Raw genomic sequence first — 72089 nt, 5'->3', positions numbered from 1 at the left:
AATCTATCTTTGATGAGGCCGAGGATGAGGTAGCGAGTTTTGGGATACATATGATGCGAAAGGAGATGCCATGGGTGATATGACAAAGACATCCGGAGTTTTATGATGATATTCGGGATAAGCAGGCTTTGGATCCTAAGATAGTGGAGTGGAGAGCTGGAGTAGAGAAAGGGACAGTGTCCCGATTTTCTATTCATAACGACGGTAGTTTGAGGTTTGATGGTAGGTGGTGTGTTCCTAATGACGAGGAGTTGAAAAAGACAAACATGACGGAGGCGCATTGCACACCGTATTCAGTTCATCCAGGTGGAGACAAGCTATACAAGGATTTGAAGAAAACGTTTTGGTGGCCTGGGATGAAGAAAGAGACAGCTGAGTTTGTGTCCCGTTGTTTGACATGCCGAGAGTTAAAGGTGAACAAAATGACGACCACAAGGTAAGATTCAGTCTTTAGAGGTACCCGAGTGGAAGTGGGAATCCATTTCCATGGATTTCATTGTGGGTTTGCCAAAGAGTCAACAAGGTAACAACATGATTTGGGTGATAGTGGATCGTCTGACCAAGTCAGCTCACTTTGTTCCAATGAAAGATACATGGACTAAGGCACAATTGGCTATGGCCTATCGAAAGACCGTGCTTAAGTTACATGGAGTCCCTAATGACATAGTGTCCGACGAGATGCGAGGTTTATATCGAGGTTTTAGAAGGAGTTGCAGAATCGTTGGGAACAACTTTGAAGATGAGTACAAAGATTTCATCCTGCGACAGACAGACGGGCGGATCGAGAGAACAATCAAGACTCTTGAGGATATGTTGCGAGCTTGTGTGATGGATTTTGGTGGTAGCCGGGAGCGAGAGGTTGGACTTGATAGAATTTTCTTACAATAACGATTATCACACCAAGATAGGTATGACACCGTTTGAGGCTTTGTATGGGAGGAGATGTAGGAGTCCAATCTGTTGGGACGATAGTCTTTGGCAAAGGGTTTTAGGACCAGAGATGGTGCATGAGATGGTGGAACAGATTAAGATGATCAGGGAACGGATGAGAGCAGCCCATGATCGACAAAAGAGTTATGCAGATCTACATCGCCGGGACATAGAGTTTCAAGTTGGGGACAAGGTTCTTTTGAAAGTGTCTCCTATGCGTAGGGTTATGAGATTTGGGAAGAAAGGCAAGCTAAGTCAGAAGTTTATAGGGCCTTATGAGATCTTAGAGCGAGTTGGGGAAGTTGCTTATCGTCTGGCTTTACCAGCTGCGTTAGAGAGAGTGCATAATGTGTTTCATGTATCGCAGCTGCGGAAGTATGTGAGTGACTCGTCACATGTGTTGGAGGCAGAGAGCTTAGAGCTAGATGAGTCCTTATCATATCTGGAGGTGCCTAAGCAAATTCTAGACCGAAAGGTTAGAAAGACTAGGAGTGGTGAGACAGTTTTGCTTAAGATCCTGTGGTCTAACCACGAGACCGAGGAAGCTACATGGGAGCCAGAGGAAGCTATGAAAGAGCGTTACCCTTTCCTTTTTGATCAGGTATGTATGGTTACGGGGACGTAACCTTGTTTCTTTTAGGGGGGTAGGAGATGATCGCGAGCAGTTTTTAAGAGTTTTATACCCCTTTTATATTTTGTGTCGGGATGTTTGTCGGGATGAGTTGGGGTTAGTATCATGTTTTATGTTGAATTTTGTTTGGCTTTTGAGTCGGGAATGTTGTGGGAGTACCTTTGGTTAGTAGTGGTTTGAACTTCGGGGACGAAGTTCCTTTTAAGGAGGGAAGACTGTAATACTCCGTATTTATAAGTCTTGGGGTACTCTATCGAGTAGCCCTTACTCTGTCGAGTAAGGGCAAGTTGCGAAATAAAATAGTTTCTGACCTGTTGGGTACTCGATCGAGTAGCTGGGACACTCGATCGAGTAAGGGGGTACTCGATCGAGTGCCTTGGGTACTCGATCGAGTGTCCGGTTTTACGGGGAGTTTTCTCGGGTTTTGTTAATTATGCGATTAAGGTATTTAAGTACCGTCGTCATTGTTTTAAATCACTTTTACAAAACCTAAAACCCTGTTTAAGAGAGAAAGCAACAAGTTCATCTTCCTAATCGCATTCTTAGCAATTCCGGAGTTCGACGGCCGGTCGTTCTTGTCGTTATTCGTATCGTTGAGTTCCTTGCGTCGAGGGTAAGATCTACGTACCCTTTTTATTGTTTTTCCCTTGATTTGGTTAAACCCTAATTTAGAGATTGGGGGTTTTATGTGTAGTATGTGATGTGTAGCCTCTATGTGTTATATGATAGGAGGAGGGTTCATAGAAGAGGCTTTTGACTCAAATAGTGACCGTCGATTGTGTGCATACCAGGTAGGATTTCCTACTCAGCATTAGTCCCATAATGGGATATTGGTTGATGTGTTGTATTTGGTTGTTTGATATAATAATTGTCTTGTGCTTGTGGTTGTGATTGTCTTGTTGATGGTTCGCGAGGCGTGGCCTCGGGCCGAGTGGGGTCACTTGCGGGTGTGACTTCACGCCCTAGTTTCGCCCTTCGTGGAACCCGCCACGAAAGGGGATGTGCACATTAATGGACAGGGTTATCGCTCACTATGTGAGCGGGGATTTGGTGGGTACGGTTGCGGTCCCCCATCGGGCGGTGGTCCAATGGACAACGAGATTGAGATGATGGGAATTGGTTGGTTGTGTGTGTGTGTGACAGTTAAAGCTGTCTGTGTATCTTATTGTTGTTATACATATTGATTGTGTGATTAGTACTGACCCCTGTGTTGTTTTGTAAACCTGCGGTGATCCATTCGGGGATGGTGAGCAGATATTGAGCAGGTAATGAGATGAGTACTGGGATAGCTGGGATGCCACGACATGATGATAGGAGTCTTCCGCTGTAGCCTTTAGTTTATTTACATTTCAGTTAGAACAGTCATTTTGAGATAATGTATCGTACTTTTGGTTTGGTTTTGAGGATTGTAACTATTCGCTAAATTATTTATAATAAACGTTGTTTCTTTATTGTTGTTTGATTATCATTGCCTCGGGTAACCGAGATGGTAATGTCTTCATACTTGAGTGGTCCTGGTAAGGCACTTGGAGTATGGGGGTGTTACAAATATAGACATATTCTAATACTTACTACTAATAATATAGGAGAATTTTATTACACTTCCATAGTTAGACCTGAAAAACGGGTCGACCAGGTTGGCTTCGGGTCGGGTCAGTTCGGATCTGTTATATTATAGGGTTAATTCAGATCGGGTCAAGTCACTCAGGTTTTGGGTTTGTTTCGATATCGGGTTAACGACTTTTGATACCATAAATTATTGTGGAAATTTGAAAAATAGTCTGGGATTGAATTTCACTTTTGGTGAGACTAAGGCTTAATTGCTACATATGAAATTTATGAAGTTTAATTTCACAAGGGGTTTAATTACCATTTTCTCGTTAAATCGAGTTAGTCTTATCTAAAAATAAGTCTTACACGACAATTTGCTTACTTGTTAATAATTTGAAGGTCCTCAAGTGAAGGAAACTGGATAGTGGCAAAGACTAGCGAACCTTTGGATGATGAATCGGCATGGAACTGCACATTGTTCAAGATGGACTTAATTAGCGATGACAACAAAGCCACATTTTATCATGTGCAGTCCGAAACCGTCTTACGCATACCGAACAACAACTCCGATCGTAAAATGTTTTTGTGTATCGATCTGTCTACTACCACTGAAGCCATCTCCACTACAGTCAATTTGGATATATACAACTTCTTCCCAAGTATATAGCACTTCAGGCCGACAATGGCAAATTCTTTGATTACTCCACTATGAGTTTCACATCCGATGACTACGGTAAAGATATTGTCGCAAACGAGATCTCGACAACTAGAGATGGATACATTCGAATCCGTAGAAAAGGGCTCCCTGAGGGTTATGGTTGGACATGTCAACTTGGGTTTTCTGACTCTATTATTATGCTTCTTATTGCGGAGGATATACCGATGACGCTTTTTGAGGTGGTTAGGGTGAAAGATGGGGTGGTAGCCCTTCGTAACGTGGAAACTGGCAAGTTTTGCAGAAGAGGTTGGCTCGACGACCCAGACCATTTGAGTGCGTCAACAACAAGCATAATAAACGAGGCCCAGTTCCAAGTGGTCGAAACTGTGTTTTCCCGGTCTGTCCAGGTCCTCGACTTTGATCTCGACAATTCCAGGATCTACAACCTAACGCCCATCAGTTCGAACACCCACACATACCAAAACCCAACCGAGGAGGTGCAAGAGGCGTCCATGGACCTCATAATTTCAACCACAAAAACCTCTACTTGGAACAACAACGTTTCTGTAAAAGTTGGTGTAGAAACCAGCTTCACAACAGGGATTCCATTAATTGCTGAAGGCAAAATTACGGGTATCAGCCGAGGCTTCTTATTCGCATGAATTTGGAGGGACTATAGCGGAAACACAACAAGTTGGAGATACATACACGGTTAAGGTACCGCCTTTCACGAGGGTCATAGGAAGAGGCATGGCTACTAAGGGAACCTGTGATGTTCCGTTTACTTATACTCAGGTTGATCATCTTACTGATGGGAGTACCATTAGAACAACCATATCCGATGGCGTCTTCACTGGTGTTAACGCCTACAACTTCTATCATGATGTGCACTATGAAGATATACCTAAGGAGGTCTTGCTTGAGCTTTCACAACTTACCACCTCCACCGACTAAAATGGGAGAATCATATCATATCATTTGTTGTGTGTGGAATTGTGAAATAAATAATTAAAACGACCACGAGTTGTTCTATATAATTCCAGAAAAGACGATTATTTCCCTTTGTTTGCTAAGTACGAGTCCTAATAAATAAATGTAATGATTTATTTCTATTAAGAAATATTTCTAAGGTTGTATTAAGTTATTTATCTTTGATCTTGCTCTATGTATTTTATTTGATTTACTCTTTTTATCTTTTCCATGAAAAGTACGGGGTATCTTGTCTTTGTGGCTTAGTGGTTTCGGCTGGCACCATTCTTGTAGGGCCAACGATAACGGCGACGATGAAGCTGAGAAATGTGAAGGATCAACCTATCGAACAATGGACAACCGGCCAGTAAAGCGACTCAATCTGATCCATTTTCCAATGGTTAATCAAGTGTACGCAATCAATTATAGTCGAATTAGCAATGACCAAACACTATTCTAGCAGCTAACCGTTGTAGACACGTTTAAGTATGAAGTCATCACTGTTGTTTGTACTATGTGCAGCTTAATTATATTGCACCTTCGTGCATGGCTTCATTGCAGTAGCCACCTAATAGAAATAATTATAATAATTGGACCTTAACCATCGCCTTAAAAGGGTGTTTGGTTCACGCGTGAGTATGGGTTTGGAATCGGGAATCATACTTGGGTGGTATCGGGTATTCGGGTTGGAATTTGATACCTCATACCTTGTGTTTGGTTCAATTTTAGGGGTATGAGGTTATAAATCAATCAAAGCTAAAAACTCTCCAAAATAAAATTTTTTAATAATAATTTTTATACTATTAAATCATGTAGAGAAAATTTAATCAAATAAATATATAAAATGTTTTTTTTACAATTGTTTTTATCACTTTTTAATATTTGTAATTTGATACCCCTACCTGGGCATGAGAAACTCATATCTCATGGGTTTGAGGTATGAGTATGAAACCTTCTATTTTGTCAAACAAACACATGGTATGAGTTTGGTTCATTCCAAACTCATATCTCATACCTATATTGGGTGAACCAAACACCCCCTAAGATTTTAGTTGAGAATTTGAGATTGTTCATCTATCATTGTTCATCTATCATGGTATCAGAGATTGTGGACTAACCACTCGAGGCTGTACACTAACTACTCTTCAAGCCCAATGGACATTTGAGTGAGGGAACGTAATATGAATAATTATCTCTAATATACACATTTACAAGCTGATAAGAAATACAGCAGAAGAGGGAAGAGAAAGGGAGAGAGAAAACATTTTGGCTTGGAAGAGGGGAATGAAAGGATCCGTTATCTCTCCCCTTCAAATCTCTTCACCCCTATTTTGTTATCCAAACAATGAAAAATTATTCCTTTCAAATCCCTACCCTCCCTTTCCTCCAAGTTAAAGTGTATAATACATGGTTTTGAGATTTTATGATCCCGAAATAATAATGTCCATAAATCCTACAGACGCCGTCTCAAGTCAGATAAATCATCATAGGAGGTTTGAGGGTGCTTGAATGCGACAAATCAGTCTCAGGGGAAAATCGGATAGTCGTGATTGTTTCAACTTTTAAGCATGTTATTAAGACCTTGTTTGGATACCAAAATTGAATGGAAACGAAAGAAAGGGGGAAAGAGAGAAAGGAAAGGGAGGAAAGAAAAAGGAAGGTGAATGGTAGGTAAGAGTTTTTCCTCTAAATTCCTTCACCCTCATTTTGTTATCCAAATAATGGAAATTCGATCCTTAAAATCTCTAACCTCCATCTCTTTCCAAAATTCTTCTTCTAAGTAAACGAGACCCAAATTAGGTTATTGATTTATGGTAGATCTGATAAATGAGTCATTCAATTCGAGAATGGGTCATATAACTGTGATTATTGGGCCAATGACAATAATAATGCAACAAAAAGGTTTCCATTGACTTGGATAGTTGGATTATTATGTAAGTGTGAATGGATGACACCAGCCATTCTTATAGGGTCGGGTCAGGGAGAACGACGACTACATATCCGAGAACAGATATACCGCCGAGTAATAAGAACCTCAGCAATTGTTGTTTTTTCTTCCTAGATCAAGACTCTTGAGTCCTGAAGACATAAAATTGTTGTTCGTTTCATTTATTATGGACTCAATTTTAATATAATTGTTGTTCGTTTCATTATTATGAAGTCCTGAAGACATAAAATTTTCATATCAAGGTTTTGATGATAAAAAATGTCAATTGTCAGAAAGTTGTGGGGTCTGAAATCCCCCACTATTCCACTAACTTATACACTCTTTTAACAGTCTGTCTCATTATAGACGGACATTATTCGTCTATAGTTATAGACGGATAATGTTTCTCTCACAAATGAAAGTGGGTAGTGCAAGTGAGTGAGAGACGGATACCCCCACTTGCACTACCCACTTTCATTTGTGAGAGGGACACTATCCGTCTATGGCTATAGACGGATAATGTCCGTCTATAATGAGAATTTGTGCTCTTTTAATTAGTCTTTATAATCTCCTTTATTTATGGGTGACACAAGATTTAAGGGTTTGATTTAAATAAGCATAAAGTATTGTTGTGCGGTGATGTAATTGAGGATAAAGAAAGTATTGTGAGGTATTGTTGTGGTATGAGGTGATTAAAATAAGTATAAAGTCTTGAGGAGCTATACTGTTGTAAACACGGTTAAGACTTAAAGACTTTTAAGTATGAACTCAAGAGTGTGAAAATTGAAAGTTATTGGATGGAGACCTTAAATGAGATCGCTGTGCTTTGTACTATCTGCAGCTTATTACACCTTCATGCATGGCTTCATTGCAGCAGCCATCAAGTTGCAACTGCTACGTATTTACTATGGCCAATGAGGATGCTATAAGATAGATAATAGATCATTCTAGAGATTACAAGGCGATAAGGAATACGGTATATGTGAATTTACAGTTGAAAATCAAATATAGATATTGTAAGAGTAATATTTATGATACTTACCAATAATAGGTGACGATAGATATTAGATTAGGGTTACGAGGATGAGTGGATGAGAAAAAGGATTACGCATCCGAGGTAGTACCTCAGACCTTGTAGTTTTTGAGCTTATACACATTTTTTCTGAGCATATTACCATTTATAAATATAGTTTTTGAGCAATATTATATTTTTTTAGTATAATGTTTTAGTAAATGTGCTCAAAAACTTTATATTAAAGCAAAACTCAAAAACTTTAAAATAAAACTCAGAAAATAAACAATAAGAGGTACTACCTCAGATGTATAGTCTATGAACTGATGAGTGGATGGACGGTAAAGAAATAGCTCACCCTTGATAAATCAAACCGCACCCATTTTCAATTTGTTTTTGGATGAAAACTTCTTGGACTTGTAGAGCTGCGATTTTTTTTATTTTTTTTTATTTTTTTACTCTCTCCGTCCAGGTCAACAATTATTATTTTTCATATTTAGCTTCATTAGTCAATAATAGGAACTCATACAACTATTGTTAAAGTAAACTAAGCTGAATAAACAAAAACGACCTAAACTGAACCCACACACATAACCCGAATTGAATTAAATTAAACTTAGTTCAATTAACTAAAATCAAATTATTCGACTTGAAACTAGGAATGAATGCATGATTAGATGAAGTTGATGAACCGGTAAGCAAACAAAATTACTCGGCTTGAAAGTGAACAAATATATCATAATCCAAACACGTTTTATGTCGAACACTTGAACTAGAAAGTAGAAATTGAACAATTGGTTATTTATAGTTGGGTGGGGCTAGCAGCAGCGGTCGCCCCCTGGCGGATGAAATTTTCAAAGTATTGGTTGAACTTTTCGAAAAAATTTCGAGTGTACCTTATGAAATTAGTCGTTTGCCCCTCTTAAATTTTTTCGTCCCCTAAGTTCAAATCCTGACTCCACCACTATTAATTATAGTATGTGAATCAAGCTTAGCTTAACATCTTTCCACGTAACTTACTATGTGAACAATAGACTGTCAAAATTGAAAGTTGGATGGAGACCTTAATGAGATCGGTCACTGTGCTTTGTACTTATGTGGAGCTTATCGAACCTTCGTGCATGGCTTCATTGCAGCAAGCCACCAAGTTGCAATTGCTACGTATTTATTATGGCAATAGGTCTTCCTTAAGAGAATAAAACCCGCTTTATGGTTAAGACACATAGATGAGATAATCCTTTTGTTAATATTAATGCATTGTGTTTATGTCTTTAAGTGTAAAATTTGACCCGTTTTAACTTTTAAGGTTAAGATAGATATGCCCATATTAAATGAGGATTTGTGTTACTATGGCCAATTAGGTTGTTGATGGACAGATTATAGATTTATAGATTATTCGAAAGATTACACATTTATAGGGTGATAACTGATAAGGAATACGATATATGTAAATATATAGTAGATAATTAAATATAAATATTATAAGAATATTATCTGTGTCTATGATAGTTCTAATATTAGGTTATGGCAGTGGCCGGTAGGTATAAGATTAGGGTTTCTCACCCGAACTAAAGACACATGTGAGTGTCCAACACATTAAAATTGGGATTTGGGATGGAGTCTTTGAACTTATAAACCAGCTTATATCTCATGTGTATGCGTATGTACAGCCTAGACCCGATAACGAAAGTTAACACAAGGCTATCTTTTTGTTGGAATTAAAATATTTGAGCTGAACTTAATTTACAAGACCATTGTTGAAATGAACTAAAATAAAATGAACTCATAGAACCTTAATCGAATTGAATTAAACTCAGCTGAATTTAATTAAAATCCAAATAAACAATATCTTATTGGCTAAGAAATAGGAAGGATTAGACGAAGCTCATGAACCCTAAAGCAAACAAAATTATTCCACTTGAAAATGAACAAATATATCATTATCCAAACACGTTTATGTAGGAACACTTGAATTAGAAGATAGAAATTGAGCAATTAGTTGCTTGTACTATATGTGGAACTTTATCTCTACTACATTGACGAACAAGTCAACGGAAATAATTAAGTCTCCCTTTAATTAAGACAAAAACATTATCCATAATAAGCTTAAAACGTGTCAAATATATATCACTTGTGTATATAAAATTGCACAGAAAAAAGCAATAAATTTATCCGCAATAGTTATCAATATTAGGCTATGGCAACTGGTAGGTATAAGATTAGGGTTAGGCTCTGTTTGGCAAAGCAACCTGAAAAGGTAGCTGAAATCTGAAAAGGTAGCTGGAAACTGAAAAGCTAACAGAAATCTGATAAGGCAGCTGAAAATTAGGAACTGATAAAGTAACTGATTGTATAAAAATGTGTTTGGCAAACTAGCTGAAAAGGTAACTGGTTTTGGTAAAATGACGTAAAAGGATATGAAAATAATTTAATATTATAGAATAAAAGGGTACAAAATGGAAAATAAGTCATTTCAGGTACCCGATTTCTCAAATGCTACCTGAGGTAGCATTTCATTTCAGGTACCTTATTTGACCAAATAAGCTACTTGCCAAACACTTGCAAAAAAATCAGATAGCTGGAAATTTGGTCAAATAACCTACTTTATTTGGTCAAATAAGCTACCTGAAGTGTCGTGCCAAACGAAGCCTTAGGGGAGTGAAAAAATAGCTCTTGCGTATTTAAAGCGCATACACATGAGTGTCCAACAGACCAATATTGGTTTTGGGATGAAATATCCTAAAACTTATAAAAATTGGACCCCAGATAGAGATTTTGGGAACTTATGAACCGGCTTATCTCCCCAACGAATTCTGATAACGAACTTTAACGCAAGACTATTCTTTTTATTGGAATTAAAACTACTTTTAAATCCGTGCAATATTTACATGGATTTTTTTTTAAATAAAGACCAAGTAAAAATATAACAAAATTCACTCGAACTTTTATATAATAAAACGTCGTATGAGAAAATCTTATATGGAAATTTTTTTTACAAAAGTTTATGTATTGAATTATCAAATTGAAGTTTAATTTGTAAATTTTTTGTTTTACAAACTAATTTAATTTATGTACTCGTAGTTTATGTACTATTATATGTACAAAAACAAAATGAGACTTTTTCTAATCCACGTGCGATATTGGATCAGAAAGATAAGGCCAACATCGACATGGAAGATCTATAATGCCGAGACAAGTTAGATTTGTGTGATTGGGGCTAGAAAGAGGACGTATAAGCCGCGATTACATAGACGCTTCGAGACAAAGGCTAAGGATAAGATAATTGTCCTAAACATTTTAGGAGAAGATGCGTTACTTGGTGATCAAGGTAGCGGGAATATGAATCCTAATTTATTTAGCAATATTAAAAATTTCTCAATTTTAGTAGTAATAGGACTATATCCTAGTCGTAGTAGAATATTTATTTCCTAGTTTAATTAGGACTCTAGTTTATTTTCTAAATTCTAGTCAGATTAAAATAAGGCAATTAAGCCATCTAGTAGTCGGTTAAGGAGATGTTTCCTTATTCCGAATAGAAGTTAAATCAGGTAGCTATAAATAGGTCATAAGACTCAATTGTATTTGTTTTAGAGAATGAGTTATTGAATTAAAACAACAAGTTTTTCGTTTACAGTTGTAAACACGGTCCGACGAGTTTGTTCCAAAATCGTTATTGTTTGACGCGTTTTCAAGCACTAACACGAGTAACAATCACTAGGTCTTGGTTGTTCTCACCATTGTTCGATCTATAGGTCTAGATCGCGCAAATATCCCATTGTTTCGATTTCTAGACAGATTTCGAAGCAAATATTCCTTATTTTATTATTGTTCGTTTTCAGTTAAACCTCTTCTGCGCAGTTTTCGTATCACTACTCCTCCTATTACCAATTGGTTTTATGATGTAACCGCCCTTGAGTTGTTTAGTGGTACATCTCTCCTCCGTTCGGATAAGGCCCATGCTCATTTGTTCTAACATGGTATCAGAGTTCAAGGTTTCATCCTGAGTTTTGCGAAAGAAATTGAAGAAATTGAAAATTCCTAATTTTTAGGGTTTTGTATTTTGTGAAATCGAAAACGAACGCCTAAAGAAGAAGATTAGGACACGAGCAACACTAAACTCAGCTATTTTCTATTTAAACCCAACAATTATCCAGGAAAGAAAGACAATCATTAATATAACATATCCATCCAATAGAGACGAGGTGTCCAACTTCATATTAACAAAATAAAATCAGAACAACAATCTTACGCACGCACGATTGAAAAAAAAAGGTACAAATTAGGTATAAATCGAGGCATAAAATACTCATTTTACACAAAATAGACAGTAATATTGCAAGAAAATTGAAAGTGAAATGAAATAAATGAGATAAAATTGATATTAACTTGGATTTTGGCACACTTAAGTTAGGACGATCGGTGGGGGTGCGTTAGGGCGAAGATGAAGGAGAACGTGGTGGTGGTAGTTTACGAGGCGCGCTGGTGATAACGTCTGATGGTGGTAATGAGAGGCGGTGATGGTGGTAATGAGATGCGGTGATGCTAGGGTATGACGATCTAGTGTATGTGTTGATTGAATAAGAGGGGAACTGGCTGCTATTAAAAAATAAGAAGACAGTTCTAGTAAATAACCGCCTTGTTTATTAATAAGAGGACGGTTTTATTGACCAACTGTCCTTGTTACTTTTACTAAGAGGACGGGTGTCTCCATTAATCGTCCTATTTATGTGATCACTAATGGCGCCAAATTTTTTGTCCGATATATGACGGGCCCATCCCCAACCGTCTTCTAAAAGGCGTCCTCTTAGCCTAAAACTATAGTAGTGAATGTTGCTGGTGAATCATCTTCTTGTGCAATTGTTGGTACGTGTATAAGCTACACCGTACTCCGGCAAAATCGACAACCATGGCGAAATTACTTCTGCTATGTACGAATTAAGATCCATAATTGATGAACTATTAATGAATTGATTTAGTTTTGAGAGGGAAAGAAGGGGAAGATTGGAATAATAGAGGCAAAGTGTTCGGGATTTAGCAAGTACGTAAACCATTTAAGTGCCAAATCGACATTGACTTCTAGCAAGGCATATCGAGCACCTAGACTCAAGCGAGATAATTCGTGTAGGACCGCATAACTCCTTCCAATTTGTCCTCCATGTATATATAAATATGGTAGAATGAGACACTTTAGTATTATCATCACAAATTCTTAGTTAAGACGGGTATATCCTTCTTATGCCCGTCCTAAGCTGAAAATTTATTAAGTAAAACGGTGTTTGGTAAACGGCATATTGGCCAATTTTTAGCATATTTAAGGGTTTTAGCATGTTTGACCAGTCAATATGCTAATTTTAGTGTTTCGTAAACAATATATTGAAACAACATATTTGGGGTCAATATGCTATTTTACAATATGCTGCTTACCCCAGCATATTGGTTAATCAATATATATACTTAAAAGAGGAACTTTTGAAGCGATTTTATTGGTTATTATTTTTGTTGAATTTTCATTGGCTATTGTTTTTGTTAAATAAATAAAATTTTTAAAAAATAGAGGCCTTCTACGGATAAAAAAAATAGACTTTAACTATGAACAAACTTTTAGTTGATAGACCCATTTGACTTAGAGTTTTACTTTTCATAGACATCATGTAAAATTAGATTAAATAAAAAGATAGACTTATAAACTTCTATCTATTATGGAGTATTACTACAACAATAATACTACGGATAGAATTTTGTAAGAATTGGATATATATAAATTGAATAATGAATTAGCCCACAAAGGCCACAATAGTTATAATTAACAAATTTTATGTAAAATTATACTCCCTCCTATTCTGAATAACTGTCCCATTTGCCATTTCCGTCTATTCACATAACTGTCCCATTTGCCATATTTGGACATGTTTTTTTACTTTCCTACCCTTGGCTCTTTTCTTTATTTACCACATCAACCACCCTTAAACCATCATATTCAATACTTTTCATTATTTAACTCCTATATTCTTACCCCTATACAATATTTTTCATTATTTTAACTCCATTCCTTAATTTTTGTGCTATTGTCCAAATGGGACAGTTATTCGGAATAGGAGGGAGTAGTCTAAAATGTGTATAAGCAAGTCTCCTACATGGAGTTATAATCATCCATCATATATTTTCTCATGTTCTGCAAAAATATTTCTGATTCTACGTCTACCCTCTATAATGAGTCCTCTACTTCAAAGTATTATGATTGTTGAATGCGTAAACATCTAATGTGTAAGAATTGGATATATATAAATTGAATAATGAATTAGCCCACAAAGGCCACAATAGTTATAATTAACAAATTTTATGTAAAATTATAGTCTAAAATGTGTATAAGCAAGTCTCCTACATGGAGTTATAATCATCCATCATATATTTTCTCATGTTCTGCAAAAATATTTCTGATTCTACGTCTACCCTCTATAATGAGTCCTCTACTTCAAAGTATTATGATTGTTGAATGCGTAAACATCTAATGTGTTTTGTAAATACACATTATCTCGCGTTTAATGTTTAAGTAAATGAACTCGAAAACTTTATAATAATACTCAATTTTTTTAAATTAAAACTCAAATTTTTTATCTTAATGCTCAAAAACTATATCACTATATCAGATGTATAATCCACTTACTGATGCACCCGGTGACACCCAATTTCAGTGCCACCCGTGATCACCCCATCGCGTTATTATTCATGCACATATATCAAATTTAAGTAGTCAAACATGTAAGAAAGTTAAGTTTTCATCTTCATGTTGTGTTTATGCTAATCCAATCACGTGCGCTAAGCTACGCCAAGTTAAAACTTTTTATGTTATTTGAGTGTGAATTACTTGAGTGATATCGTATAGATCATATCATTGTGCGACCAAACATTAATTATAATGAAACTGATAGACAAGTAGTAACTAAAATTCTCTCTTGCTAAATATGATAAGAAAAGAATATATATCAATTATCAAATTAAGTTATTATCTTTGTCTATTTGTTAAATACGTAATTATCTTATGTTTTCATGATGCTTAAATTTACCTTTTGTTGTCATTTATATACGGATTACTTCCTAAAATTATTACTCTACCCCTTTAATTAAAAAAATATGGACAATATAATTTTGATAGGGTGAATGATGGTTAAAAATTTAAGTATATTGGTGATAATCTACTAATTTATCATACAAAATTAAGAAAGAGGTCAATCAAAATAAGTGTCCAAACGAATATTTTAGTTTCTTATATTAGTTAAAACATTTGCTAGAACTCATTGAAAACCCTAATTATCGTTCTCAAAATTTAGATCTAAAAAGTATTAACCAGTCGCGATCCTTGGTAAAAAGAAAAATATAGACAATTTAAGATAAGTGGTGTAGTGATCCTTACAGATGGCACAATTAATTATACAAAAATGACCAGGAAAAAGAAGAGAATAAAATTGAATAGAGGGAGTAAAAACTTTATAAACATGGCAAAATATACAAGAGTAATACGTGTAGATTGGTCAAAGGCTTACAATGTAGAATCGGTACAAAACTTAATACTCGATGATAATCGTACTAGACTAATTCGATCTTTGTGGACGCTCATTACACTTATTTTTAATATAATTAAGCGGGTCATTTTCTTTTCAACTCAAGTTTATTAGGTCGCGTTAACATGTTCATACTAAGTGGTTTTGCTTTAAATGAACAATCAAACAACCGTTGTCTTTAATATTTATATAAAGTGATCAAAACAATGGTAAACAGTCAGTCTAAAAAGCAACAAACTCATGATAAATATTCAGAAACCACTGATAGGATATGACCCCGGGCAACGCCCGGGCTTGAACACTAGTATATTCTAAACTAAGAAATTTTACTACTCCCTCCGTCTTGGTCAATTGTTGTCTTTTGATTTTGGCACAAAGACCAAGGAAAGAGGAAGGTCCATATTACTAAATGACAAGTGGAACAAATTGAGTGTGAATGATCAAATTGTTCATCAAGTTCGTTCTTAAAATAGAAAGGATAACAACTCACTTAGACACCCCAATATGAAAAAGGACGACAAATGACCGGGACAGACGGAGTACATTTTACAAAGAAACTAACAATCTACTAATCGTAATCTGTCAGTTACCAAACACTTAAATTAATTCTGCTAATTATAATATGCTAGTTAAACCTTCAGTTAAAATCTGTCATTTATAATCTGCTGTTGCAATTTGTTTATGTTGAAAATAATCCGGTATTTACAAACAGGGCCCAAGATAGAAGCATAATACATAGGAAAAAAATAACGGATTTTTTTTATATCCACAAATGAGATGATACTTGACCCGTTTTAATATTAAAACGGAAACATCCGTCTCAAGGGTCATGATTATTGGCTATAAATAGGAGACAGGAATGTTAAGGTTTTTAACACCGAAACACACAAAGAAAGAAAGAAAGTAGTCGTAAAAATGGCATTTTTCTCATCAATGGCACTGAAAGCAACCCAAGGTGAGACGCCATATAAATACTTGAGTGTCATAATCAATGATATTGAAACACAGGGTTATTTGGAATACTCTGCTGACGAAGTTGTTAGTCCAAATGCAAAGTTTGCTGTCGAGTATGCTCACGACGGCCTTGTTCACATTCGTTCCTGCCGTACCAACAAATACTGGGTCAGGTTTGTGAGCGAGTTTTCTTACTCCTTGAGCTAACTTTTATCGATAATATTTCTTAACATGTATAGTATATATTGCCCTTTTAAAAGTCTAATATTAATCCGCTATGTAAGTTATCGTGTTACATTGGAGCCTAGCCCCTCTTTTGTACCAAAAAAAAAAAAGTTATCTTGTTACATGATACTTGGTATAATTTTTGAGATACAAAAATGGGGGAAAATAGGATTGCGCATCTGATATATTTGCTCATACCCTTTTAGTTACCGACTATATATGCATTTTCTCCGAGCATAGTTGAATTTGTATGTATATTTTTTTACCAATATTATATTTTACCCTTTTAGTTATTGAGTATACATACATTTTTTCTGAGCATACTTGAATTTATATGTATAGTTTTTGAGTAATATTATATATTTTTTTAGTGTAATGTTTAAGTGAACGTACTCAAAAACTTTATACTAAAACTCATATTCCCTCCTATTTCAAATAACTATCCCTCTTTTCTTATTCATCTATTCACAATACTATCTCCTTTCCTTATTTAGTAAAGTTTTATACTTATTTTAATCAACTCACCCCACAACAATACCCCACAATGCCCATACTTTATCTTATTTTAATCACCTCACCCTACAACTAGGAGTGTTAACGAGCCGAGCAAAGTTCGTGGTTGGCCTTGCTCGGCTTGTGCTCATAAAGTAAAACTCGAGCTCAAGCCGATCTCGAGCTTACCCGAACTTGAAAAAATTGTGCTCGTTATCAAGCTTGCGAGTTTTAACGCGAGTTCGAGCCAAACTCGAGCTCAACTTGAGTTTGTATATAATTGTTGAATTTTCGTTTTTTTCTCTCGATATTTTCAATAACAACACACGAAAAGTTTTATATACAAATATTGGAAAATCAATGGGACATTTTTTATTTGTGTAATACAAACATATAATCATGACAAAATATTTTAATAAAATACACCGTATGAGTAATATCTTATCGAATTACACAAGTTCGAGTCGCTCACGAGCTTTGCGAGTCGAGCCCACGTTAGCTCTGCTTGACTCATTAAGCTCTCGAGCCGAGTCCGATCCCCAACCGTGCTTGCACGAGCCGAGCTTTGATCGAGTCGAGCTCGAGTTGCTCACGAACTGTCTCGTTTCATTAACAACCCTACCTACAACAGTACTTATTTTAATCACCTTACCAGCTACCCCCACAATAATACCCTACAATACCTTCTCTCTCTCCAATCTCCTCACCCCTCCACAATACTTTACCTTATTTAATCCCAAACCTTAATTTTTGTGCCATCTCTCAATAGTGACACTTATTTAGAATAGGAGGGAGTAATATTTTAAACAAAACTCAAAATTTTTATTATAAACTCAGAAAGTACAGACTGTATATTTAGTGTCATGTATTAAATACACTGTTGTCGACGGCGGACACCCCGGTTTACACCAAAAAAAAAGTGTCATGTATTAAATAATATTTCCACTAATTTGAACAATTTACGAAATATTTTAAATAATATTTTGACTAATTTTAACGATGTACGGTATTTTCTTGACTTCTCATTCTTGTTATCACGTGATTATATAAATAAAATGCCGCTCATAAATTAAAATGTGAATTTATGGTAAGACAGAAATTGCTTTGGTTACAATGCACATTCTATTCTCAAATACTATCACTAATTCATCTTCGGCTTGGATATGCTCCCCTCGGTTCTTTTTTAATGAGAATTTTTAGTTTACATACATATTTGTTTATTACTAAATTAAATTATTTAAAAAGAGAAATGTAAAAAGAATATATATTTGATCGATTTTGATTCGAATTTCAAAATTCTAGAGTAGATTTTAATTAGTTTCGACCTGAGCGTGAGCTCGAGTTTAAATCTAGCCATTGTTAATTACGTCCAATCAATTAGCAACTAATTTTATTAACACGGTAATTTTGCTACACCTAAAACAAATTTCTGGGTCCGCCCCTGAGTACAGTAACTTATACGAGTATAAGATTATGGTTTTATTTAAACACCGTTTATTTCGTTGTTCGAAAAATTGGATTCCTAACATGATAATATGATATCATACAATATATCTTATCCTTTAATACCATTCGCTTTTTCAATGCTCTTCATTAGTGAAGAGAATGCCAAATTTGGTTGTATTATATAAGAGAAAACATTGGGGCCGAGTAGGTTCTTGTGAGTTCTCAGAATATGGGCTTATAAGATTAGGGAAATGATATTTAAGGAAATAAATTCTTAATACATGTAATAGTATAGATCCCGTGCATGCATGCGCGGTACTTCTAGATCCTTTAGTTTATAATATATTATTTATAGATTTAAAATTGACACATTTTAAATTTTTCATATTTTAATAAGGATAAAAAATTAAAATGTAAAACTAATTGAAAGAATTGAGTAAAGTCATAAAATGTGTGTTTTAATGAAATTTTTATCACAAAATTAATGATTTCAATTTATAAATTTTCTCAAATTGTTTTAAAGAATTTTTTTGTCACGAAACTAATAATATCAGTTCATAATTATTTTATGCGAATTAAGTACGTGGTAAGTTTTTTTTTTTTTTAATATGAAACTAATATATCAACTTATAGGTTTTTCATATACGAATTTTTTGATTTATACCAGTTTCATATTATTTTTAATTAAAAGATTATAATTTAGTTTAAAAAAGATTATAATGATTAAAAGATAATATCTTAATTAAAAGATTAATAATTTAATAAGCCGATAGTGCTTTTTGAGGTGGTTAGGGTGAAAGATGACGTAGTAGCCCTTCGTAACTTGCAAAAGAGGCTGGCTCGTCGACCTAGATCGATTGAGTGCGTCAGCAACAAGCATAATAAAGGAGGCCCAGTTCCAAGTGGTCGAAACTGTGTTTTCTCGGTCTGTCCAGGTCCTCGACTTTGATCTCGACAATTCCAGGATCTACAACCTATCGCCCATCAGTTCGGATACCCACACATATGACAACCCAACAAACGAGGAGCAAGAGGCGTCGATGAACCTCACAATTTCAACCACAAAAACCTCTACTTGGAACAACAGCGTTTCTGTAAAAGTTGGTGTAGAAACCAGCTTCACAACAGGGGTTCCATTCATTGCTGAAGGCAAAATCACGGTATCAGTCGAGGCATCTTATTCGCATGAATTTGGAGGGAGTATAGCGGAAACACAACTAGTTGGAGATACATACACGGTTAAGGTACCGCCTTTCAAAAGGGTCACAGGAAGGGGCATGGCTACTAAGGGAACCTGTGATGTTCCTTTTACTTATACTCAGGTTGATCATCTTACTGATGGGAGTACCATTAGAACAACCTTAGCCGATGGCGTCTTCACTGGTGTCAATGCCTACAACTTCTATCATGATGTGCACTATGAAGATGTACCCGAGGAGCTCAAGCTTAAGTTTTCACAACTTACCACCTCCACCGACTAAAATCGGAGAATCATATCATATCAAATCATATGTTGTGTGTGGAATTGTGAAATAAATAATCGAAACGACCACGTATTGTTCTATGTAACGTAATTCCAGAAAAGACGATTATTTCCCTTTGTTTGCTAATTATAGTACGTGTCCTAATAAATAAATGTAATGGTTTATTTCTATTAAGAAATATTTCTACTAAGAAATGCTAGTGTATTATCAAGCTAAGGTTGTATTAAGTTATTTATCTTTGATCTTGCTCTATGTATTTTATTTGCTTTACTCTTTATATCTTTTCCATGAAAACTACAGGGTATCTTGTCTTTGTGGGTTAGTGGTTTCGGCTGGCCATGTCTTGTGAGGTCTAGTTGTAGCGCAATGCTTTTAGTGCGGTGAATTTTTGTTTTTTTTTGTAGGCGGCCTTATCCGCTCCTCTGCCTTTCGCATGGGTTCATCAAGCATAACCTACGAGTCTACCACTCTCTACTTCTCTTTCATATATGGTAGACTTAGCTACCAGTGGTTGCTATCGACTCCATCTGCATATTCTTCTTGCTCGGTTGCTCACAGGCAATGTTGTCAGGATCGGGATTTTACTTTGGTTCGACGGGGAAGGTAGGATCGAATCGGGAGAATAGGATCGTATAATCGTAAGATTCTACAAATTAAACTCACCAATTATAGTTATTTTTTGGTAAAAACATATCATTGAAGATTAAAATACTTATTTATTAATATTTATCCATAAAATATTGATAATTATTGATTTTGATATTATTATATGAACATGTTTCTACAACTTACCCGAAATTTGAGTTTACGATGTCATTATATAAAAATATATATTGATTTTTTTTATTATGAAATCGGATCGTAGGATCGTATTATGATTCTACCTCTAGAAATTTCCAGATGATTAGGATCGTAAGATTCTACAACCATAATAGAATCGTAAGATCCAGGATCGGTCAAACATTTTTAGATCGTAAAATCGTAGAATCGTAGCATCGAATCGGGATTCTGACAACAATGCTCACAGGTGTTGTTAGTTGTTACCGTTAATTTTGGATGCATAACTTTGTTGTGCACGAATAATGTGCAGATCACTGAATATCGACCTCATCATAAGGATCACCTGGGAATAGAATTGACAAAACTGCCACGATTCATACCTGATTCGATTAACTCGTTTGTCATGTCGACATTAAATATTCAGTCTACGTTGAAGGGTAGTTGCGAAATTGGGCAGCACAATAGTACACTAGTGCATGTTGAATTATTTTTGCAAAATTATTGTAGCACGCTCCCCATTTTACTTGTTTCGCCTCCCTACATTTATTTCACACCTATTTTGCCCTTGTCCATCAAAAATAAGTTAGATATATAGGGGTAATATTGAATAATTAAAATTACGATGATTATAGGGCCAATGACAATAACAATGACACAATAAGCTTTCTATTGGTTTGGATAGTTTGATTATTGGGTAAGTGTGAATGGATGACCAAACACTATTCTAGCAGCTAACCGTTGTAGACACGTTTAAGTATGAAGTCATCACTGTTGTTTGTACTATGTGCAGCTTAATTGCATCTTCGTGCATGGCTTCATTGCAGTGGCCACCTAATATAAATAATTATAATAATTGGACCTTAATCATGGCCTTAAGATTTTAGTTGAATTGTTCAACTATCATGGTATTAGAGTCAGCGTGATCACAAGTCACGGGTTCGAATCCTGACAACCACAATAACTCCTCAATAACTCACGAAATGAAATTTCAGCACAAGGTACGGGGGAGTCTGTGCACTAACCACTCGAGCCTGTACACTAACTATTCTTCAAGCCCAATGGACATTTGAGTGAGGGAGCGTAATATGAATAATTATCTCTAATATATCTCTAATATACACATTTACAAGTTGATAAGAAATACGGTAGAGGGAAGGGAAAGGGAGAGAGAAAACATTTTGGCTTGGAAGAGGGGAATGGAAGGATCCGTTATCTCTCCCCTCCAAATCTCTTCACCCTTATTTTATTATCCAAACAATGAAAAATTGTTCCTTTCAAATCCCTACTCTCCCTTTCCTCCAAGTTAAAGTGTACAATACACGGTTTCGAGATTTCATGATCCCGAAATAATAATGTCTGTAAATCCTACCGACGGCGTCTCAAGTCAGATAAATCAGCATAGGAGGTTTGAGGGTGCTTGAATGCGACAAATCAGTCTCAAGGGAAAATCGGATAGTCGTGATTGTTTCAACTTTTAAGGATGTTATTAAGACCTTGTTTGGATACCAAAAATGAATGGAAACGAAAGAAAGGGGGAAAGAGGGAAAGGAAAGGGATGAAAGAAAAGGGGAGAACGACGACTACATATCCAAAAAATATGAAGTTATATTACGGCCGAGTAATAAGAACCTCACCAATTGTTGTTTTCCTTCCTAGATCAAGACTCTTGAGTCCTGAAGACATAAAATTATTGTTCATTTCATTTATTATGGCTCAATTTTAATGTAATTATTGTTCGTTTCATTATTAAGAAGTCCTGAAGACATAAAATCTACATATTATAAAAGATGGGTTTTTTCTTGCCTTCCTATTGGTTCCTCATTTTGAGGAAAAAAAAAATTAATTATTCAAAGCTAGTTAGAACGTGGGATTGAGGACTTGAGGTGATTTAATTTAATTGCTTTCCATTTCATATTTTAGATTAGATTACATAAACTTCATATAAATCCATATATTCATATGTTAAAAAAGCTTATGATAAAAAAAAAATTAATTACACTTAATCTTATAGTAAGAATAAAATATAAAAAAATAGAAATTTGCACAAAAAATCCTATATTAAACGACGACAAATTAATAATAATAAATTACAATTCCAAAAAAATCGACCTCTTGAATACCTGACAGGTAAAATTAAAATGTGCACAAGCAAATTCATATCGATTATCGGCATACATCCTTTATACATAAAATTAACATAGGCCCGGATTTAATATATATCTTGATGGAAAAAAACTCAAAAATTCAATTTTTTTACTCCAAATAAATGTGATATAACAAATGTGATCAACTATGATTTGATGATGAAATAATTTTATGTTAATAATCACATCATATAATAACAATTTGATACTTGATATAACATATAAGTGGTTAAATCAATTTTTACAACCAAAATAATAATAAACCGATTAATCTCTTAAATTAATAGGATAAAGTTTCTATTTTACAAAATCAAATCATCACATTTATAATACATGAAAAAATAAGATTGAAAAAAAAGGATTCAAATACTTGAATGAATAATTTTAATAAAATGCATGTGACAAATCCAAATATTAAAAGCTACAGAAATGGGAAACGTAAATAATTTATTATTAATATTTTAACAATGATTTATCAATTGCAAATACAATTGCTCTAAAATGGAGTACAAACTCTGATGAGCATATGCTACAAAAAAAATAAAAATCGAAAAAGATAGAGGATAATTTTATCAAACATGCTAAAATGGATGAAATTCTTAAATTTTATCACATCATATAATATGTCGATGTTGTTCCCGTAAGGATGAATTAATATTTTCTGTAAAGTAATTGAGAATGGGGAGAGTAAATATATAAGGTAGTAAGCAAGAAAGTTGCGCATATGAGAAGTTGAAAGACGAGCGAATGTGAATGAATGAGCAGAACACTATGGAGTATGGACACACGAGGGTTTGTAGCTCATTAACTTGGACGGGTCATCCACACTAAATTGTTGGGCTGATGAACCAAATTTAGTATTGGGCAAATCAAGATTTTAATACCCAGATTTTTTTTATATGTCGGCTTTTTTACTTCCGAGTCACCCATTTCTATATATGTCCAACAGTTCTTGATATATATGAGTAAATATTATGAAAATGTATAATCGTGTAAAAGCTCTTTATTTCTATAAAGATTAGTAAGAGTAGTTTTACAATTTTTGGATGAATATATTTTTGTATAAATTAAAGTTACACGCTCACTCCATAAAACGAATACATATTTAATCCCGTGCAATTATTGCACGGACTTAAAACTAGTTTTCATATCAAGGTTCTGATGATAAAAAATGTCAATTGTCAAAAAGTTGTGGGGTCTCAAGTCCCCACTATTCCACTAACTTATACTCCCTTTTAATTAGTCTTTATAACCTCCCTTATTTATGGGTGACACAAGATTTAAGGGTTTGATTTAAATAAGCATAAAGTATTGTTGTGCGGTGAGGTAATTGAGGATAAAGAAGGTATTGTGAGGTATTGTTGTGATATGAGGTGATTAAAATAAGTACAAAGTCTCGACTAGCTATACTGTTGTAGACACTGTTAAGACTTAAGACTTTAAGTATGAACTCAAGAGTGTGAAAATTGAAAGTTAGATGAAGACCTTAAGGGTGTGTTTGGATAACAAAAGTGGAGAGAAAAGGAGGGGAGGGAGAAGGAGGGAAGAGAAAGGGATGGAAGGGAAGGGGAGGGAGAATGGAGGAGGTCATTTTCCCTCCAAATCTTGCCTTTGTTAGAGAGGAAATAATTTGGCTTGGAGGGAGGAATTGGAGGGATTCATTTTCCCTCCCCTCAAAGGATTCATTTTCCCTCCCCTCAAAATCCCTCCACCTCCATTTTGCTAACCAAATAAAGGATTTATCATCCCTTCCTTTCCCTCCCCTCTCTTTCCCTCCAAATCCTCCTATCCAAACAGACCCTAAATGAGATCACCGTGCTTTGTACCATCTGCAGACTTATTACACCTTCATGCATGGCTTCATTGCACCAGCCATCAAGTTGCAACTGCTACGTATTTACTATGGCCAATGAGTAAGCTATAAGATAGATAATAGATCATTCTAGAGATTACGAGGCGATAAGGAATACGGTATATGTGAATATACGGTTGAAAATCAAATATAGATATTGTAAGAGTAATATTTATGATACTTACCAATAATAGGTGACGATAGATATAAAATTAGGGTTACGAGGATGAGTGGATGGACGGTAAACCAAGTATCTACCGCACCCATTTTCAATTTGTTTTTTTTGTCAATAGTTATCATTTTTCACTTTTAGTTTCATCTCACAATAATAGGAACTGATTATAATTCATACAACTATTGTTAAAGTAAACTAAGTGAATAAACAAAAACGAGCTAAATCGAACCCACACACATAACCCGAATTGAATTGAATTGAAATAAAAGGAGTTCAATTAACTGAAATCAAATTATTCGACTTGAAAATAGGAATGATTAAACGAAGTTGATGAACCGGTAAGCAAACAAAATTATTCGGCTTGAAAGTGAACAAATTTTTTATCCAAACACGTTTTATGTAGAACACTTGAACTAGAAATTAGAAATTGAACAATTTGTTATTTGTACTATGTGAATCAAGCTTAACTTAAACATCTTTCCACGTAACTTAATATGTGAACACAATAGACTGTCAAAGTTGAAAGTTGGATGGAGACCTTATCGAACCTTCATGCATGGCTTAACCCGCTTAAGATATTAAAACGGGTGTGAATGTGTGATACTTAACCCACTTTATGGTTAAGACACATAGATGAAACAATTCTTTTGTTAATATCAATCCATTGTGTTTCTGTCTTAAGTGTGATATTTGACCCGTTTTAAGGTTAAGACAGATATGCCCGTTTTAAATGAGGATTTGTGTTAATTACTATGGCCAAATAGGTAGCTGATGGACAGATTATAGATTTATAGATCATTCGAAAGATTACACATTTACAATAACTGATAAGGAATACGATATACTCCCTCCTATTCTCTATTTTCTTCCCTATTTCCTAAAACGGATTATTCAGGTTTTCTTCCCCTTTCCTTTTTTGGAAACTTTTAATCTTATTTTATTCATTCCTCTCTCCTATCACCAAACCCCACCCAACTCACAATTCTTTATTTAATTCCTAATTATTCATTTCTCTCTCCTATCACCAAACCCCACCCAACTCACAATTCCTTATTTTATTCATTCTTCTCTCCTATCATCAAACCCCACCCAACTCACAATTCATATTTTATTCTCCTCCTTAATTTTTGTGCCCCATCCAAAGGGGAAGAAAAAGAAGAATAGGAGGGAGTATGTAAATATACTGTAGATAATTAAATTTAAATATTATAAGAATATTATCTATGTCTATGATAGTTCTAATATTAGGTTATGGCGGGGCCTAGGTAGGTATAAGATTAGGGTTTCTCACCCGAACTAAAGACACATGTGAGTGTCCAACACATCAAAATTGGTTTTGGGATGAAATATCCCTAAAACCTATAAAAATTGGGATTTGGGATGGAGTTTTTGAACTTATAATCCGGCTTATATCTCATGTGTATGCGTACGTACGGCCTAGACCCGATAAAAAAAGTTAACACAAGCCTATCTTTTTGTTGGAATTAAAATATTTGAGCTGAACTTAATTTACAAGACCATTGTTGAAATGAACTAAACTAAAATGAACTCATAAAACCTTAATCGAATTGAATTAAACTAAGCTGAATTTAATTGAAATACAAATAAACAATGTCTTATTGGCTAAGAAATAGGAAGGATTAGACGAAGCTCATGAACCCTAAAGCAAACAAAATTATTCGAATTGAAAATGAACAAACATATCATTATCCAAACACGCTTTATGTAGGAACACTTGAATTAGAAGATAGAAATTGAGCAATTAGTTGCTTGTACTATATGTGGAACTTTATCTCTACAACATTGACGAACAAGTCAACGGAAATAATTAAGTCTCCCTTTAAGACAAAAACAGTTCGCGTCGTCAACGGAAATAATTAAGTTTCCCTTTAAGACAAAAACATTATTCATGTATCATAAACTTAAAACGTGCCAAATATATATCACTTGTGTATATAAAATTGTATAGAAAAAAGCAATAAATTTATCCACAGTAGTTATCAATATTAGGTTATGGCAACTGGTAGGTATAAGATTAGGGTTAGGGGAGTGAAAAAATAGCTCTTGCGCATACATGTGAGTGTCCAACAGACCAATATTGGTTTTGGGATGAAATATCCTAAAATTTGTAAAAATTGGACTCCTAGATAGAAATTCTGGGAACTTATGAACCGGCTTATCTCTCCAACGAATGCGTGCAGCCTAATTCTGATAACGAACTTTAACGCAAGACTATTCTTTTTATTGGAATTAAAACTGCTTTTAAACCCGTACAATATTTGCATGGATTTTTTTTAAAATAAATACAAAGTAAAAGTATAACAAAATTCATCTCGAACTTTTATACTACGTATAATAAAACGTCATATGGGAAAATCTTATATGGAAACTTTTTTTCAAAAGTTTATGTATTGAATTATCAATCAAATTGAAGTTTAATTTTTAAATTTTTTGTTTTACAAACTAATTTAATTATGTACTCGTAGTTTATGTACTATTATATGTACAAAAACAAAATCAGACTTTTTCTAATCCACATGCGATATTGGATCAGAAAGATAAGGCAAACATCGACATGGAAGATCTAAATGCTGAGACAAGTCAGATTTGTGTGATTGGGGCTAGAAAGAGGACGTATAAGCCGCCATTACATAGACGCTTAGAGACAAAGGCTAAGGATAAGATAATTGTCCTAAACACTTTAGGAGAAGAGGCGTTACTTGGTGACCAAGGCAGCGGGAATATGAATCCTAATTTATTAAGCAATATTAAAAGTTTCCTAATTTTAGTAGTAATAGGTTTACTATATCCTAGTCGTAGTAGAATATTTATTTCCTAGTTTAATTAGAACTCTAGTTTATTTTCTAAATTCTAGCCGCTTTAAAATAAGGCAATTAAGCCATCTAGTAGTCGGTTAAGGAGATGTTCCCTTATTCCGAATAGGAGTTAAATTAGTTAACTATAAATAGGACTCGATTGTATTTGTTTTAGAGAATGAGTTATTGAATAAAAACAACAATTTTTTCGTTTACAGTTGTAAACTCGGTCCGACGAGTTCGTTCCAAAATCGTTATTGTTTGACGCGTTTATTGTTTGACGCGTTTTCAAGTACTAACATGAGTAACAATCAATGGGTCTTGGTATTTCTCACCAGTGTTCAATCTATAGGCCTAGATCGCGCAAATATCCCATTGTTTCAATTTCTAGATAGATTTCGAAGCAAATATCCCTTATTTTGTTATTGTTCGTTTTCAGTTAAGCCGCTTTCGCGCAGTTTTTGTATCACTACTCCTTCTATTTTTAACAATTGGTTTTATGATGTAACCGCCCTTGAGTTGTTTATGGTACATCTCTCCTCCGTCCGGATAAGACCCAGGCTCATTTGTTCTGATGACATGGTATCAGAGTTCAAGGTTTCGTCCTGAGTTTTGCGAAAGAAATTGAAAATTCTTAATTTTTAGGGTTTTGTATTTTGCGAAATCGAAAACGAACGCCTAAAGAAGAAGATTAGGACACGAGCAACACTACTAGGTATAAATTGAGGCATAAAATACTCATTTTACACAAAATAGGCGAAGAATATTGCAAGAAAATTGAAAGTGAAATGAAATAAATGAGATAAAATTGATATTACCTTGGATTTTGGCACACTTAAGTTAGGACGATCAGTGGTAGTATGTTAGGGCGACGATGAAGGAGAACGTGGTGGTGGTAGTTTACGAGGCGCGTTGGTGATAGCGTCTGATGGTGGTAAAGAGAGGAGGTGATGGTGGTAACGAGATGCGGTGATGCTAGGGTATGACGATCTAGTGTATGTGTTGATTGAATAAGAGGGGAATTGGGGAAGGTAATAACAATCGAAGGGAATTTAATCATCACTGCTATTAAAAAATAAGAAGACAGTTCTAGTAAATAACCGCCTAGTTTATTAATAAGAGGACGTTTTTATTGACCAACCGTCCTTGTTACTTTTACTAGGAGGACGGGTGTCTCCATTAATCGTCCTATTGATGTGATCACTAATGGTGCCAAATTTGTTGTCCGATATATGACGGTCCCATCCCCAACCGTCTTCTAAGGGGCGTCCTCTTAGCCTAAAATTGTAGTAGTGAATGTTGCTGGTGAATCATCTTCTTGTGCAATTGTTGGTACGTGTATAAGCTACACCGTACTCCGATAAAATCGACAACCATGGCAAAATTACTTCTGCTATGTACGAATTAAGATCCATAACTGATGAACTATTAATGAATTTATTTAGTTTTGAGAGGGAAAGAAGGGGAAGATTGGAATAATAGAGGCAAAGTGTTCGGGATTTAGCAAGTACGTAAACCATTTAAGTGCCAAATCACATTGACTTCTAGCAAGCTAAGGCATATCGAGCAGCTATACTCAAGCGAGATAATTCGTGTGGGACTGCATAACTCCTTCCAATTTGTCCTCCATGTATATATAAATATGGTAGAATGAGACACTTTAGTATTATCATCACAAATTCGTAGTTAAGACGTGTACATCCTTCTTATACCCGTCCTAAGCTGAAAACTTATTAAGTAAAACGTTGTTTGGAAATGGCATATTGGCCAATTTTTAGCATATTTAAGCGTTTTACCATGTTTGACCAGTCAATATCTAATTTTAGTGTTTGGTAAATAACATATAGAAACAATATATTTGGGGTCAATATGTTGCTTACCCCAGCACATTGGTTAACATATTCTAAACTAGAAAATTTTACTACTCCCTCTGTCCCGGTCAATTGTTGTCCTTTGATTTTGGCACAAAGACCAAGGGAAGAGGAATGAGCAAATTACTAAATGACAAGTGGGACAAATTGACTGTGAATGATCAAATTGTTCATCAAGTTCGTTCTTAAAATAGAAAGGATAACAACTCACTGTGAAACCCCAATATGAAAAGGGACCACAAATGATCGGGACAGACGGAATACATTTTATAAAGAAAACTAACAATCTACTAATTGTAATCTGTCAGTTACCAAACACTTTATTAAAACCCAACCTCAGTGATTATGATTGATCAATTGTGTGATTAAGATTGATGTAAGAATTGTAGAAGAAGATAGAAAGAATAGAAACTAAGAATTATATTATTCAAAGATACATCAGAAAAGCATGATGTTCTTATATTTATACAAAGAGATCACCGACCTTCTCTTAACCAACTAACTCTAACTAACTATGGTTAGTTCTAACAGAATTAGTTAGCTAGGTTCTAGGTTAGTTACAAAGCAGTTAGTTAAAGCCTTAACTAACTTATATCTATAATATTCCCCCCTTAAGCTGGACTGGTTTGAAAGATCAGTCCAAGCTTATGAGAGAGATAAGAATGTTGATCTGCCCCTAGGGGTTTTGTCATTATATCAGCTAGTTGATTGCCAGTCCTGATATGCTTAGTAATTAGAAATCCTTCTAGTTGTTTGTCCCTGACAAAGTGGCAGTCGATGTTCAAATGTTTGGTTCTCTCATGGAAAACTGGATTTTCTGTGATATGGATTGCTGCGTTGTTATCACAGTATAAAGATATTGGATGAGTGATAGGAATATGTAGATCTTTAAGTACTGCTGCCAACCAGATCAATTCAGATGTTGCATAAGATAAACTGCGATATTCTGACTCTACAGTGCTTTTGCTGACAGTTACTTGTTTCTTGGTCTTCCAAGAGATCAAGGACTGTCCTAACATGATGCAATAGCCACTAAGAGATCTGCAAGAGTAGGCACATTGGCCCCAATCTGCGTCACTGAAGGCAGTTAACTGAAGATCATTGTTAGACTTGTAGAATAGGCCTGCATTAATGCTGCTCTTCAAATATTTGACAACATGTAATGCAGCCTGCATATGGGGTACCCTTGGTTGAGAGACAAATTGACTCAAATGCTGAACACTGTAGGAAATATCTGGCCGTGACATATTAAGATATAGCAATCTCCCTACCAGGCGCCTGTACTGCTCAGGATTGTCCATTAATTCACCCTGTTTAGTTGAAAGCTTAAGACCCTTTTGCATAGGAAATTTAACTGTACTGCAATTTTCCATCTGCAAATCAGCTAAAATATCCATGATATACTTCCTTTGGTTTATCATCATCCCCTCACTGTTCCTGGAGATCTCTAGACCAAGAAAGTACCTTAGTTTTCCTAAATCTTTAATGGAGAATGCTTTATCTAGCTGTTGCTTGACTGCATCAATTTCAGCAGTTGATGTACCAGTTAATAGCATGTCATCAACATAAACTAACAGAACTGTAAAATCCTTAGTCTTTGAGTCCTCTTTTGTGAATAGAGAATAGTCTTGTCTAGATTGTATATAACCCAAACCTTTCAGAAAAAGAGTAAGCTCCTTATTCCATTGTCTACTTGCTTGTTTCAACCCATACAATGATCTCTTAAGCTTACAGACTTTGCCAAGTTCTATCTCATAACCCTCAGGTGGTTTCATATATACATCTTCATCAATAAAGCCATGTAAGAAGGCATTATTGATATCTAACTGGAATAATGGCCAATCTCTTGCTTTGCTTTACACTGCTAGTAAAGTTCTAACAGTTGTGAATTTAGCAACTGGAGAGAATGTGTGTTTATAATCCTTATCTTTAACTTGGTTGAACCCCTTGGCTACCAACCTAGCTTTAAACCTCTCAACTGTACCATTAGGTTGATACTTAATCTTATACACCCATTTAGATCCAATGGGTTTGTGACCTGGTGGCAATGAAACAACCTCCCAAGTGTGATTATCTTCTAAAGCCTGAACTTCCTTTTGCATAGCTTGGACCCATCTTTCATCAGTCTTTGCTTGACAGTAAGAATAAGGCTCATGCTCTTGCATAACATTAGCAAGAGATCCAACATACTCAGGATCATAACCCTCCAAAGCAGGTAAAACAGTTGCCTGGAATGCTGCAGCAAGTGATGTACTTGCTGAAGACAGTCCTTTGCCAGGTAACTGGTAGTGATAATCTTATAAAGAAGAGGTAACTTGTCTGGATCTTGATGATCTTCTGACAGGTTCAACAACCTGCCCCTCTGCTGCAGCTTCAACTGAAGCAGGGATACTTGTACTGGTTGGTATCCCAGTATCCTGACTTTGTGTATTGTTGACTGGCTCTTGAGAATTAATAATAATTGAAGAAGTAGCAGGATTCACTAACTCATTGGTTGTGATATCCAAGTTATCATAGCTTTTATCTTTCTTAAAAGGAAAAACATTCTCTTGAAACCTGACATCTCTGCTGACAAAAACCTTATGTAACACCAAATCATATAATCTATAACCTTTTTGCCTATGTGGATACCCAATAAAAATACAATGCCTTGCCCTTGAACCAAACTTATCACTAAAAGTAGGTGGCATTGTAGCAAAACAACTACAACCAAACACTCTCAAAGTATCATAAGATGGTTTCTCCCCAAAAAGCAATTCATAAGGTATCTTGTTTTGAATAGCAGAAGATGGCATTAAGTTAATTAGATGGGTAGCTGTAAGAAGGCAGTCTCCCCAAAATTTAATGGGCAAATTAGCATGTAATCTAAGAGCCCTAGCAGTCTCCAACAAGTGTCTATGTTTACGTTCAACTCTCCCATTCTGTTGGGGAGTGCCTACTATACTGGTTTGATGCAAAATTCCTCTAGATTTAAATAAAGAATCACAATGTTGCTGCAAAAATTCAGTACCATTGTCTGATCTAACTATCTTTATCTTGCTGTCAAACTGATTTTCAACATATAAAATGTAATCTTTTATCAAATTTGCAACTTGATCTTTGTTTTGAAAAAGTATTGTCCATGTATTACGAGAGTAATCATCTAAAATAGTCAGAAAAGACTTAGCCCCTGTCATAGAAGGTGTCCTGTATGGACCCCATACATCCAAATGAATCAACTCAAAGCATCTAGTAGCCCTACTTGAACTAGCAGGAAAAGGCAATCTGTGATGTTTAGCATAGATACAAGTATTGCAAGTAAAATCTCTTTATATTATATTCTGAAAGTCAGGTACATACTTCAATTTCTCAACAGACATGTGCCCTAACCTTACATGAAACAAATCTAAAACTTTTGAAGATGCATAAGAAGCATAATTCTGAAGAGTAAAATGGCTTAACAAGCTATCTGTATTCGAATTCTGAAATTTTTTATGAACTAATGCTTTAACTAAACCAGCAGATTGACTAACACCCACAGGCTGCAATGTCCTATTAAATCTGTATAAATCTCCCATCCTGGTTCCCCTTGCAATAACTAGCTTATTTGAAAGGGCCTGAAATTCACAACCAGAGGCAGTAAAAACAACAGTTAAACGATTATGGTCAAGCAATTTTCCAACTGACAAAAGATTTTGCTTGAAATCAGGGATAAAGAAGACATTCAACAGCTTCAGATTATCAGTCAATGCAACAGAACCTACTTTGTGTACTAGTTTAACACTACCACCAGGCAAACCTACCCTTACTGGTTTCTTAAAGACTTTAACATCACTTAAAATATCAAGATCATGGGTCATATGATCTGATGCACCAGTATCCACAATCCAATCATGCATATAACCAGATTTATTAGCGGTGAATGCATAAGATAGTGGATAAAACTTACCTGCAAAATTAGCAGATGAAACATGAGGTTGTTGATCAGAAATTCTTTTCAGAACCTGATCTACAACAGAAGTAACCAGACCATCTAGCATATCAGCAGTTAATAAAGAACTGGAATTAGCACTGCAACCTGTACGATCCACCTCAGAAATAGGATCTTCATCCAAGGGAGAATCAAGTAAAAGATCAGCAGCATGAGCTCCTCTTTTTGGATAACCAGAACCACCTTTAGCCTTGCCTTTCCCCTTGTCTCCAGGAAAACCCTTAATTACAAAGCAGTTCACTGGATTATGACCCGTCTTCTGACAATGGGGACACTTGACCAAGCCAAAACAAGTTTCCCTGGTATGACCATCTCTGTTGCAATTATCACAGTGTTTAATAGCAACTTCTGAAGAATTCTTGACACCCTGATAACCCCCTTTCTTATGATCAGTATTCTTGTAACTTGCATATGCATTAGCTTCAGTTAAAGAACCCATAGCTCTGATACCATATTAAAACCCAACCTCAGTGATTATGATTGATCAATTGTGTGATTAAGATTGATGTAAGAATTGTAGAAGAAGATAGAAAGAATAGAAACTAAGAATTATATTATTCAAAGATACATCAGAAAAGCATGATGTTCTTATATTTATACAAAGAGATCACCGACCTTCTCTTAACCAACTAACTCTAACTAACTATGGTTAGTTCTAACAGAATTAGTTAGCTAGGTTCTAGGTTAGTTACAAAGCAGTTAGTTAAAGCCTTAACTAACTTATATCTATAATACACTTAAATTAATTATGCTAATTATAATATGCTAGTCAAACCTTTTGTTAAAATCTGTCATTTATAATCTGCTCTTGCAATCTGTTTATGTTGAAAATAATCCGGTGTTTACCAAACAGGGCCCATGACAAAAGCAGAATACAACGGAAAAAATAACGAATTTTTTTTATATGCACAAATGAGATGATATTTGACCCGATTTAATATTAAAACGGAAACATCCATCTCAAGAGTCATGATTATTGGCTATAAATAGGAGACAGGAATGTTAAGGTTTTTAACACCGAAACACACAAACAAAGAAAGAAAGTAGTCGTAAAAATGGCATATTTTTCATCAATGGCATTAAAAGCAACCCAAGGTGAGACGCCATACAAATACTTGAGTGTCATAATCAATGATATTGAAACACAGGGTTATTTGGAATACTCTGCTGACGAAGTTTTTAGTCCAAATGCAAAGTTTGCTGTCGAGTATGCCCACGACGGCCTTGTTCACATTCGTTCTTGCCGTACCAACAAATACTGGGTCAGGTTTGTGAGCGAGTTTTCTTACTGCTTGAGCTAACTTTTATCGATAATATTTCTTAACATGTATAGTATATATTGCCCTTTTAAAAGTCTAATATTAATCCGCTATGTAAGTTATCGTGTTACATTGGAGCCTAGCCCCTCTTTTGTACCAAAAAAAAAAAGTTATCTTGTTACATGATACTTGGTATAACTTTTGAGATACAAAAATGGGGGAAAATAGGATTGCGCATCTGATATATTTGCTCATACCCTTTTAGTTACCGACTATATATGCATTTTCTCCGAGCATAGTTGAATTTGTATGTATATTTTTTTACCAATATTATATTTTACCCTTTTAGTTATTGAGTATACATACATTTTTTCTGAGCATACTTGAATTTATATGTATAGTTTTTGAGTAATATTATATATTTTTTTAGTGTAATGTTTAAGTGAACGTACTCAAAAACATTATACTAAAACTCATATTCCCTCCTATTTCAAATAACTATCCCTCTTTTCTTATTCATCTATTCACAATACTATCTCCTTTCCTTATTTAGTAAAGTTTTATACTTATTTTAATCAACTCACCCCACAACAATACCCCACAATACCCATACTTTATCTTATTTTAATCACCTCACCCTACAACTAGGAGTGTTAACGAGCCGAGCAAAGTTCGTGGTTGGCCTTGCTCGGCTTGTGCTCATAAAGTAAAACTCGAGCTCAAGCCGATCTCGAGCTTACCCGAACTTGAAAAAATTGTGCTCGTTATCAAGCTTGCGAGTTTTAACGCGAGTTCGAGCCAAACTCGAGCTCAACTCGAGTTTGTATATAATTGTTGAATTTTCGTTTTTTTCTCTCGATATTTTCAATAACAACACACGAAAAGTTTTATATACAAATATTGGAAAATCAATGGGACATTTTTTATTTGTGTAATACAAACATATAATCATGACAAAATATTTTAATAAAATACTCCGTATGAGTAATATCTTATCGAATTACACAAGTTCGAGTCGCTCACGAGCTTTGCGAGTCGAGCCCACGTTAGCTCTGCTTGACTCATTAAGCTCTCGAGCCGAGTCCGATCCCCAACCGAGCTTGCACGAGCCGAGCTTTGACCGAGTCGAGCTCGAGTTGCTCACGAACTGTCTCGTTTCATTAACAATCCTACCTACAACAGTACTTATTTTAATCACCTTACCAGCTACCCCCACAATAATACCCTACAATACCTTCTCTCTCTCCAATCTCCTCACCCCTCCACAATACTTTACCTTATTTAATCCCAAACCTTAATTTTTGTGCCATCTCTCAATAGTGACACTTATTTAGAATAAGAGGGAGTAATATTTTAAACAAAACTCAAAATTTTTATTATAAACTCAGAAAGTACAGACTGTATATTTAGTGTCATGTATTAAATACACTGTTGTCGACGGCGGACACCCCGGTTTACACCAAAAAAAAAAGTGTCATGTATTAAATAATATTTCCACTAATTTGAACAATTTACGAAATATTTTAAATAATATTTTGACTAATTTTAACGATGTACGGTATTTTCTTGACTTCTCATTCTTGTTATCACGTGATTATATAAATAAAATGCCGCTCATAAATTAAAATGTGAATTTATGGTAAGACAGAAATTGCTTTGGTTACAATGCACATTCTATTTTTAAATACTATCACTAATTCATCTTCGGCTTGGATATGCTCCCCTCGGTTCTTTTTTAATGAGAATTTTTAGTTTACATACATATTTGTTTATTACTAAATTAAATTATTTAAAAAGAGAAATGTAAAAAGAATATATATTTGATCGATTTTGATTCGAATTTCAAAATTCTAGAGTAGATTTTAATTAGTTTCGACCTGAGCGTGAGCTCGAGTTTAAATCTAGCCATTGTTAATTACGTCCAATCAATTAGCAACTAATTTTATTAACACGGTAATCTTGCTACACCAAAAACAAATTTCTGGGTCCGCCCCTGAGTACAGTAACTTATACGAGTATAAGATTATGGTTTTATTTAAACACCGTTTATTTCGTTGTTCGAAAAATTGGATTCCTAACATGATAATATGATATCATACAATATATCTTATCCTTTAATACCATTTGCTTTTTCAATGCTCTTCATTAGTGAAGAGAATGCCAAATTTGGTTGTACTATACTCCGTATAAGAGAAAACATTGGGGCCGAGTAGGTTCTTGTGAGTTCTCAGAATATGGGCTTATAAGATTAGGGAAATGATATTTAAGGAAATAAATTCTTAATACATGTAATAGTATAGATCCCGTGCATGCATGCGCGGTACTTCTAGATCCTTTAGTTTATAATATATTATTTATAGATTTAAAATTGACACATTTTAAATTTTTCATATTTTAATAAGGATAAAAAATTAAAATGTAAAACTAATTGAAAGAATTGAGTAAAGTCATAAAATGTGTGTTTTAATGAAATTTTTACCACAAAATTAATGATTTCAATTTATAAATTTTCTCAAATTGTTTTAAAGAATTTTTTTGTCACGAAACTAATAATATCAGTTCATAATTATTTTATGCGAATTAAGTACGTGGTAAGTTTTTTTTTTTTAGTATGAAACTAATATATCAACTTATAGGTTTTTCATATACGAATTTTTTGATTTATACCAGTTTCATATTATTTTTAATTAAAAGATTATAATTTAGTTTAAAAAAGATTATAATGATTAAAAGATAATATCTTAATTAAAAGATTAATAATTTAATAAAAATAAGGTCTTGTTTCCTTATTTAACCAGATTCTTTTTGCAGGGAAAACTATTGAGAATTTTTATTCTCTTAGTACTAGGGGGACTATGGGGGATTTATTGCATTGTTTTCTGTGTAATGTAGTCATTAATTTCTATGTTACTACTAAATTAAGAAGGTATTAAATGATTTAATATACCTCTAAGTTCTGTATTTATCGTTACACATAAGATTATAGGGCCTCAAATTACTTGTTTTCATTATTTTTATTTATTTTAAAAGAAAAAATAGACTCAAGGTTTATGTTATACTTTCCAAAAAGTTATTCTAAAACCTAATTTTCATTTATTTTATGAAATTGAGCTGAATTGAACTGAACTGAAATGAACAGAATCGAATTGAAATTTGTCAATATGAATAGAACTGAAATAATCTGAGTTGTTAATAATTTGAAGGTCCTCAAGTGAGGGATACTGGATAGTGGCCAAGGCTAGTGAACCTTTGGATGATCCATCAGCATGGAACTGCACTTTGTTCAAGATAGACTTAATTAGCGATGACAACAAAGCTACATTTTATCATGTCCAGTCTGAAACCGTAATACGCATACGAAACGACGACTCTGATCGCAAGATGTTCTTGTGTATCGATCCGTCTACTACGACTGAAGCCATCTCCACTGCGGTCGATTTGGATACCATGCCACTTCTTCCCAAGTATATAGCACTTAAGGCCGACAATGGCAAATTCTTTGATTATGACACACTGAGTTTCACATCCGATGACTACGGTAAAGAAAGTGTGGCAAACGAGATCTCAATAAATAAAGATGGATACATTCGAATCCGTAAAAAAGGGTCCCCTGAGGGTTATGGTTGGACCTATTTCCCTGGGATGGTCGGAATTAGTAGTACTCACACAATTAGAATGGAACTTATTCCGGAGGATAAGCCGATAGTGCTTTTTGAGGTGGTTAGGGTGAAAGATGACGTAGTAGCCCTTGGTAACTTGCAAAGTGGCACGTTTTGCAAAAGAGGCTGGCTCGTCGACCAAGATCGATTGAGTGCGTCAGCAACAAGCATAATAAAGGAGGCCCAGTTCCAAGTGGTCGAAACTGTGTTTTCTCGGTCTGTCCAGGTCCTCGACTTTGATCTCGACAATTCCAGGATCTACAACCTATCGCCCATCAGTTCGGATACCCACACATATGACAATCCAACAAACGAGGAGCAAGAGGCGTCGATGAACCTCACAATTTCAACCACAAAAACCTCTACTTGGAACAACAGCGTTTCTGTAAAAGTTGGTGTAGAAACCAGCTTCACAACAGGGGTTCCATTCATTGCTGAAGGCATCTTATTCGCATGAATTTGGAGGGAGTATAGCGGAAACACAACAAGTTGGAGATACATACACGGTTAAGGTACCGCCTTTCAAGAGGGTCACAGGAAGGGGTATGGCTACTAAGGGAACCTGTGATGTTCCGTTTAGTTATACTCAGGTTGATCATCTCACTGATGGGAGTACCATTAGAAGAACCTTAGCCGATGGCGTCTTCACTGGTGTCAACGCCTACAACTTCTATCATGATGTTCATTATGAAGATATACCTGAGGAGCTCAAGCTTAAGTTTTCACAACTTACCACCTCCGCCGACTAAAATCGGAGAATCATATCATATCATATCATATCATATCATATGTTGTGTGTGGAATTGTGAAATAAATAATCGAAACGACCACGTATTGTTCTATGTAACGTAATTCCAGAAAAGACGATTATTTCCCTTTGTTTGCTAAGTACGTGTCCTAATAAATAACTGTAATGGTTTATTTCTATTAAGACATATTTCTATTAAGAAATGCTAAGGTTGTATTAAGTTATTTATCTTTGATCTTGCTCTATGTATTTTATTTGATTTACTCTTTATATCTTTTCCATGAAAACTACAGGGTATCTTGTCTTTGTGGGTTAGTGGTTTCGGCTGGCCATATTCGCTCCTCTCTGCCTTTCGCATGGGTTCATCAAGCATAACCTACCAGTCTACCGCCCTCTACTTCTCTTTAATGGTAGACTTAGCTACCAGTGGTCGCTATCGATTCCATCTGCATAATTCTTCTTGCTCGGTTTCTCACAAGTGTTGTTAGTTGTTACCGTCAATTTTGGAGGCCTAACTTTGTTGTGCACGAATAATGTGCAGATCACTGAATATCGCCTTCATCATAAGGATCACCTGGGAATAGAATTGACAAAACTGCCTTGATTCATACCTGATTCGATTAACTCGTTTGTCATGTCGACATTAAAGATTCAGTCTACGTTGAAGGGTAGTTGCGAAATTGGGCAGCACAGTAGTACAATAGTGCATGTTGAATTTTTTTTGCAAAATTGTTGTCGCACGCTCCCCATTTTACTTGTTTCGCCTCCCTACATTTATTTCACACCTATTTTGCCCTTGTCCATCAAAAAAAAGTTAGATATATAGGGGTAATATTGAATAATTAAAGTTACGATGATTATAGGGCCAATGACAATAACAATGACACAATAAGCTTTCTATTGGTTTGGATAGTTTGATTATTGGGTAAGTGTGAATGGATAACCAAACACTATTTTAGCAGCTAACCGTTGTAGACACGTTTAAGTATGAAGTCATCACTGTTGTTTGTACTATGTGCAGCTTAATTATATTGCACCTTCGTGCATGGGCTTCATTGCAGTAGCCACCTAATAGAAATAATTATAATAATTGGACCTTAACCATAGCCTTAAGATTTTAGTTGAATTGTTCATCTATCATGGTATTAGAGTCAGCGTGATCATAGGTCACGGGTTCGAATCCTGACAACCACAATAACTCCTCAATAACTCACGAAATGAAATTTCAGCACAAGGTACGGGGGAGTCTGTGCACTAACCACTCGAGCCTGTACACTAACTACTTTTCAAGGCCAATGGACATTTGAGTGAGGGAGCGTAATATGAATAATTATCTCTAATATATCTCTAATATACACATTTACAAGCTGATAAGAAATACGGTAGAAGAGGGAAGGGAAAGGGAGAGAGAAAACATTTTGGCTTGGAAGAGGGGAATGGAAGGATCCGTTATCTCTCCCCTCCAAATCTCTTCACCCTTATTTTATTATCCAAACAATGAAAAATTGTTCCTTTCAAATCCCTACTCTCCCTTTCCTCCAAGTTAAAGTGTACAATACACGGTTTCGAGATTTCATGATCCCGAAATAATAATGTCTGTAAATCCTACCGACGGCGTCTCAAGTCAGATAAATCAGCATAGGAGGTTTGAGGGTGCTTGAATGCGACAAATCAGTCTCAAGGGAAAATCGGATAGTCGTGATTGTTTCAACTTTTAAGGATGTTATTAAGACCTTGTTTGGATACCAAAAATGAATGGAAACGAAAGAAAGGGGGAAAGAGGGAAAGGAAAGGGATGAAAGAAAAGGGGAGAACGACGACTACATATCCAAAAAATATGAAGTTATATTACGGCCGAGTAATAAGAACCTCACCAATTGTTGTTTTCCTTCCTAGATCAAGACTCTTGAGTCCTGAAGACATAAAATTATTGTTCATTTCATTTATTATGGCTCAATTTTAATGTAATTATTGTTCGTTTCATTATTAAGAAGTCCTGAAGACATAAAATCTACATATTATAAAAGATGGGTTTTTTCTTGCCTTCCTATTGGTTCCTCATTTTGAGGAAAAAAAAAATTAATTATTCAAAGCTAGTTAGAACGTGGGATTGAGGACTTGAGGTGATTTAATTTAATTGCTTTCCATTTCATATTTTAGATTAGATTACATAAACTTCATATAAATCCATATATTCATATGTTAAAAAAGCTTATGATAAAAAAAAAATTAATTACACTTAATCTTATAGTAAGAATAAAATATAAAAAAATAGAAATTTGCACAAAAAATCCTATATTAAACGACGACAAATTAATAATAATAAATTACAATTCCAAAAAATCGACCTCTTGAATACCCGATGTAAAATTAAAATGTGCACAAGCAAATTCATATCGATTATCGGCATACATCCTTTATACATAAAATTAACATAGGCCCGGATTTAATATATATCTTGATGGAAAAAAACTCAAAAATTCAATTTTTTTACTCCAAATAAATGTGATATAACAAATGTGATCAACTATGATTTGATGATGAAATAATTTTATGTTAATAATCACATCATATAATAACAATTTGATACTTGATATAACATATAAGTGGTTAAATCAATTTTTACAACCAAAATAATAATAAACCGATTAATCTCTTAAATTAATAGGATAAAGTTTCTATTTTACAAAATCAAATCATCACATTTATAATACATGAAAAAATAAGATTGAAAAAAAAGGATTCAAATACTTGAATGAATAATTTTAATAAAATGCATGTGACAAATCCAAATATTAAAAGCTACAGAAATGGGAAACGTAAATAATTTATTATTAATATTTTAACAATGATTTATCAATTGCAAATACAATTGCTCTAAAATGGAGTACAAACTCTGATGAGCATATGCTACAAAAAAAATAAAAATCGAAAAAGATAGAGGATAATTTTATCAAACATGCTAAAATGGATGAAATTCTTAAATTTTATCACATCATATAATATGTCGATGTTGTTCCCGTAAGGATGAATTAATATTTTCTGTAAAGTAATTGAGAATGGGGAGAGTAAATATATAAGGTAGTAAGCAAGAAAGTTGCGCATATGAGAAGTTGAAAGACGAGCGAATGTGAATGAATGAGCAGAACACTATGGAGTATGGACACACGAGGGTTTGTAGCTCATTAACTTGGACGGGTCATCCACACTAAATTGTTGGGCTGATGAACCAAATTTAGTATTGGCAAATCAAGATTTTAATACCCAGATTTTTTTATATGTCGGCTTTTTTACTTCCGAGTCACCCATTTCTATATATGTCCAACATTCTTCTTGATATATATGAGTAAAATATTAGAAAATGTATAATCGTGTAAAAGCTCTTTATTTCTATAAAGATTAGTAAGAGTAGTTTTACAATTTTTGGATGAATATATTTTTGTATAAATTAAAGTTACACGCTCACTCCATAAAACGAATACATATTTAATCCCGTGCAATTATTGCACGGACTTAAAACTAGTTTTCATATCAAGGTTCTGATGATAAAAAATGTCAATTGTCAAAAAGTTGTGGGGTCTCAAGTCCCCACTATTCCACTAACTTATACTCCCTTTTAATTAGTCTTTATAACCTCCCTTATTTATGGGTGACACAAGATTTAAGGGTTTGATTTAAATAAGCATAAAGTATTGTTGTGCGGTGAGGTAATTGAGGATAAAGAAGGTATTGTGAGGTATTGTTGTGATATGAGGTGATTAAAATAAGTACAAAGTCTCGACTAGCTATACTGTTGTAGACACTGTTAAGACTTAAGACTTTAAGTATGAACTCAAGAGTGTGAAAATTGAAAGTTAGATGAAGACCTTAAGGGTGTGTTTGGATAACAAAAGTGGAGAGAAAAGGAGGGGAGGGAGAAGGAGGGAAGAGAAAGGGATGGAAGGGAAGGGGAGGGAGAATGGAGGAGGTCATTTTCCCTCCAAATCTTGCCTTTGTTAGAGAGGAAATAATTTGGCTTGGAGGGAGGAATTGGAGGGATTCATTTTCCCTCCCCTCAAAGGATTCATTTTCCCTCCCCTCAAAATCCCTCCACCTCCATTTTGCTAACCAAATAAAGGATTTATCATCCCTTCCTTTCCCTCCCCTCTCTTTCCCTCCAAATCCTCCTATCCAAACAGACCCTAAATGAGATCACTGTGCTTTGTACCATCTGCAGCTTATTACACCTTCATGCATGGCTTCATTGCACCAGCCATCAAGTTGCAACTGCTACGTATTTACTATGGCCAATGAGTAAGCTATAAGATAGATAATAGATCATTCTAGAGATTACGAGGCGATAAGGAATACGGTATATGTGAATATACGGTTGAAAATCAAATATAGATATTGTAAGAGTAATATTTATGATACTTACCAATAATAGGTGACGATAGATATAAAATTAGGGTTACGAGGATGAGTGGATGGACGGTAAACCAAGTATCTACCGCACCCATTTTCAATTTGTTTTTTTTGTCAATAGTTATCATTTTTCACTTTTAGTTTCATCTGTCAATAATAGGAACTGATTATAATTCATACAACTATTGTTAAAGTAAACTAAGCTGAATAAACAAAAACGAGCTAAACTGAACCCACACACATAACCCGAATTGAATTGAATTGAAATAAAAGGAGTTCAATTAACTGAAATCAAATTATTCGACTTGAAAATAGGAATGATTAAACGAAGTTGATGAACCGGTAAGCAAACAAAATTATTCGGCTTGAAAGTGAACAAATTTTTTATCCAAACACGTTTTATGTAGAACACTTGAACTAGAAATTAGAAATTGAACAATTTGTTATTTGTACTATGTGAATCAAGCTTAACTTAAACATCTTTCCACGTAACTTAATATGTGAACACAATAGACTGTCAAAGTTGAAAGTTGGATGGAGACCTTATCGAACCTTCATGCATGGCTTAACCCGCTTAAGATATTAAAACGGGTGTGAATGTGTGATACTTAACCCACTTTATGGTTAAGACACATAGATGAAACAATTCTTTTGTTAATATCAATCCATTGTGTTTCTGTCTTAAGTGTGATATTTGACCCGTTTTAAGGTTAAGACAGATATGCCCGTTTTAAATGAGGATTTGTGTTAATTACTATGGCCAAATAGGTAGCTGATGGACAGATTATAGATTTATAGATCATTCGAAAGATTACACATTTACAATAACTGATAAGGAATACGATATACTCCCTCCTATTCTCTATTTTCTTCCCTATTTCCTAAAACGGATTATTCAGGTTTTCTTCCCCTTTCCTTTTTTGGAAACTTTTAATCTTATTTTATTCATTCCTCTCTCCTATCACCAAACCCCACCCAACTCACAATTCTTTATTTAATTCCTAATTATTCATTTCTCTCTCCTATCACCAAACCCCACCCAACTCACAATTCCTTATTTTATTCATTCTTCTCTCCTATCATCAAACCCCACCCAACTCACAATTCATATTTTATTCTCCTCCTTAATTTTTGTGCCCCATCCAAAGGGGAAGAAAAAGAAGAATAGGAGGGAGTATGTAAATATACTGTAGATAATTAAATTTAAATATTATAAGAATATTATCTATGTCTATGATAGTTCTAATATTAGGTTATGGCAGGGGCCGGTAGGTATAAGATTAGGGTTTCTCACCCGAACTAAAGACACATGTGAGTGTCCAACACATCAAAATTGGTTTTGGGATGAAATATCCCTAAAACCTATAAAAATTGGGATTTGGGATGGAGTTTTTGAACTTATAATCCGGCTTATATCTCATGTGTATGCGTACGTACGGCCTAGACCCGATAAAAAAAGTTAACACAAGCCTATCTTTTTGTTGGAATTAAAATATTTGAGCTGAACTTAATTTACAAGACCATTGTTGAAATGAACTAAACTAAAATGAACTCATAAAACCTTAATCGAATTGAATTAAACTAAGCTGAATTTAATTGAAATACAAATAAACAATGTCTTATTGGCTAAGAAATAGGAAGGATTAGACGAAGCTCATGAACCCTAAAGCAAACAAAATTATTCGAATTGAAAATGAACAAACATATCATTATCCAAACACGCTTTATGTAGGAACACTTGAATTAGAAGATAGAAATTGAGCAATTAGTTGCTTGTACTATATGTGGAACTTTATCTCTACAACATTGACGAACAAGTCAACGGAAATAATTAAGTCTCCCTTTAAGACAAAAACAGTTCGCGTCGTCAACGGAAATAATTAAGTTTCCCTTTAAGACAAAAACATTATTCATGTATCATAAACTTAAAACGTGCCAAATATATATCACTTGTGTATATAAAATTGTATAGAAAAAGCAATAAATTTATCCACAAAGAGTTATCAATATTAGGTTATGGCAACTGGTAGGTATAAGATTAGGGTTAGGGGAGTGAAAAAATAGCTCTTGCGCATACATGTGAGTGTCCAACAGACCAATATTGGTTTTGGGATGAAATATCCTAAAATTTGTAAAAATTGGACTCCTAGATAGAAATTCTGGGAACTTATGAACCGGCTTATCTCTCCAACGAATGCGTGCAGCCTAATTCTGATAACGAACTTTAACGCAAGACTATTCTTTTTATTGGAATTAAAACTGCTTTTAAACCCGTACAATATTTGCATGGATTTTTTTTAAAATAAATACAAAGTAAAAGTATAACAAAATTCATCTCGAACTTTTATACTACGTATAATAAAACGTCATATGGGAAAATCTTATATGGAAACTTTTTTTCAAAAGTTTATGTATTGAATTATCAATCAAATTGAAGTTTAATTTTTAAATTTTTTGTTTTACAAACTAATTTAATTATGTACTCGTAGTTTATGTACTATTATATGTACAAAAACAAAATCAGACTTTTTCTAATCCACATGCGATATTGGATCAGAAAGATAAGGCAAACATCGACATGGAAGATCTAAATGCTGAGACAAGTCAGATTTGTGTGATTGGGGCTAGAAAGAGGACGTATAAGCCGCCATTACATAGACGCTTAGAGACAAAGGCTAAGGATAAGATAATTGTCCTAAACACTTTAGGAGAAGAGGCGTTACTTGGTGACCAAGGCAGCGGGAATATGAATCCTAATTTATTAAGCAATATTAAAAGTTTCCTAATTTTAGTAGTAATAGGTTTACTATATCCTAGTCGTAGTAGAATATTTATTTCCTAGTTTAATTAGAACTCTAGTTTATTTTCTAAATTCTAGCCAGTTTAAAATAAGGCAATTAAGCCATCTAGTAGTCGGTTAAGGAGATGTTCCCTTATTCCGAATAGGAGTTAAATTAGTTAACTATAAATAGGACTCGATTGTATTTGTTTTAGAGAATGAGTTATTGAATAAAAACAACAATTTTTTCGTTTACAGTTGTAAACTCGGTCCGACGAGTTCGTTCCAAAATCGTTATTGTTTGACGCGTTTATTGTTTGACGCGTTTTCAAGTACTAACATGAGTAACAATCAATGGGTCTTGGTATTTCTCACCAGTGTTCAATCTATAGGCCTAGATCGCGCAAATATCCCATTGTTTCAATTTCTAGATAGATTTCGAAGCAAATATCCCTTATTTTGTTATTGTTCGTTTTCAGTTAAGCCGCTTTCGCGCAGTTTTTGTATCACTACTCCTTCTATTTTTAACAATTGGTTTTATGATGTAACCGCCCTTGAGTTGTTTATGGTACATCTCTCCTCCGTCCGGATAAGACCCAGGCTCATTTGTTCTGATGACATGGTATCAGAGTTCAAGGTTTCGTCCTGAGTTTTGCGAAAGAAATTGAAAATTCTTAATTTTTAGGGTTTTGTATTTTGCGAAATCGAAAACGAACGCCTAAAGAAGAAGATTAGGACACGAGCAACACTACTAGGTATAAATTGAGGCATAAAATACTCATTTTACACAAAATAGGCAGTAATATTGCAAGAAAATTGAAAGTGAAATGAAATAAATGAGATAAAATTGATATTACCTTGGATTTTGGCACACTTAAGTTAGGACGATCAGTGGTAGTATGTTAGGGCGACGATGAAGGAGAACGTGGTGGTGGTAGTTTACGAGGCGCGTTGGTGATAGCGTCTGATGGTGGTAAAGAGAGGAGGTGATGGTGGTAACGAGATGCGGTGATGCTAGGGTATGACGATCTAGTGTATGTGTTGATTGAATAAGAGGGGAATTGGGGAAGGTAATAACAATCGAAGGGAATTTAATCATCACTGCTATTAAAAAATAAGAAGACAGTTCTAGTAAATAACCGCCTAGTTTATTAATAAGAGGACGTTTTTATTGACCAACCGTCCTTGTTACTTTTACTAGGAGGACGGGTGTCTCCATTAATCGTCCTATTGATGTGATCACTAATGGTGCCAAATTTGTTGTCCGATATATGACGGTCCCATCCCCAACCGTCTTCTAAGGGGCGTCCTCTTAGCCTAAAATTGTAGTAGTGAATGTTGCTGGTGAATCATCTTCTTGTGCAATTGTTGGTACGTGTATAAGCTACACCGTACTCCGATAAAATCGACAACCATGGCAAAATTACTTCTGCTATGTACGAATTAAGATCCATAACTGATGAACTATTAATGAATTTATTTAGTTTTGAGAGGGAAAGAAGGGGAAGATTGGAATAATAGAGGCAAAGTGTTCGGGATTTAGCAAGTACGTAAACCATTTAAGTGCCAAATCACATTGACTTCTAGCAAGCTAAGGCATATCGAGCAGCTATACTCAAGCGAGATAATTCGTGTGGGACTGCATAACTCCTTCCAATTTGTCCTCCATGTATATATAAATATGGTAGAATGAGACACTTTAGTATTATCATCACAAATTCGTAGTTAAGACGTGTACATCCTTCTTATACCCGTCCTAAGCTGAAAACTTATTAAGTAAAACGTTGTTTGGAAATGGCATATTGGCCAATTTTTAGCATATTTAAGCGTTTTACCATGTTTGACCAGTCAATATCTAATTTTAGTGTTTGGTAAATAACATATAGAAACAATATATTTGGGGTCAATATGTTGCTTACCCCAGCACATTGGTTAACATATTCTAAACTAGAAAATTTTACTACTCCCTCTCGTCCTCCGGCCAATTGTTGTCCTTTGATTTTGGCACAAAGACCAAGGGAAGAGGAATGAGCAAATTACTAAATGACAAGTGGGACAAATTGATCGTGAATGATCAAATTGTTCATCAAGTTCGTTCTTAAAATAGAAAGGATAACAACTCACCGTGAAACCCCAATATGAAAAGGGACCACAAATGATCGGACAGACGACGGAATACATTTTATAAAGAAAACTAACAATCTACTAATTGTAATCATCGTCAGTTACCAAACACTTTATTAAAACCCAACCTCAGTGATTATGATTGATCAATTGTGTGATTAAGATTGATGTAAGAATTGTAGAAGAAGATAGAAAGAATAGAAACTAAGAATTATATTATTCAAAGATACATCGAAAAAGCATGATGTTCTTATATTTATACAAAGAGATCACCGACCTTCTCTTAACCAACTAACTCTAACTAACTATGGTTAGTTCTAACAGAATTAGTTAGCTAGGTTCTAGGTTAGTTACAAAGCGCTTAGTTAAAGCCTTAACTAACTTATATCTATAATATTCCCCCTTAAGCCGGACTGGTTTGAAAGATCACCCAAGCTTATGAGAGAGATAAGAATGTTGATCTGCCCCTAGGGGTTTTGTCATTATATCAGCTAGTTGATTGCCAGTCCTGATATGCTTAGTAATTAGAAATCCTTCTAGTTGTTTGTCCCTGACAAAGTGGCAGTCGATGTTCAAATGTTTGGTTCTCTCATGGAAAACTGGATTTTCTCGTGATATGGATTGCTGCGTTGTTATCACAAAGATAAAGATATTGGATGAGTGATAGGAATATGTAGATCTTTAAGTACTGCTGCCAACCAGATCAATTCAGATGTTGCATAAGATAAACTGCGATATTCTGACTCTACAGTGCTTTTGCTGACAGTTACTTGTTTCTTGGTCTTCCAAGAGATCAAGGACTGTCCTAACATGATGCAATAGCCACTAAGAGATCTGCAAGAGTAGGCACATTGGCCCCAATCAAATCATCAAGGCGATTAATCAAGATCATTGTTAGACTTGTAGAATAGGCCTGCATTAATGCTGCTCTTCAAATATTTGACAACATGTAATGCAGCCTGCATATGGGGTACCCTTGGTTGAGAGACAAATTGACTCAAATGCTGAACACTGTAGGAAATATCTGGCCGTGACATATTAAGATATAGCAATCTCCCTACCAGTGCGCCCGTCTTCGCTCAGATTGTCCATTAATTCACCCTGTTTAGTTGAAAGCTTAAGACCCTTTTGCATAGGAAATTTAACTGTACTGCAATTTTCCATCTGCAAATCAGCTAAAATATCCATGATATACTTCCTTTGGTTTATCATCATCCCCTCACTGTTCCTGGAGATCTCTAGACCAAGAAAGTACCTTAGTTTTCCTAAATCTTTAATGGAGAATGCTTTATCTAGCTGTTGCTTGACTGCATCAATTTCAGCAGTTGATGTACCAGTTAATAGCATGTCATCAACATAAACTAACAGAACTGTAAAATCCTTAGTCTTTGAGTCCTCTTTTGTGAATAGAGAATAGTCTTGTCTAGATTGTATATAACCCAAACCTTTCAGAAAAAGAGTAAGCTCCTTATTCCATTGTCTACTTGCTTGTTTCAACCCATACAATGATCTCTTAAGCTTACAGACTTTGCCAAGTTCTATCTCATAACCCTCAGGTGGTTTCATATATACATCTTCATCAATAAAGCCATGTAAGAAGGCATTATTGATATCTAACTGGAATAATGGCCAATCTCTTGCTGCTGCTACTGCTAGTAAAGTTCTAACAGTTGTGAATTTAGCAACTGGAGAGAATGTGTGTTTATAATCCTTATCTTTAACTTGGTTGAACCCCTTGGCTACCAACCTAGCTTTAAACCTCTCAACTGTACCATTAGGTTGATACTTAATCTTATACACCCATTTAGATCCAATGGGTTTGTGACCTGGTGGCAATGAAACAACCTCCCAAGTGTGATTATCTTCTAAAGCCTGAACTTCCTTTTGCATAGCTTGGACCCATCTTTCATCAGTCTTTGCTTGACAGTAAGAATAAGGCTCATGCTCTTGCATAACATTAGCAAGAGATCCAACATACTCAGGATCATAACCCTCCAAAGCAGGTAAAACAGTTGCCTGGAATGCTGCAGCAAGTGATGTACTTGCTGAAGACAGTCCTTTGCCAGGTAACTGGTAGTGATAATCTTATAAAGAAGAGGTAACTTGTCTGGATCTTGATGATCTTCTGACAGGTTCAACAACCTGCCCCTCTGCTGCAGCTTCAACTGAAGCAGGGATACTTGTACTGGTTGGTATCCCAGTATCCTGACTTTGTGTATTGTTGACTGGCTCTTGAGAATTAATAATAATTGAAGAAGTAGCAGGATTCACTAACTCATTGGTTGTGATATCCAAGTTATCATAGCTTTTATCTTTCTTAAAAGGAAAAACATTCTCTTGAAACCCGACATCTCTGCCGACAAAAACCTTATGTAACACCAAATCATATAATCTATAACCTTTTTGCCTATGTGGATACCCAATAAAAATACAATGCCTTGCCCTTGAACCAAACTTATCACTAAAAGTAGGTGGCATTGTAGCAAAACAACTACAACCAAACACTCTCAAAGTATCATAAGATGGTTTCTCCCCAAAAAGCAATTCATAAGGTATCTTGTTTTGAATAGCAGAAGATGGCATTAAGTTAATTAGATGGGTAGCTGTAAGAAGGCAGTCTCCCCAAAATTTAATGGGCAAATTAGCATGTAATCTAAGAGCCCTAGCAGTCTCCAACAAGTGTCTATGTTTACGTTCAACTCTCCCATTCTGTTGGGGAGTGCCTACTATACTGGTTTGATGCAAAATTCCTCTAGATTTAAATAAAGAATCACAATGTTGCTTTGCAAAAATTCAAGACCATTGTCCGATCTAACTATCTTTATCTTGTCAAAACTGATTTTCAACATATAAAATGTAATCTTTTATCAAATTTGCAACTTGATCTTTGTTTTGAAAAAGTATTGTCCATGTATTACGAGAGTAATCATCTAAAATAGTCAGAAAAGACTTAGCCCCTGTCATAGAAGGTGTCCTGTATGGACCCCATACATCCAAATGAATCAACTCAAAGCATCTAGTAGCCCTACTTGAACTAGCAGGAAAAGGCAATCTGTGATGTTTAGCATAGATACAAGTATTGCAAGTAAAATCTCTTTATATTATATTCTGAAAGTCAGGTACATACTTCAATTTCTCAACAGACATGTGCCCTAACCTTACATGAAACAAATCTAAAACTTTTGAAGATGCATAAGAAGCATAATTCTGAAGAGTAAAATGGCTTAACAAGCTATCTGTATTCGAATTCTGAAATTTTTTATGAACTAATGCTTTAACTAAACCAGCAGATTGACTAACACCCACAGGCTGCAATGTCCTATTAAATCTGTATAAATCTCCCATCCTGGTTCCCCTTGCAATAACTAGCTTATTTGAAAGGGCCTGAAATTCACAACCAGAGGCAGTAAAAACAACAGTTAAACGATTATGGTCAAGCAATTTTCCAACTGACAAAAGATTTTGCTTGAAATCAGGGATAAAGAAGACATTCAACAGCTTCAGATTATCAGTCAATGCAACAGAACCTACTTTGTGTACTAGTTTAACACTACCACCAGGCAAACCTACCCTTACTGGTTTCTTAAAGACTTTAACATCACTTAAAATATCAAGATCATGGGTCATATGATCTGATGCACCAGTATCCACAATCCAATCATGCATATAACCAGATTTATTAGCGGTGAATGCATAAGATAGTGGATAAAACTTACCTGCAAAATTAGCAGATGAAACATGAGGTTGTTGATCAGAAATTCTTTTCAGAACCTGATCTACAACAGAAGTAACCAGACCATCTAGCATATCAGCAGTTAATAAAGAACTGGAATTAGCACTGCAACCTGTACGATCCACCTCAGAAATAGGATCTTCATCCAAGGGAGAATCAAGTAAAAGATCGCAGATGAGCTCCTCTTTTTGGATAACCAGAACCACCTTTAGCCTTGCCTTTCCCCTTGTCTCCAGGAAAACCCTTAATTACAAAGCAGTTCACTGGATTATGACCCGTCTTCTGACAATGGGGACACTTGACCAAGCCAAAACAAGTTTCCCTGGTATGACCATCTCTGTTGCAATTATCACAGTGTTTAATAGCAACTTCTGAAGAATTCTTGACACCCCGATAACCCCTTTCTTATGATCGATTTCTTGTAACTTGCATATGCATTAGCTTCAGTTAAAGAACCCATAGCTCTGATACCATATTAAAACCCAACCTCAGTGATTATGATTGATCAATTGTGTGATTAAGATTGATGTAAGAATTGTAGAAGAAGATAGAAAGAATAGAAACTAAGAATTATATTATTCAAAGATACATCAGAAAAGCATGATGTTCTTATATTTATACAAAGAGATCACCGACCTTCTCTTAACCAACTAACTCTAACTAACTATGGTTAGTTCTAACAGAATTAGTTAGCTAGGTTCTAGGTTAGTTACAAAGCAGTTAGTTAAAGCCTTAACTAACTTATATCTATAATACACTTAAATTAATTATGCTAATTATAATATGCTAGTCAAACCTTTTGTTAAAATCAGTCATTTATAATCTGCTCTTGCAATCTGTTTATGTTGAAAATAATCCGGTGTTTACCAAACAGGCCCATGACAAAAAGCGAGAATACAACGGAAAAAATAACGAATTTTTTTTATATGCACAAATGAGATGATATTTGACCCGATTTAATATTAAAACGGAAACATCCATCTCAAGAGTCATGATTATTGGCTATAAATAGGAGACAGGAATGTTAAGGTTTTTAACACCGAAACACACAAACAAAGAAAGAAAGTAGTCGTAAAAATGGCATATTTTTCATCAATGGCATTAAAAGCAACCCAAGGTGAGACGCCATACAAATACTTGAGTGTCATAATCAATGATATTGAAACACAGGGTTATTTGGAATACTCTGCTGACGAAGTTTTTAGTCCAAATGCAAAGTTTGCTGTCGAGTATGCCCACGACGGCCTTGTTCACATTCGTTCTTGCCGTACCAACAAATACTGGGTCAGGTTTGTGAGCGAGTTTTCTTACTGCTTGAGCTAACTTTTATCGATAATATTTCTTAACATGTATAGTATATATTGCCCTTTTAAAAGTCTAATATTTATCCGCTATGTAAGTTATTGTGTTACATTGGAGCCTAGCCCCTCTTTTGCACCGAAAAAAAGTTATGGTGTATTAGTTCATACCCTTTTAGTTATTGTGCATCTGATGTATTAGTTCATACCCTTTTAGTTATTGAGCATATATGCATTTTGTTATGAGCATACTTGAATTTATATGTATAGTTTTTGATTAATATTATATTTTTTTTACCCTTTTAGTTATTGAGCATACATACATTTTTTCTGAGCATACTTGAATTTATATGTATAGTTTTTGAGTAATATTATATATTTTTTAGTTTAATGTTTAAATGAACGTGCTTAAAAATTTTATACTAAAGCTCATACTCCCTCATATTTTAAATAACCACCCCCCTTTTCTTATTCATCTATTCACAATACTATCTCTTTTCCTTATTTAGTAAAGTTTTATACTTGTTTTAATTAACTCACCCCACAACAATACCCCACAATACCCATACTTTATCTTATTTTAATCACCTCACCCTACAACAAGGAGTGTTAACGAGCCGAGCAGAGTTCGTGCTTGGCCTTGCTCGGCTTGTGCTCATAAAGTAAAATTCGAGCTCAAGCCGATCTCGATCTTACCCGAACTTGAAAAAATTGTGCTCGTTGTTCGAAAAATTGGATTCTGTTGAGTTTATGGATTCAAGTACCTAAGAGGGGGAGGGGGTGAATTAGGTACTCTTTTTTAAAAATTTATAACTTCAACTTTATTGAATTAAAGTGAGTTACGAGAACAAAAGAGATGAGAGGATACTTTGAATAATATTGAAAGATTGAACAAGTATCACGATGAATGTTTGCTGAAGTATGAAAGCAACAATCGTTCGATTTGTATCTATTTGTCTCGGTTTGTGGAATATTACTCGCACCAAATGCGACGAAAGATGATGAATCACTTCTAAGGTTAAGCAAAGCAAAACAAAACAAACAAAAAGTAAAAAGCGGAAATAAAGTAAAAACAATGAGCACGAGATTTTTGAATTGGTTCGGCAAGAAACTCAAGTGCCTACGTCCAATCTACCATTTTATTACTTTCCTTTAGTGATCTACTCCGACAACTAAAAGACCCTTGTAATAAAAGACGCCAACCTACTCCGGTTGCAAAGCTAGTACAAGAACTACTCCGTTCTTATGACAAGCCAACTCGCAATCTACTCCGATTGCCAAGAGTTAAAGACTACTCCGTCCTAAACTCTACTAACACACTTAGAATGTTATAGGATCAAGTTTCCACTAACACATTCTTAACAAAGAATAGAGGTGGACAACTTTTACAAGATCAACAATTCATAAGCAAGAGAGTTTAGTATAGAAAAGCAACAGTAGCCACGACTGTAGAAACTTGAAGACACTTGAAGACTTTTAAAGGATTTTGCAAATAGAACACGATTTTAAGCTCTTAAAATTAGTTTGCAAAGATGGAAGAATTATTTCAGAAAAGTCTTGAGGATTTAATGAAGAGGGACACGGTTTATATAGAGGAGGTGAGTGAAGGGGTTGCTAGGGTTTTGAAGGGTCAAAGACCTCACATGTGAAGGGAAATAGCAACCACCCAAAGCTTGCACCAAAAAGGGGTCTTTTGCAAAGGTAAGAATAGAGAAAGAAGGTTTGAAAGATAACCTTAAATGCTCATGCAAAATCAGAAAACAAAGGATGTGAGACAAGTCACATGATGACAAGTAAACACAATTATGGCAAAAAGCATTTCTTGTTTTCTAAAAGACCAAAGGATTGAATTTGCATAAAGAGGAAACATTTTGAAAATAATAAATCAAACCACTCTTTAATGAAGACCATCTCTTTAATAAAAATCTGATTTTTTTATCTTTGAAAGATATGGGTCACGTGAGAAGCTTTTGAAAGATAAAAAGGGAGCTTCAAGTTTTTACGAGTTGTGGCATAATCCAAACAGCAGTTTGCGTGTGAAAGCAACAGTCGTCTGGACTGTTTCTATTACTCTAGTATACTCTACTTTCTTGCTTGTACATTAGATGACACTCGACTAAATACAATGGGATTAATAACAACTTCAACACTTCTTAATCCAAGCTTGATTACATCATTAATCCTGAAAAGGTAAACTAAGATAACACAAATCAAATGGGCATGTTATCATCAACATAAGGAACCCAACAAATTCCCCCTTTGATGATGACAAGCCCTAAACGAATGAATAAGCAATGTAAACAACTTGATTCAAGATTTTTAAGCAAGCAAGATCAAATGATAGAGAAGGGACAATATTACCTTACCAAGGGCAAAAGCTAGAATCAAACTATCGTGACAATTTTACATTGCCCCAAAACAAGAATCAAGCTAAGAAGGTTAGACCAGCCATTAGTTTAATCAATAAGCAAAGAGATTCAAAGCATGAGTTTACCTTTTCCCCCTCTTGACATCATCAAACGGATAGGGATGTCAAAAGCATTAGAGTGCAGATTTTTCACAAGAAAACACAAAAAGACACATGCAATTGTAACAAGGTAACAAGGTCAACATAAACAAAGATTAAGCATAAGCTAATCAAAGTTCAACATAGCTAAACAAAGTTTAAAATACACCACCAAATGTCAAGATAACAAGCAAAGAAAATATTGTCTTAGAGAGGCACAACCAAGGTGGAACAAAATGAAGGGGTACGGGTAAAAGGTTAATAGGCCGAGAGGAAAGGGAAGGCTAAGGGGAGGAGGCTTGTTCACCATCCGAGCCACTACCAAAAGGATCATCATCCATATGAGCATCATCGCAAACTTCTTTTGTAGACACAAGGGTGGAAATGATATCCACCTCACCACGGATGAGGTCCATAGTAGAAGCAAGGGCCGAGATTGCCAAGTCCTTTTGACGAGCATCTTCCTTAAGCCACGCACCCAACTCAGCCACGGCATTAAGCACTTCCCGCATACCACCCGTATTCACTTGACTTGAAGACCCAACCTCCGGGTCCTTCTTAATTTTCACAGAAATTAATTCATCATTTTCAATTTTGATAAGCATCTTCCCCATTTGCCCATCACTCATAACATCACACATATCCAACGAACCCAAGCTAGTATTCACTAACACCCCTTGTGTCTTGAGCACAACCGATAACCACATTCCATAGGGTAAGTGAATCAAGCTAGAAGAAGGTCGACGAAGCTTGGTCGAAATGAGTTGAAAACGTTTAAACATTAACCCGACTAGGTTCACCTTCTTATGGGTGGCAATATGATAGATTAAGTATTGTTGGGCTATGGTGAGTTTTCCCCTATCACCCGAGGGATAAATAGAGCGACAAAGCATATTAAAAATGATGCGGAGAGGAGGGGGTATTTGGGTGTTGCTCACGGGTCCAGGAGAAACCGTTTTGGGACACACGGTTTGAGCAATATTAAGGGGTGAGGCATAAGGTAAAGCAACCCAAGTTTCGGAAGGGAGTTTATCAAAACCTCCGACTGGAATATCAAGGGCGGTAGCAAAATCAGATTGAGTCAGTTTTAGAGGCTTACCGTTCACCTTAGCCGTAACAAATTCACCAGTTTATCAACCCGTACCGTTGCAAAAGAATCAATCACTTCGCTCACAAAGACCGGCTCACGCTTTTCCAATAATTTTTCCCAACCTTGAGCTAAGACCATGTCTCGGACAGGATGAAATGCAGGCGGCTCAAACCATGTTTGGTTGTAAACCCGAGGAGAGTGAATTGCTTTGATGTTCATTAACCTCTCACAATTTTTGTAAATGGAAGTAGGGAGGTCAATACTTTCAAGGTGATCCCAAACGATGGCCAAATCCCATTTCGAGGTTAGGGAGACCGGATCGGAGGGAGAAAGGTATACAAGCTTTTTCTTTAATGGTTTCGATTTTTTCTGAGGAGGTTCACTTGGATTTTCAATTGGAGCATCAACAAGGGGTTATCAACATTACTTTGCTCGAGAGTTTCAAAATTGGGGTAATTGGGAGGAAGAGGCTTTTTCTTTTCTTTTGTTGTTCTTTTTCGCCGGAGTCGGGTCAGACTCGCCGGACTTAGAGGGATTCTCATTCAAATCAAACTCGGTTTCTTCTTCAACATCTTCAATATTCACCAATACCGGTTCAGTGGAAGAGCTTGGAACAGAAGAGCTTTTCTTCCGACCACCACGTGTGCGCCGTCCTACCATTGTGGAGATGGGAATGTCGTCGGATGATGGAGGGTCAGTGGGGTTGGGTGTTGGTTGAGGGTTTGATGGATCTGGGTTTGTTGAAGGGGTCGTGTTTGAGGTTTGAGGTGGGAATGCATAGGATGTTTTAACTGGAGTCATGGTTGGAGTTGTTGAGGTTGGAGGATTTGATGTGACAGGTGGTGAGGTAATTTTTGTGGGTTTAATGGGTATAATTGTGTTAAGGGATGTTTTTACCATGGTGGGTTAGGGTAGGTGATATGGTGAGTTTAGGGAGATGAAGAGATGGACTTGGGTAGTGAGTTTGGACGGGTAGGAGAGAAAGGGTGTTGGGGTAGTTAATGGCCCATTTAATGAGGTAAGTGAGGTGGTTGGCCCAACTAGACAAATTTACTCACTCGAAATAAAAGAACGCAAGGTAGCATATAATAAACGTAAATTTAGATATGAGGTTGAGTGATTACCGACTCACAAATACGGTGTCAATTTTTGGTCTAAACATGATGTCAATGCACTTAGAACACTTAATAACATATATCCAATCTTAATTTAATCAATTAAGGAATTTTGTAAAACTCACAATAAAAATCACAAGCTATTAATTAACCCAATTTCTAGTCTAAATTTCTCAAAATGTTCTCTTGCAAGTGGCTTAGTAAAAATATCGGCGATTTGATTTTCGGTCTTGCAAAAAATAAGTTTAATATGTCCTTTTTCCACATGATCACGAATAAAATGGTGACGAATATCAATATGTTTGGTTTTAGAGTGTTGAATAGGATTTTTGGAAATATTTATTGCACTCGTATTATCACACATTAAAGGAATGGAGTCAAAAATAATACCAAAATCCAAGAGTTGTTGTTTTACCCAAAGGAGTTGAGAACAACAATGTGCCGCGCTAACGTACTCACTTTCGGCCGTAGAAAGAGCTACCGTGTTTTGTTTCTTTGAGGCCCAAGAAGTCAAGCAAGGACCCAAGAACGTCGCAATTCCGGAGGTACTCTTTCTATCCACCGTGCACCCCGCATAGTCCGCATCCGAAAAACCTATAAGATCAAAAGGACAATATAAGGGGTACCATAGGTAAAGATTTTGTGTTCCAATCAAATACCGAAGAATTCGTTTAACGGCTTTGAAATGTGATTCTTTCGGATTTGCTTGGAACCTAGCACATAAACAAACACTAAAGAGAATGTCGGGACGACTTGCGGTCAAGTAAAGAAGTGAGCCTATCATACCTCTATACACCTTATCACTAACATTCTTACCGAGTTCATCCTTGTCCAATTTGGACCCGGCTACCATAGGTGTATCATGAGGCTTACCATTAGTCATTCCAAATTTCTTAAGCATTTCCTTAATATACTTTTGTTGATGGATCATGATTCCATCCTTTGATTGCTTAATTTGGAGCCCAAGGAAGAATCCTAGCTCACCCATCATGCTCATTTCAAACTCCGATTTCATTAGTTCCGAAAAGTATAAGTAAAGGAGTTCATTTGTTGCACCAAATATAATGTCATCAACATATACTTGTACAACCAACAGTTAAATCATGATCGTTGCTTCAAGAACAATGTTTTGTCAACGGAGCCTCTTTTAAAACCATTTTCAATAAGAAATTTAGACAATCTATCATACCAACATCTTGGTGCTTGTTTTAAACCATAAAGAGCCTTGTCTAATTTGAAAACATGGTTAGGCAAATCATTGTTCTCAAAACCCGGTGGTTGCTCTACAAAGACATCTTCTTCCAAATATCCATTTAAGAAAGCGGTTTTGACATCCATTTGGAAGAGTTTAATGCCTTTGTGAGCCGCAAAAGCTATAAGCAATCGTATGGCCTCAAGTCTAGCTACCGGTGCATAGGTTTCATCGTAATCAATACCCTCTTGTTGGTTATAACCTTGCACCACTAGTCTAGCCTTGTTCCTTACAATTTCTCCCGAGTCATCAAGCTTGTTGTGAAAGACCCACCTAGTACCAATGACGGTACGATTAGGCGGTCTAGGGACTAAGTGCCATACCTCATTTCTTTTGAATTGATTGAGCTCATCTTGCATGGCGAGCACCCAATCTGCATCAGTCAAGGCGACTGTTACATTTGAAGGCTCAATTTGAGATAGGAAGGCATTATGGGCACAATACTCATTGAGGTGAGCAAGATTGTTGACGGATGATCTTGTTCGAATTCCCGAGTTGAGATCACTTGTGAGATTAGTGAGTGGATGAGAGCTTTGATGTTTCCACTTCTTTGGAACAATGGTTTCTTGTTCCCCCTCAACAAAGACATCGATCACAAAGATGTTTCTATTGGCCTGGAAGGTTCTTCATCCTCACCGTTTTGGGTTACTTGATTACGGAGGTGGATGCAACAAATGTTGGGTCTGTTGCTTCCAGAGAGGAATCAGAAGTACTACGTGTTCCCCCTGAGTTGCTGCTCTCCTTTGAAGGTGACAGTCTCTGTGTCTGTTGCAATTCAGTGTTGGGAGCTTCTTCATCCGTGAACACGAAGTCTTTTCGAACAAGGCCAATCTCAAACTCATCATCCTCGTCCTCATCATCATCATCCATGTTTTGTACCTGTCCAAGCACACTAGATTCATCAAAAATGACATGGATGCTTTCTTCAATTAACAAGGTTCGTTTATTGTAAACTTTATAGGCCTTGCTATGATCGGAGTACCCAATAAATACTCCTTCATCACTACGTGGATCGAACTTACCCAAGTTGTTTTTACCATTGTTGTGAACAAAACATTTGCTTCCAAAACATCTAAAATATGAAATGTTGGGTTTTCTTCCACGTAACGATTCATAGGGAGTTTTATTTAATATACTCCTTATCATGACACGATTATGAATGTAGCAAGCGGTATTTACCGCTTCGGCCCAAAAGTTCTTAGGCAACTTACTAGTTAATAACATTGTTCTAGCCATTCCTTCAAGAGTTCTATTCATCCTTTCAACCACACCATTTTGTTGTGGGGTTCTAGGAGCCGAGAAGTTATGGTCTACACCATTGTCATCACAATAAGCACCAAATGATGAGTTTTCGAATTCGGTTCCATGATCGGTTCTCATTGAAACAAGTTTTAAACCAAGTTTATTTTGAATTTTCTTTAACCAAATTAGAAACTCATCAAATGTCTCATCCTTAGAGCTTAGGAAGAGTGCCCAAACAAACCTAGAGTATTCATCAACAATGACACACACATAACGACTACCACCTCTACTTCTAGTTCTCATTGGACCACATAAGTCGATATGTAAGAGTTGCAAAGGTTGAGATGTACTCATAATTCTTTTGGATTTAAAGGAACTTTTAACATGTTTACCTCTAGCACATTCATCACACACTTTATCAAAATCAAACTTTATATTAGGAATGCCTTCAACTAATTCAAGTCTTTTAAGGGTATTAAGAGTTTTTGTACTAACATGACCAAACCTTTTATGCCATAACCAAGGATCATTGTTCATTACACTCATGCAAGACATGGTGTGACCGGATAGAGAGTTCAAATTAGTTAAGTAAACATCTTTGACACGTCTTCCTTCGAGTATTAGTTCATTAGTGGTGGCATCAAAAATTCGACACATATTGGCACGAAATTCAACAACATTACCCTTATCACAAAGTTGAGAAATGCTAAGGAGATTATGTTTCAAACCTTTGACAAGCCGCACATTGTCGACACAAAGTAAGGATGACTTACCAACTTTTCCAATACCAATTACTTCACCTTTCTTGTTGTCACCAAACCTTACCGTGCCACCATCATACGCTTTAAGTGAGAGGAATTGGCTTCTATCACCCGTCATGTGACGAGAGCATCCACTATCCAAGTACCAATTGCGGCCGCCTCTCACCAAGCCCTACACAAGATTAGTTTTTGAGTTTAGGAACACAAATGAATTTGGGTCCCTTTTTGTGATCAACATAACTTGTGGTGTCTTTCTTAATGTTCATTTCTTTTAATGTTTTGGTGTTCTTGTCAATGTCATCAAATCGTTTTGTACATCCATTAAAAACATGACCATTGTCACCACAATAATTGCAAATGATGTATTCGGGAAGACCTACATACTTCCTTCCTCTAAAATCGTTTTTAGGCTTCTGGATGCAACAGTCAGTCTAACTGTTCCATTTGAACCCCAAACCAGCAACTTTATCATATTTCTCGGTTTGATTCGTGAGGAAATTCAACACGGTTTGACTTCCTTCCCATTTTTCAGTGATGTTCTTAGCATTAACAAGTTCATTAGTCAAGTCTTTGACACGTGAGAGGAGATGCAAATTCTTTTCTTTTTCTCTTTTGAGTTCATCATCGTTATCACTTTCTATTGACAATCTTTTCTCAACAATGAAGTCATGGGTGTGATTGTTGAGTTTAGACACGAGATAAATGATTCTTTCTTTGGACTCTTCATATTTGGATGTCATCTCGTCAAGTCTCTTGCTTAGATCAACGACTTCATCGGATCTATGGTGAGGAGAAGACCTAGAAGTGCTACATTCGGGTATACCTTTTTGAAAGAAAGTAAGCCTATCATGGAGATCTTCTATTTCATTCTTGAGACAAACGACCTCACTTTTAAGACACTCATTTTCATTTTCCAACCATTCACTTTTTCTTTTAAACTTGTCTAAATCGTGGTCAGAAGCAACAGTCTTTGATACTGTTTCTCTTAAGTCTACAACTTCAACTACAAGGTCATAGATCTCATTTTCAAGATCATCTTTGACCTTCAAAAGATCATCACGTTCCTTGGTTAGTTGGGAAACTTGCATCACCAAAGTTGTGTTGACATTTTCAAGGTCAGAGACGTCCGTGGGGGTCAACCTAAGACGCTCTAGTTCTTTAGTCAAATGTTTGTTTAACTTGTTGACTCTTTTGACTTCATTATATGCCTCAGAAGTGACAGTAACGCAGTCTGTTGCTTTTAGCTCATTTTTCAGATTAAAGTTCTCTTGAGCAATTTCCTCAATCTCATTTTGCATTATATCAAGCTTATTAGTTTGAGACCGACATTTATCAAAAAGTTGGTCAAGAAGCTTACATACTTTCTCTTTGGAGTAAGTTCTAGCCTTGGCCTTTAGATGATTAACCTCGTTGTCGGAATCGGAGTCGGAATCGTCGGGGTTAGCCATGAGGCATCTTAAGTGTTCAAGTTTTGGGTTTTTTGAGACTTTTTCTTTACCATGATTTGCAAGACACATTTTAGCCTCAAGTTCCTCCTCGATGAGTTCCTCATCTTCCTCGGAGTCGGACATTCCCCATATAGCACTCATGACTCTATGTTTATAGTCCTTTTTAACCTTTTCTCTTCTTTCCTTAGATTTGATTTCTTCCCACTTGGGACATTCTTTAATTTGATGAGTTTTATCACCACATTTAAAGCATCCCACGGTGGAAGTGGGTCGTTTCTTAGGAAAGCGTTTTTTCGAGTAATTATTGGTGAACCTTTTGTTACCTTGTTCATTGACCAACCCGGCTAAGTTCCTTGTGAACATAGCAAACTCGTCTTCCTCCTCATCTTCTTCATCACTTGGAGAAGATGTGAGGGCGAGACTCTTTCCCTTTGATGACTCACTAGAGTGCTTATCGAGGTTAAACTCGTGAGCCATTAGTGATCCCATTAGTTCATGAAGAGATAGGGTTGATAAGTCTTTTGCTTCCTCTATGGCGGTGACTTTCGGTTGCCATTTAGGGGTTAGACTACGAAGGATTTTTCGAATGATGTCCTCGGACTCGAAATTCCTTCCTAGACTTTGAAGCTGATTAATAATGCAAGAAAAACGTGAAGAGAAAATATTTAAAGACTCGTCCTTTGACATTCTAAACATTTCATATTGTTGCATGAGAAGGTCAATACGGTGTTTTCTTACTTGGGACGTTCCTTCATATGCAAGTACAAGGGAATCCCAAATAGATTTTGCCGTAGGACACCCGGAGATTCGACTAACTTCCCCCTCACCAACACAACGTTGAAGAATCGACATTGCTTTGGAGTTCTTTTCGGCAAGCTTGAAGTCGTTCTCATTGTAATTTCTTTCCTCTTTTGTCTTGGTGAAACCGTTAAGAATATCGGTTTCCTCAATGGCAAGAGGTCCATTTTGGATGATGTTCCAACATTGATAATCGATACTTTTGATGTAATGTTCCATTTTGAGTTTCCACCATCCAAAATTCGAACCGGTAAAGACCGGTATCTGGGAGTGTTTCTCGGAATCCATTACCCACGAATCAAACTCTAAGGCGGTTAGCCTCGATCAAGAGCACGAGGCTCTGATACCAATTGTTGAGTTTATGGATTCAAGTACCTAAGAGGGGGAGGGGGTGAATTAGGTACTCTTTTTTAAAAATTTATAACTTCAACTTTATTGAATTAAAGTGAGTTACGAGAACAAAAGAGATGAGAGGATACTTTGAATAATATTGAAAGATTGAACAAGTATCACGATGAATGTTTGCTGAAGTATGAAAGCAACAATCGTTTCGATCGTATCTATTTGTCTCGGTTGTGGAATATTACCGCAGACCAAATGCGACAATGATGATGAATGAATTACTTCTAAGGTTAAGCAAAGCAAAACAAAACAAACAAAGTAAAAAGCAGCGGAAATAAAGTAAAAACAATGAGCACGAGATTTTTGAATTGGTTCGGCAAGAAACTCAAGTGCCTACGTCCAATCTACCATTTTATTACTTTCCTTTAGTGATCTACTCCGACAACTAAAAGACCCTTGTAATAAAAGACGCCAACCTACTCCGGTTGCAAAGCTAGTACAAGAACTACTCCGTTCTTATGACAAGCCAACTCGCAATCTACTCCGATTGCCAAGAGTTAAAGACTACTCCGTCCTAAACTCTACTAACACACTTAGAATGTTATAGGATCAAGTTTCCACTAACACATTCTTAACAAAGAATAGAGGTGGACAACTTTTACAAGATCAACAATTCATAAGCAAGAGAGTTTAGTATAGAAAAGCAACAGTAGCCACGACTGTAGAAACTTGAAGACACTTGAAGACTTTTAAAGGATTTTGCAAATAGAACACGATTTTAAGCTCTTAAAATTAGTTTGCAAAGATGGAAGAATTATTTCAGAAAAGTCTTGAGGATTTAATGAAGAGGGACACGGTTTATATAGAGGAGGTGAGTGAAGGGGTTGCTAGGGTTTTGAAGGGTCAAAGACCTCACATGTGAAGGGAAATAGCAACCACCCAAAGCTTGCACCAAAAAGGGGTCTTTTGCAAAGGTAAGAATAGAGAAAGAAGGTTTGAAAGATAACCTTAAATGCTCATGCAAAATCAGAAAACAAAGGATGTGAGACAAGTCACATGATGCCAAGTAAACACAAATATGGCAAAAAGCATTTCTTGTTTTCTAAAAGACCAAAGGATTAAATTTGCATAAAGAGGAAACATTTTGAAAATAATAAATCAAACCACTCTTTAATGAAGACCATCTCTTTAATAAAAATCTAATTTTTTTATCTTTGAAAGATATGGGTCACGTGAGAAGCTTTTGAAAGATAAAAAGGGAGCTTCAAGTTTTTACGAGTTGTGGCATAATCCAAACAAATTATGTGAAAGCAATGATCGTGCTGGATCTGTTTTCTATTACTCTAGTATACTCTACTTTCTTGCTTGTACATTAGATGACACTCGACTAAATACAATGGGATTAATAACAACTTCAACACTTCTTAATCCAAGCTTGATTACATCATTAATCCTGAAAAGGTAAACTAAGATAACACAAATTAAATGGGCATGTTACCATCAACATAAGGAACCCAACAGATTTTACAATGTAATATTATAAACTAATTTCCACCAAACACCACTTTCTATAGTACAGGAATCATGGTCTTTTGTTTTAGTATGATTTTACAATGTAATATTATAAACCCATTTTTCAGGAGATTCATGTTCTTTTGTGCTTAGTTTCAATTCTTATAAGTTCAATTCAATCCAATCACCACTCGTTAATAATTTGAAGGTCGTCAAGTGAGGGATACTGGATAGTGGCGAAAGCTAGCGAACCTTTGGATGATCCATCAGCATGGAACTGCACTTTGTTCAGGATGGACTTAATTAGCGACGACAACAAAGCCACATTTTATCATGTGCAGTCCGGAACTGTACTACGCATACGAAACGACAACTCCGATCGCAAGATGTTCTTGTGTATCGATCCGTCTGCTACTAGTGAAGCCATCTCCAGGGCCGTCGATTTGGATACTATCCAACATCTTCCCAAGTATATAGCACTTAAGGCTGACAATGGCAAATTCTTTGATTATGACACTAGAAGTTTCACATCCGATGACTACGGCAAAGATAGTGTGGTGAACGAGATCTCGATAACTACAGATGGATACATTCAAATCCAAAGAAAAGGGATACCTGCTGATCGTCGTTATTTTTGGTGCTGTGTACCTGAGCTTGCTAACCAAATTGTAATGGCGGAAGGTATTACTCCGCACAATAACCAGCGAACATGTTTTGGAGTGGTTAGAGTGAAAGATGGGGTGGTAGCCCTTCGTAGCATTTTTAGTGGCAAGTTTTGCAGGAGAGGCTGGCTCCACCAGCGAGACGTTTTGGGTGCGTCAGCAACAAGCATAATAGAGGAGGCCCAGTTTCAAGTGGTCGAGGCTGTGTCTTCACAACCTACCACCTCCACCGACTAAAATGGGAGAAATATATCATATCATATCATTTGTTGAATATATGTGACTAGTATTTTAGTCAACTGGTATCAATATTACCAATATGTTGTGTGTGGAATTGTGAAATAAATAATCGAAACGACCACGTGTTGTTCTATGTAATTCAAGAAAAGACGATTATTTCCCTTTATTTGCTAAGTACGTGTCCTAATAAATAAATGTAAACGTTTATTTTTATTAAAAAAATATTTCTATTAAGAAATGCTAAAGTATTATCAAGCTAAGGTTGTATTAAGTTATTTATCTTTGATCTTGCTCTATGTATTTTATTCTATTTACTCTTTTTATCTTTTCCATGAAAACTACGGGGTAGTATATGTTGAATTTTTTTTTGCAAAATTGTTGTAGCACGCTCCCCATTTTACTTGTTTCGCCTCCCTATATTTATTTCACACCTATTTTGACCTTGTCCATAAAAAATAAGTTAGATATATAGGGGTAATATTGAATAATTAAAGTTACGATGATTATAGGGCCAATGACAATAACAATGACACAATAAGCTTTCTATTGGTTTGGATAGTTTGATTATTGGGTAAGTGTGAATGGATGACCAAACACTATTCTAGCAGCTAACCGTTGTAGACACGTTTAAGTATGAAGTCATCGTGCTTAGAATGGTCACATTTTCTATGCTTACAAGTGTGTTATAACATTTCTCTCATTATAGGGTCACTTCGTTTTCTCTCTCTCTAACATTTCTCTCTAAAAAACCCTAAAAAAACATCCCTTTGCTCCGCCGCCATCACCTTCCCCACATCGCCAACCCTTCTTCCTCCTCCTAATCGCCGGAGATGGGTCCTCCCCATGGCCTATTAGCTCAGAGAGAATACATATAAGCTCGGATTCTTATACCTTAATTGTACAATGCTTATGGTACAACTGGATGCATAATCCTATTTGTGTTTATTATGAAGTCCTGAAGACATAAAATTTTCATATCAAGGTTTTGATGATAAAAAATGTCAATTGTCAGAAAGTTGTGGGGTCTGAAATCCCCCACTATTCCACTAACTTATACTCTCTTTTAACAGCCTGTCTCATTATAGGCGGATATTATTCGTCAATAGTTATAGACGGATAATGTCCCTCTCACAAATGAAAGTGGTAGTGCAAGTGAGTGAGAAATGGATACCCTCACTTGCACTACCCACTTTCATTTGTGAGAGGGACACTATCCGTCTATAGCTATAGACGGATAATGTCCGTCTATAATGAGAACTAGTTTGAATGCCCGTGCGTTGCAACGGGGTAATTAACTTATTTATAATGAAAAAAATGTTATAAGAGTTTAATGTTTACATTCTATGTCTAATGATTTGTTTACATATTATTAAAATATCTCTTTCAAAAAAAATAAAAGATTAATATACGTGGGTTAACTCTTATTTATAATCATATAATCACCCCACCTTATACTAATCTTTCAATGTGGGACAATTCTACTATTTATAAGTAATATATTCACCAAACTTGGATTATGTTTCTGATGTGGGACAATTCTACTATTTATACATAGTATATATTCATCGAACCTCCATTGTTTTTCAATGTGGGACAAATATCATACTCAGAATTAGACCATCTTTTTTTCACTTAGTTCGACATCCAACCAGATCCCGAATACCGAATACAGACAATTGCTACTCATTATATATAATAGTTATATTTAAATTTAATAATATGATCAAGTACTCTCCATTAATATTTGTACGTTGTTTTTCTTCATTTTTTTTTATCATAATTGAGATATAGAAATTTCCCGTGGTACCCCTTAATTTTGTCAGATTTTCCATGTTACTCCTATTTTTAAGAATCTGCCTATGATACCCTTAAGGTTCCATTTTTTTGCCTATGGTACTCCCTAATGTAAAGGTTGTTAAATGGACGTTAAGTTTGATGGCGTGGCAATAAAATAACAATTAAAGAATAATATCCCCTTTATTGTTCTATTGATACGGATATCTCTCTCTTTTAAATGAAAATTTAATTAACTATATCATTATAATATTGAAAATTTCTCATGGTAACATTGAACTTTGATAGATTACACATGGTACCTCTAATTTTAAGTTTCTACAAATGGTACCCCTGTGTTCACCTTTTTCTTTCCCATAATATCATTTGACAACTTTCGTCATTACTCCTATGACTTCTGACTCCTTTTTCTTTTGTTATTTGTTACACAAACACGTCATCATCTAATTCCTAATTCCATATTTTATTTAATAAACTAACATCTAATACCTAAATAATAAAACACAAATAGCATGGCATGCTCAGTTACTCATCTAGTTACTCATAGGAGTAACGACATTATGAAAAAATTAAACACAAGGGTATTATATGTAGAAACTTAAAATTAGGGGTATTATGTGTAATCTACCAAAATTCGATGGTACAATGAAAAATTTCCGTTATAATATTTACCATTTTATCGCTATTTCTCCCACCTAAAAAAATGTTACAACTTTAAAAATTTAACATTTAATTCAAGATTATGTTTAAAGTCTCTTATATAATAAGTATACTTTGAGAGATTCAATATATTTGGGGTGATACCTAAGTTCCAAGGATAAATCCTATTTATAATCATGGGATCACCTCACCTTATGATAATCTTCTGATGTGTGGGACAATTCAACTATTTATACGTAGTATATATTTATCGCACCTACATTATTTTTCAATGTGAGACGAATAACATATTTAAAAGTACACCATATTTTTTGAACCTAATTCGACATCCAACCCGATTTAATAATAAGCAAATACTATATTATCTATTAATATTCATACGTTTGTTTTCTATTTTTTTTTACCATAATTAAAATATATGCGAATAATATTAACCTATACTCTAATAATAGAAGTTTTTTTAATCAATCTCAATTATATTATTTAAACGTAGTATATTTACCACGCCTACATTATTTTTCAATGTGGGACATATAAAATCTATAGGTAGAAAATAATGATATAAACTTTTAAGAGCTCTCCAAGACAATACTTAACAGACTCAAAAGATTTTGGGTTATGACTTCTATTTATAATCATAAGATCACTCTGCCTTATGGTAATCTTCCGATGTGGGACAATTCTAATATATATACATAGTATATTCACGACACTTACATTACTTTTCAATGTAGGACAAATAACATACTAAGTACACCTTTTTTTTCGCACCTACTTTGACATCAACTCAATTTAATAATGAGAAAATACAATAGAATCTACACTCTAATGATAGCATTTTTTTTGTTACCATCTAATTATATAATTTTCATACGATACTTTTTTGTCAAATGAAATATAAAGTTTTTATATCAAAATTATAAACATCCCTTTAATATAATATAGAAAATGTATAGATATGAGACAATTCTATTATTTATACATAATATATTCACCACACATACATTATTTTTCAATGTGGGACATATAACATACTAAAAAGTACATATCTTTTATATATAAATTTTTTGTGTTAATACCTAAGTTTCAAAGATGCCTCCTATTTCAATTTATAGAATCACCCTACTAAAAAGTACATATCTTTTATATACTATTCTTTCGATGTGAGATACATAATTTAATTATTTAGACGTAGTATGTTCATCATGCCTACATTATTTTTCAATGTGAAAGATATAACATATCAAGAAGTAATTGTCTCTTCTTAAAAAAACCATTATTGTATACGTATTATTTTTCTTTGAAGGTAAAACCACTTAGTCTCGATCGACGATCATTTGATAGGGATCTCTATATCGTACATATAACGACACATTAACGCTCTATTAGTGTATTCAGGGGACAACCATTAGTAAAATCTTTAGTTTTGTACTGTGTTAGGAGACAACCATTAGTAAAACTCTTTGTTTTGTATTGTGCTTTAACATTGTGTACGTTGTAATGTTGTTCATTATTATAGGTTGCCTATGTGACACCAATATTATTAAGTGATTTTTGCTTCTCTTGTTCATGCTCTTAACTCTTTCCCGAGTAGGTATCATCAATCTCCACTTTATTTTTTATATCATATCGTAGAGATAATAATAGAAAATCTTAAGAGAGCTCTTTAAAACAATATTTATGAGACTCAAAAAATTTTGGGTTGATACATAAGTTCCAAATATGTCTCCTATTTATAATCATAGGATCGCACTACCTTATACTAATCTTTCGATGTGGGACAATTCTACTATTTATATGTAGTATATTCACCACACCTACTTATTTTCCAATGTGGGACAAAACATACTAAAAGTACACAATTTTACATATTAAGAAGTACACCATCTTTAATATGGGCAAATAATATGAAATCTATACTCTAATGATAGCATTTTTTACCACAAAGCTAATTATATTATTTTCATATTTTTTTTAACGATATTTTTTTGCCAAATGAAATGTAAAAGTTTGATATAAAAATTAGAAATATCACTTGAATATAATTTAGGAAATATACATATTATAATAATTAAAAGATTCTCTACTTTATTTTTTACATCAAAAATTATACTTTCCTAAATTGATTTTTGATGATGTGGACGCTCTCAGAACGCTCGAAAAAACTCTCTTTTATATATATATATATATATATATAGATTTGTGCTCTTTTAATTAGTCTTTATAACCTCCTTTTGTTAGAAATATCTCGTAAATATTTCGTATATATTCGTAGCTATAGTTTGTATTATTTGTCTTTCCTTAATTACCTTGTCAATATTTTGTTCATATCTTTTCCTTATGCTCTTTTAGGTATTTATGTAATTAGCCTTTCTTATTCTCCAAGTTTGTATCGAGTATATAAACGTCTCTTGTATCTATTGTTATTCATTCAATATAATTATAACCTTTCAATATCTTACATGGTATCAGCCCTAAAAACACCAACAATGTCTTCCGCTCAAACAATTCCCAACTCCACTGAGCCGTCTGCTCCTCTCCTTCTTGTCAATCTTTCCATGGTTGACAAGTTCACCCCACTCACATATCAATAATGAAAAACCCAAGTCGAGTCGTTCCTTATTGGGTACGATCTCCACGGATGACAAGGCTGCTACAACTTCAAACCCCAAATACGCAACCTGGCTACGCCAGGACCACCTCATCAAAGGTGCCCTTCTTGGCACTCTACCTGCAACCGTTCAATCTCTTGTTATGAGAGCAACTACCTCGCGTGAAACATGGACAATTCTCTCTTCCACCTATGCCAATCCATCCCGCGGTCATATTCTTCAGGTAAAAGATCGCTTTCACTCTCTTTCTAAAGATAACCAAACCGTCTCAGACTATATGAACTCCATCCGCTCTTGCACTGACCAACTAGCTATCCTCGGTAAACCATTAGACCCTGAGGACATCATTGATAAAGTTTTGAAAGGCCTTGACCAAACCCTTTACAAACCAATCATCGATGCCGTTAATGCTCGTGATGAACCTATTTCTTATGATGCGTTACACGAAAAATTAATCAATTTTGAACTCAAATTGAAAACCCAAACCCTACCTCAACCCTTCCCTGCTACTGTCAATGCTACATCCTACCGTCCCTACACCAACCGCTCTTATACCTCGCCCAACCGCACCAACACTCCTGCTCCTACCTCCTCACCACAACCCC

The 72089-nt window shown here is 35.2% G+C and overlaps 2 protein-coding genes across 5 annotated transcripts; both read left to right on the top strand.

Annotated features, from left to right (window-relative positions):
• The first annotated feature begins 3820 nt into the window (after positions 1 to 3820).
• LOC141594475 (uncharacterized) lies at positions 3821 to 4432 on the top strand. The gene has a single exon (XM_074414491.1). It carries the CDS (start codon positions 3821 to 3823, stop codon positions 4430 to 4432), a length of 612 nt encoding a protein of 203 aa, XP_074270592.1.
• Positions 4433 to 16099: 11667 nt separating this feature from the next.
• Positions 16100 to 66635, top strand: LOC141596116 (uncharacterized). Of its 4 annotated transcripts, none has more exons than XM_074416158.1 (2): positions 16100 to 16364; positions 65725 to 66623. In XM_074416158.1, the coding sequence occupies exons 1-2, from the start codon at positions 16153 to 16155 to the stop codon at positions 66413 to 66415; spliced, it is 903 nt and encodes a 300-aa protein (XP_074272259.1). In that variant the 5' UTR covers positions 16100 to 16152; the 3' UTR covers positions 66416 to 66623. The 4 variants fall into 4 exon arrangements, with proteins under 4 accessions (XP_074272259.1, XP_074272256.1, XP_074272255.1 ...); XM_074416155.1 differs by lacking the exon at positions 65725 to 66623 and adding an exon at positions 37909 to 39315; XM_074416154.1 differs by lacking the exons at positions 16100 to 16364; positions 65725 to 66623 and adding exons at positions 34478 to 34713; positions 37909 to 39315.
• The last annotated feature ends 5454 nt before the right edge of the window (positions 66636 to 72089 follow it).

The sequence above is a fragment of the Silene latifolia genome, chromosome 8 (genome assembly GCF_048544455.1).
Source record: "Silene latifolia isolate original U9 population chromosome 8, ASM4854445v1, whole genome shotgun sequence".
Taxonomy (NCBI): Eukaryota; Viridiplantae; Streptophyta; class Magnoliopsida; order Caryophyllales; family Caryophyllaceae; genus Silene; species Silene latifolia.
The sequence above is the reverse complement of the archived record's forward strand: the minus strand, read 5'-3'. Positions and strand labels throughout refer to the sequence as shown.

Bases quoted from the DNA above. Each gene is read 5' to 3' on its own strand.
- LOC141594475 (XM_074414491.1), top strand. From the start codon at position 3,821: ATGAGTTTCACATCCGATGACTACGGTAAAGATATTGTCGCAAACGAG.
- LOC141596116 (XM_074416155.1), top strand. From the start codon at position 16,153: ATGGCATTTTTCTCATCAATGGCACTGAAAGCAACCCAAGGTGAGACG. The intron at 16,365-37,908 runs GTTTGTGAGCGA...AATAATTTGAAG, and splicing joins ACCAACAAATACTGGGTCAG to GTCCTCAAGTGAGGGATACT.